The 72,089-nt window shown below is 40.8% G+C and overlaps 1 protein-coding gene across 1 annotated transcript; it reads right to left on the bottom strand.

Annotated features, from left to right (window-relative positions):
* Window positions 1-40,401: 40,401 nt before the first annotated feature.
* On the bottom strand, window positions 40,402-60,016 carry NMB (neuromedin B). Its single transcript, XM_075205246.1, has 3 exons — window positions 59,716-60,016; window positions 45,875-46,038; window positions 40,402-40,578 (listed from the first exon to the last, which is right to left on the bottom strand). Exons 1-3 carry the CDS (start codon window positions 59,876-59,878, stop codon window positions 40,528-40,530), a joined length of 378 nt encoding a protein of 125 aa, XP_075061347.1. The 5' UTR covers window positions 59,879-60,016; the 3' UTR covers window positions 40,402-40,527.
* Window positions 60,017-72,089: the final 12,073 nt, after the last annotated feature.

The raw sequence follows: 72,089 nt of genomic DNA, 5'->3' as shown, positions 1-72,089 counted from the left end.
ACTAACACAATTTACTATTTACACACACACATATGATTTGAAGTCAAACCCAGCTGGAATGTGCCTTTTGTCGATATTTTATATTTACAGAGGGAAATCTAACTGAAATTTGGATTGTTTAAAAATTACACATTTATACACCACAATAAAATTTTTAACAGACATTGTCAGGGGCACCAAACATGTCAAGTGACTGCTGGCAAACAATGTGTGTAATCAGACTAATGTAACTAGTGCTAATTTGGAATAACTGAGTTGGCCGTAAACTCAAATTTCGCAGACTGGACCAATTAACAAAAAAGGTGAAGTATTACTTATCACAACAATGAAACATTGTAAATACACCATGAAAAGGGTGTATACTGGATTATTTGCTGTTCCAAAGGTGGGTTACACATAATGTTAATCTGCCCTTGTAGCAAGACTCCACTAGCTTAGGACACTAACGCATTTCCCATCATTGTTAGTGTTGGGTTTGTGTCTGCCATGTGGGTGTTGGGCCACTTTGAAACAAAGTGCCACTAGCACAAGAGAAAGATTGTTATCCTGTTTGGGCAAGGGCCAAAAGTTGATAGTGTTTGTCGTAACAGCGCTAACATTTTAGATTTATTTATATACGTTGCAAATTTATAATTGCCTATATTGCTAAACACATACCTTGTTCCCTCTAAAAGCTGAAAGTGTAATAGAAATTTACTACTAAGCAACCCAACACACATTCAAACCTCCAAACTAACCTCATTTGCTATAACTGAACATTAACACCATAGAGTGTGCTTGTAGGCTATGGTGTGTCTGTGGCAAAGCACAGAAGAACCACACATTTAAGTAAGATATTTTGAAAGTACACCTGTTCCACAATAGTTATGAAAGCACTACACATGGATTAATGTGTTTACAAAGACGATTCACTGCACTATAGTAATAGTTAAAAATGGCATGACAACAGATTGCTAAGACATTTGCAGCATAGGATATCTTTATTACATACAAGAATCAAAACGTGCTACCAAAAACAGCAAAGAAGTTAATGGTGTGTGTGTGGCAAAGTTCCTTGGATGAAGAGATGACAATCTGGCCAGACTGAAGAGAGACATAAGCAGGCTTGGAGCTCTGGAGAAATTCTTCAACATGTAGTGAAACACAAATTGCACAACTCCAAAATCCACGCCAACGTGCCCTGTTAAATCGGAATCAAGCATTTAATATGGCAATATTAGCTCTCAAATAACTTGCATTTAGGTATCTAGTGGATGACTTGTTTATTTAAGAAGTTTAGCACTATTGAAATGTGTAAAAAAGCAGGTAATAATCTACACAATAGTGTCTAATAATGGCTTGTGTGTTTGAGCTATATCTTTGATTCTGATTGTACTATTTGACATGATTACAAACCACAAAACCATAGATAACATAGCTAGTATATGTTTGGTTTGCACACACACATTCCAGGCTTAGTAACGACATTATTGTATGGAGCACACTCACTTGACAATCACATTTTAGTGCTGATAACACTATACGACTTACATTTGTCAACACCCTTCACCATGGCAACATCCACCAACTCAAAAGGAAAGTGCAATGGCACAAAGGCCAGCACTCCAGGCCAAGTGTAATATACAGCCTGTAGATATAAGAAAAAGAAACAAAGCGTGAATAATGACCACTACAACACACTATATGTGCCGAACAATCACCTATAAACCTCACATGGTTAAATGACCAGAGTTGGGGTACATTTAAAAAGTAACAATTTAGTAAACACATTATGACACTAGGGGACATCGACATACTAGACCATTAGTGCCTTTTGTGACTTAACTAATACAACCATCAAGTGTGCAAAGTCTGGACTGGGCAAACGGTAGCAAACATTTAAACCAAACTTCATTAATGTTGCGACATTAGGCTGTAGATGAAATCTAACACACTAAGGTACATTTAGCAAAAGACATTGAGGAAAAACTTAGAGGCATGAAAATATACTTTCTACACACATTGTAAAGGTTAAATACAAGTTGCCATGCCTTTTTTCATATTATTACACATATTAGACATTTCACTATCACACCAGTCCATGTCTATTCATATTGACATTTGGACTTACCATACCTTATATAATCTAACCTTGAATAAGCTTGCAGATGATTTGACCACACAGCTTTGGAATGTGAAGTTAGAAAAAGTGCAAACAAATACATTACCTCAAAAATAACTTCCGACAACATAGCTCCTGAAGTTGGAGCCACGCACTGCTTCACGAGGGGGGTGTACTAGATCTGCCTCCTCCCCCTCCGCCTCCTCCTCCTCCGCCTCGTCCACCCCAGCAACCTCGTCCATGACCCCTGGTGCCCCACTCCTGATGGCAATATTATGGAACACCACACACAGAGCGATGATCCTACACACCTTCCTCGGCTCATTCATGAGGGTGCCACCAGACCGGTCAAGGCATCTAAATCGAGCCTTAAGAACACCAAAGGCCCTTTCTATGACCAATCTGGTGACCCTATGAGCCGAGTTATAGGCCTCCTGCTCTGTGTGTGGGTTCAATATAGGAGTGAGGAGCCAAGGGCAGGAGGGATACGCATTGTTTCCTATGTAGGAAGAGAGGAAAGACAAAATAAATCTAGATTAATACCATTTAAGAGTACAACTATACCTGAAATAAATGTAATGTTAACATTCTACTATATGAGGCCAAACTACATTCTAGCCTAAATAGTAAGGTTACAAAGTCATAATTAGCATCCTAAGAAAACTAGCAAAGTCTATTAATGCCTGTAAAACAAAGGTCAATCCACATTGGAGATTGGCAAAGTACACCTAACTAATAATTACACACCTGGCGGAGTCCACTATTCACAGGACACATACCTTTTACTAATAGGTGACTTTCAGTAATAGGCCTACATTACCATTATGTCTCTCACTATTCAAAACATTGATTCAATCACTCTATAGTAGCGGAATCTATAAATACAAGACACATGCACTATCTTACACATTGTGTAACAGTAACATCTCAAGTACAATATTATACTTTAACAATCTATGTCTGCCATACAATATTACTAACAATTTAGAGTTGGGCGAACCATTATTTGCACATAATTACCAAGAACCCACGCATCTCCGTGTGGTGTGACACCCCATTGCCTCTGTTGCAATCTAGGCCACAACCATGAGTTACAAAACGCATAGGAGTCATGGGTACTCCCAGGCTATTTCGCAACCAGGTTTCGAATCAGGAGAGACGGGTCACATATGGCCTTGACATTTATTGAGTGGAAATGCTTCTGGTTCATGTAAACCGAAGCATCTCCACTCAACGGCACCAGTGCCACATGCGTCCCATCTACAGCCCCTATGACGTGCAGAAAGCCAGCTATGGTGGCAAACTGCTGCTTGATCCGCACAAGAGACTCCTCATCGAGTGGCAGATGGATAAACTGCCGGAGCCGCGACTGAAATGCCCTCAGGACAACCTCCAGCACACGGCTGAAGGTTGCCTGGGACATTCCTGCCGTGACCCCGACTGTGAACTAGAATGACCCAGTAGCACAGAAGGGCAGTACCGCCACTAGTTTGGTCAAAGGCGGTACTGCTGTTGGGATGACGCACATTGGCTCAAGGTCACACTCCACAATGTGCAGGGTGTCCAAGATCACATGTGGAGGAAGCCGATAGCGACGGACAACCTCCGCATCTGACATCCCAAAGAGGCTGACACGTGTCCTGAAGATGCGCTTCCTCGGACGGCGACGTTGTTGTAGTTGCTGGTTAGGACGGGGCACAGGAGCAGGCCTCTCGTGATGCATAATGTACTCCAACTCCAGGAGTGCCTGTATGTGTTTCAAAAGGAAGAGTTCACAAACCAGCACTTAGGTAAAACGTTTACACAAGGGGTGTCCAACCTTTTAGCTTCCCTGGGCCACATTGGAAGACGACAAGTTGGTTTGGGCCGCACATAAGATACACTAACAATAACGATAGATGATCATCCAAAAAAACATAGAAAACATAGTTAACATATATATATGAGAATAAAAGTGATATATATATATATATATATATATATATATATATATATATAACTTTTTTTTCAAATCCCCCTATACTTACCTTTCAATCGCCCTGTTCAAAAAATCCTCTCTAGTTATTATACTATAATCACTTTTTGTATTGTTTCGATGCAATATCAAAAAAGTGCATTTAAGCCAGGCATTGTATATCAGGGTGCCCTGACCAGGCCTGCGGTACCTGACATATACATCACTGTGACTCCAAATTGTGACCTGTTTTGCTAATTATACCACTATGTTAGTTAAGGGATAACAACTTATAATGGGTCAAAGAGAATAATATAATATGCCCCATTAGTATTACAAGTAGAAGTATGTAGCAGGGAGATAAGGTCCATGATGCTCCAGGATCAGGTGACTTTTATTCACTGGTCAGCGTCCCTTGAAATAATAAAAAAAATCCCCGTTAACTTACCTTTTAATCGGCTTGTTCTCCTGTCCTCTTCTCTTCTTTTCTCCAATTCTGTGCTGCTGATTGTTCTTCTCGTGCGGGTGACTACTCTGTGCTGCGCTCCGCAATGGATGTTGGTCGTGATGACATCACACCCGACATTCACTGAGAGCACCGCACGGAGGAGGAGACAAGGGAGGGAGCCGGAGTACCAGCTGACGTGACCGCGTGAGCGCAAGGTAAGTATTTTCTTTTCTTTTTTTTGCAGATTTTTTTTTTCCATTAACAGTGCTGCCCCCTTGCCACAACCAAAACTCCTTCTGGGCCACATTTACAGGCGTGCTGGGCCGCGGGTTGGACAACCCTGGTTTACACTTTGCATTGTCTGACTTTGCCACAAATGACACAGCCAATACTTACAATGTAGTCGTTATTCATGCTTTCGCTTAATGGTGTAAAAGGACAGTCCATAAGTAGATGAAAGTAATGCGGAAGGTGAGTTTGTAAAAAAAAAAAATTAGATCCAAAATTAGGGAAACAAACCCTATTGATTGTCCAAACACCATCTAGTCATATAGAACCACCACCAAAGTGCTTGCAAATGTGATACTTACCATCGCCATAGACCCTTTCACAAATCACATTACTTATATTCAAATTTATGTGGCGTACGAATGTGAAGGGAGTGAAACACTAAATACAGAGTGTTAATGTGTCTTTAAGGTAGGGCCAAAAAACAACACTTGAAACAAAGTAATTAGAAAAAAAAAACATGGCCATTCTTACTGCAAGGTGTTTTAACAAGGGGTATGTAATTAACAATCTCTGGTTTCTACTTACCACACACACAGACAAGATTGTCTTGAAATGACACAGATCCAAATCAAAGATCACAGGACAAAATAAGCCAGACAGATCCGATATCTGTGGGGGAGGATCAACAGATAAAAAATTAAGCAATGAAAATGGATAATATTTATTAATTTCACTACATTCTAGAGGTCTCTATGCAGTCCCGCCTCTAAGTATACACAGTGGCCTAAAGATTAAAACTCTGCAGCTAACCAAACACTTTTCCACTAATCTTCAACATAAAAACCACTAGCACAGTACATTAAGCCCTTTCAACAGCAATTGAGATTTCTAGCTCACCAACACCTATCTAAATATTTAAACATACTGAGTGCTGAGCAAGGTACAGCAGTAAACAGCAGAATAAGAAACATTTGACCATCTATGGTTTACTTACCCAGAACTGTGAATCTCCCAACAACACAGAAGTGCAAGCAAGATATTTTTAACTACCACTGTAATTAGTGAATTAAATGCCGGTGAGTATGCCGGACAGACGTCATTAAGAGCACACAGGTGCGTTCGAATTAAATAAGTGTGTTTTTGCCTAAAAGTCACCTGCCATGTTAGCAAAGTAGATTCAATGTACGGTAAGTCGAGATTTAAACTATTATTACAGATGAAATTCATGCGCTTAGCTGTTAGTGCTGTGGCAATATTAAGGTAAAAATAGTTTGGACTATAATTATATTCCGTAGAAATCATTTACATGTGTTAAATTAACATGTGTCAACTTTATATGTGACACTATAGTGTAGTGGTTATGTATTCCACCCACCAATACTAAGTGCAGGAGTTTGAGCCCACAGGTCAACCCTAAGCACAAAGCGATTTAGGAGCCTCCATTAAGCGTACTCACTAAAGTATAACATTTAAAAAAAATATGCAAATGCTCGTAACAAAGCGCAAGATATGCAACGAGCTCCCCTTTTTTTTGGGGGGGGGGGGGGGGGGGGGTGAAGTCTTTCAAGCTCTTGCTGCTTTAGTCAAACAATTATTTTTAGTAATGTGTGTGTGTAGGATTATGAATTTAACCTGACAGATTTGTCACGCCTAAGACAGCGATTCAGCTGACCAAAATAGTTAATGTGCAGTTTGGTGTGCGTGTTTCAATCTGAAGTATACTTTAGTGAATAAAGAAATGACCTTGCAATGATAAGGTAATGAGTTTGACCCCTGAATGATGCGTGTATGTGGCTTACCTTTGTTTTTTAGTGTATTTATTCCACTCCGTGACTTATCTAAGAGGGCTTTAGTATATGGTTTGGTGTGTAATCTGCCTATATGTCATGTTGAACAGTGTGATCACTTACAACACAGAAAAGCAGTTGTTGCAAAAGACTTTATTGCAAAGACATAGTAAATCTGTACTGGCAAAAGTAGAAAAAGCTAAGTGCTCACAAAAAAATAAAATAAAAAATGGAAGCAATATTAATATACTTTTGGTTTGTATTAATCAACATGGATATATTTCAATATGCATACATTTTTACTCTGCATGTACCAATTATTTTAGTGTATAATATTTGTAAGTATTTTGATTTTTCACCATGTTTTAAGGAAACCAACTTATGATAGAAGTTGCTGCTCAGCTTTCATTGTTATTCTATTCTCTTGTCATCACCACTTGTACAGTGGCGTAGCAGTTAGCCAATCCACCTTGCAAGCTTGCAAATGAGTGTTCAAGTCCTCACTAATTCACTTGTCTCTTAGGGATCATTAATATCCTTACAATATTCATGTTGCTGTTAAAAATGTCCCTGTGGTAATAGTACGCTTTGTTTCAATTAGCAAAAATAATGGGTGTACATAATTTAATGCTTTTTTCAGGTGTTTATAAGTTTGTTTTAAGCTGACAAACTAGAGCTGCAGCTCTTATATCTATTTTCAAAAATTGTACAAAAAAAATAACAGCTGACATGGGTTTTCTTTTATACATTGATTATACACTTCCCCCCTTCTGTTGTTACTGATTAATATTGTAAAAATAGTGTAAATCAGTATAATCTCTGAATTAGCTCATCCTTCATTTGAATGTATAACCTGCTAAGAATCATTCTAGGATTAAACTTTTACATACCAGTGCTATATAATATTATACTTATTGAGGTACATCATATTTCTAAGCTTTAGAATTGTACCATAAATTGATTTGATAAACATAACATCAATATACACTCAGTGGCCACTTTATTATGTACACCTCTCTAATACAGTGTATGACCCATCGCCCTCACCACCACCACCACCACCACCACCACCACACAGAACAGCCTGAATTACTTGTTGAATTTATTCAACAAGGTGCTGGAAACATTCCTTAGAGAGTCTGGTCCATGATTGCATTTCATTTGCTGCACATTCATGCTGTGAGTCTCATGTTCCAAAACATGCCAAAGGTGCTAAATTGGACTGAGATCTGGTGACTGCAGAGGCCATTGGAGTACACTGAACTCATTGTCATGTTTGTGGAACCAGCTTGAGATGATGTGTGATTTGTTATATGGGGCGTTATTCTCCTGAAAATAGCCATTAGAAGATGGGTAGACTGCGGCCATAAAGGAATGCACATAGTCAGCAACAATACTCATGTAGACTGTGGCATTTGAACAATGCTCAATTGATATTGAGGGACCTAATGTATGCCAAGAAAACATTCAACACACCATTACACCACCACCAGCAGCAGCCTGTATCTATGGATTCATGTTGTTTACACCAAACTCTAACCCTTCCATCTGCATGTTGCAGCAGAAATCAAGATTCGTCAGACCAGGTAATGTTTTTCCTATCTTCAACTGTCCATTTATGGTGAGCATGTGCCCACTGTAGCCTCAGTTTCCTGTACTTGGCTGAAAAGAGAGGAACCTGGTATGATCTTCTGCTGCTGTAGCCCACCCACATCAAAGTTTTGACTATATTCAGAGATGCTCTTCTTCATACCAATGTTGTAACACATGATTATTTCAGGTACTGTTGATTACCTCTCTGTATGAACCAGCATGGCCATTCTCCTTTGACCTTTATCATTAACAAGGCATTTTTGCCCACAGAACTGCCACTCACTTGATCTTTTTTTTGTGCACCATTCTCTATAAACTCTAGAGACTTTTTTATGAAAATCCCTGGAGATGAGCAGTTTCTGAGATATTCAAACCAGCCCGTCTCGTTAATAATAATCATTCCACGGTCAAAGTCACTTAGATCACATTTCTTCCTCATTGTGGCGTTCGGTCTGAACAACAACTGAATCTCTTAAAAAATGTCAGCATGCTTTTATGCATTAAGTTTCTGTCACATAATTGAGTTTTCTGGATTGTCATTCCCCTTTAAGTAACCAGTCATGGAATGAGTAATAAGTCAGTTTTGGGAGAATACTTAGACATGAGGTCACATATGTGCCAAAATTATAGTTGGCAGACTTGCAGACAATTGAATAAAGTGGGGACAGTGAGGAAGGTCATCTAGCAGACAATTGCAATAGTCAATACATGCTTTAAATCAAGATTGTCTTGACTTCATGTGTAAGAAAAGCTTTTGTTGTGTAAATAAATCCCGATCTGGTGAGAGACTGTATTGGGGTAATGTACAAAACACAATGAGCATTGGATGTAGGATGATGGAATTGTTGACTTTGATGGTAAGTCAAAATTGGATTTCATGTGTCTCATGTAGAATCATTTTCAACACAAATTCAGAAAAAGAGGCACACATGACAAAGCGCATACACGTGCATATGTTCAGTTGGGCACATTTTAAGATTCTTTGTAAACAACCACAAATAAAATTTGGGATAGTCCCCAGGCGCCTATACAGAGACAATGAAGTCAAATGGGCGAAATAGGTGTTTATTTGAATGAATCCATAATAATAAATGTTGGTATATAAAAAATAAAAATTATATATATTTTCCTCTTTGACTGTGATATAAAAACATATACATAAACATAAAAAACTTGAAACACAGCAAAAATATCCAGCAGTTTTGCTGGTAAACAAACTTCACAAAATAGTGAGCTGTTATGCACAAATGGATGATAGAGTCCAGAGTAAATAATTGCAAAGTTGCAAAGATGGTGCAATAGCCATGTGTATAGGCCCAAACAACAGTGGGTGTTGTAGTCCTTTACAAAGCAGGGCAGTCTTTGTGTATCAAGGTATAATAAGTATGAGTGGAGTGATCCCACAGCGGCTCCAATTCACCACATAGGGGCAAAGAATCATAAAACAAAACAGACTCACCCCGCTCTGCAGAGTTTATCTCCCAAACATCCGTCCAGGAGAGCTGTTATATAAATCTCTGTCTGTGCTGAAGAGAATCCAGTTACCGAGTGAGAGTTGAAAGATCGCGCATGCGCATGCGGTAGTTGCTATCCAGTCTGTGTAAGCTTACGGCCGGCTTGTCAGTGAAAAGGATGAATGCTGTTAGATGTCGGTAAATCCAGTTTGAATGAGTAACCTACGCGTTTCACCCAGTACAGGGCTTCATCAGGGTTGTTTAGCAGAGGTCACTTGGCCTCCTTTTATAGTTGTTAAAAATGGATTGTCCAATGAAAAGTCTTGTTGGACCAAATGCAGATATTGAAGCTTCACAATGAATAGGTTCAAAATATAACAGCAGGTTCCTTTCAATATTTCAAGTGACAAAAAGAACTAGATTTGATGCAAAAATCTAGTCTCTTAGCAAATCCCTTAAGAGACCAGAATTGTTCCAATCTAGAAAGAATGATTAAAGAAAACTGTTAAGTTCAAAGTCAATATTAAGACCTCTTGGAACGAGAGTTTTAAGTTTGTAAATCCATTTACTCTCCTCACAAGACATGGACCGTATGAAATCTCCTCCTCTCCATGATCTCTTTACTATACAGATGCCCTGAAATTTAAGCAATGAAGCATCTTTATTGTGAAGGAGTGAAAAATGACTGGAGACACTATGGGCCTCAAACCCCTTAGTTATGTTCCTTTGATGTTCGCTAATCCGGGTATGTAGATCTCTTGCTGTCCTACCTACATACTGTCTTCCACAGGGACACTCAAGCATGTAAATCACCCCCTTGGTGTCACAGGTGATTTTGTCTTTTATCTTGTAAGTGGCTCCAGTAGCAGTTGCAGTAAACGTACAGATAGGTTTAGTGCCCCTCATACGGCTCGTCTTGCATGCTTGGCATCTTGTGCAGTAAAAGAAGCCTTTTTTATCCTCTCCCAGCCATGTACTGGAAGGTGTCTGTCTGGTAATGGGAATGCTGCTTGTTACAAGGGCATTTTTAAGATTATCCGCCTTTTTGTAGATAAACCTTGGTTTACAAGGTAAAACTTCCCTCAATCTTTCATCACCCAAAAGAATGTTCCAATGTTTGCAGATGATTTTCTCTATCTTTTTGGAATCATTATTATACCTGGTGATAAAAGAGGGAGCATCGTATGAATCAAGGGGTTTTGTCGTCTTCTTTATCAAGAGGTTTTCTCTGTTCTCTTCCCTGACTTCAACAAGGGCTTTTTCTACAGAGGTGTTATCATAGCCTCTCTGTAGGAACCTGTCCTTTATTATGCCAGCTTGGATGTCATATTGCTCTATAGTGGAACAGTTCCTCCTGATCCTGGTGAACTGGCCTTTGGGAATGTTCCGTAGCCAGTTGTTGTGATGGCTACTACAGGCCGGGATGTACGAGTTGCAGTCAACATCCTTAAGGTGCGTTTTAGTTGCAATCTGATTGTCCTCGATATAAATTTCAAGGTCCAGGAAAACAACCTTGTTTCTGCTATGATTGGCTGTAAATCTCATGTTTAAGTCATTGTTGTTGATATAGAGTAAAAACTCTTCCAGCTGTCCTGTAGTGCCTTTCCATATACACAGTACGTCATCTATAAATCTGTACCACTTGTGTACATTATCTGCGAACGGATTGTTGTTCCATATCCTAAGGTTTTCCCAGTGGGCTACAAACAGATTCGCGTAACTTGGCGCGAACTTAGCGCCCATCGCAGTTCCACGAATCTGTCTGTAGTACCCACTGTTCGCCCAAAAATAGTTATGTTGTAGGACGAAGCGTATACTTTGCATCAGGAATTCTATTTGTTCCGTTTGGAGGTTTGATTCCTCTCTTAGAATGGAGTTCACATGTTGGCAACCCTTGTCATGATCGATTATCGTATATAAAGAAGTTACATCACATGTGAGAAGAATAAGGCCCTCTTCCCATTGGACACCCTGTAGGACTTCCAATGCATGGCTTGTATCTCTCAGGTAACTCCTTTGTTGTGTGACAAGAGGTTGCAAGAAAAAGTCTATGTAGCTTGACAAATTGGTGGTGAGGGAATTAATCCCAGAAACAATGGGTCTCCCCGGTGGGTTTGTACGAGATTTATGCACCTTAGGGAGGTGGTAAATGACCGGTAACCGTGGGTTCTTAATCTTGAGAAATTCCAATTCAGTCTTATTGAGTATCCCCTCCTCTGATGCACTTTTCAGTAATTTTACTAAATCTCGTTGGTAGTTAGCTAAGGGGTCACCATTAAGATGCTCATATGTTTCAGAATCTTTAAGTTGTCTCTCCAATTCCATTAGGTAATCAGTGGTGTTGAGAACAGTTATTCCCCCCCCTTTGTCAGCTGGTTTAATGACAATTTCGGGGTTTCCTTTTAGTTCTTTAATGGCTTTTGTTTCTGCCTTACTAATGTTGGACTGAGTACTTTTTCTCCCCACCTTCAGGTTCTCTAGATCGTTTTCGACCAAAGTCTGAAATGTGGTAATAAACGACCCTTTCATACAGTTAGGGTAGAACGTGGACTTATTTCTTAAAGTGGCATGAACAAATTTATCAGATTGCTCCCCCTTGTCATTGTGTATCATGTTGGAAGCCATATCTCTCTGATCCTTAATGAAATATCTTTTCAAGGTGAGCTTACGAATGAATCTATGAATGTCGATATACGTTTCAAACTTGTCCATTCCTTTATCCGTTCGCAGATAATGTACACAAGTGGTACAGATTTATAGATGACGTACTGTGTATATGGAAAGGCACTACAGGACAGCTGGAAGAGTTTTTACTCTATATCAACAACAATGACTTAAACATGAGATTTACAGCCAATCATAGCAGAAACAAGGTTGTTTTCCTGGACCTTGAAATTTATATCGAGGACAATCAGATTGCAACTAAAACGCACCTTAAGGATGTTGACTGCAACTCGTACATCCCGGCCTGTAGTAGCCATCACAACAACTGGCTACGGAACATTCCCAAAGGCCAGTTCACCAGGATCAGGAGGAACTGTTCCACTATAGAGCAATATGACATCCAAGCTGGCATAATAAAGGACAGGTTCCTACAGAGAGGCTATGATAACACCTCTGTAGAAAAAGCCCTTGTTGAAGTCAGGGAAGAGAACAGAGAAAACCTCTTGATAAAGAAGACGACAAAACCCCTTGATTCATACGATGCTCCCTCTTTTATCACCAGGTATAATAATGATTCCAAAAAGATAGAGAAAATCATCTGCAAACATTGGAACATTCTTTTGGGTGATGAAAGATTGAGGGAAGTTTTACCTTGTAAACCAAGGTTTATCTACAAAAAGGCGGATAATCTTAAAAATGCCCTTGTAACAAGCAGCATTCCCATTACCAGACAGACACCTTCCAGTACATGGCTGGGAGAGGATAAAAAAGGCTTCTTTTACTGCACAAGATGCCAAGCATGCAAGACGAGCCGTATGAGGGGCACTAAACCTATCTGTACGTTTACTGCAACTGCTACTGGAGCCACTTACAAGATAAAAGACAAAATCACCTGTGACACCAAGGGGGTGATTTACATGCTTGAGTGTCCCTGTGGAAGACAGTATGTAGGTAGGACAGCAAGAGATCTACATACCCGGATTAGCGAACATCAAAGGAACATAACTAAGGGGTTTGAGGCCCATAGTGTCTCCAGTCATTTTTCACTCCTTCACAATAAAGATGCTTCATTGCTTAAATTTCAGGGCATCTGTATAGTAAAGAGATCATGGAGAGGAGGAGATTTCATACGGTCCATGTCTTGTGAGGAGAGTAAATGGATTTACAAACTTAAAACTCTCGTTCCAAGAGGTCTTAATATTGACTTTGAACTTAACAGTTTTCTTTAATCATTCTTTCTAGATTGGAACAATTCTGGTCTCTTAAGGGATTTGCTAAGAGACTAGATTTTTGCATCAAATCTAGTTCTTTTTGTCACTTGAAATATTGAAAGGAACCTGCTGTTATATTTTGAACCTATTCATTGTGAAGCTTCAATATCTGCATTTGGTCCAACAAGACTTTTCATTGGACAATCCATTTTTAACAACTATAAAAGGAGGCCAAGTGACCTCTGCTAAACAACCCTGATGAAGCCCTGTACTGGGTGAAACGCGTAGGTTACTCATTCAAACTGGATTTACCGACATCTAACAGCATTCATCCTTTTCACTGACAAGCCGGCCGTAAGCTTACACAGACTGGATAGCAACTACCGCATGCGCATGCGCGATCTTTCAACTCTCACTCGGTAACTGGATTCTCTTCAGCACAGACGGAGATTTATATAACAGCTCTCCTGGACGGATGTTTGGGAGATAAACTCTGCAGAGCGGGGTGAGTCTGTTTTGTTTTATGATTCTTTGCCCCTATGTGGTGAATTGGAGCCGCTGTGGGATCACTCCACTCATACTTATTATACCTTGATACACAAAGACTGCCCTGCTTTGTAAAGGACTACAACACCCACTGTTGTTTGGGCCTATACACATGGCTATTGCACCATCTTTGCAACTTTGCAATTATTTACTCTGGACTCTATCATCCATTTGTGCATAACAGCTCACTATTTTGTGAAGTTTGTTTACCAGCAAAACTGCTGGATATTTTTGCTGTGTTTCAAGTTTTTTATGTTTATGTATATGTTTTTATATCACAGTCAAAGAGGAAAATATATATAATTTTTATTTTTTATATACCAACATTTATTATTATGGATTCATTCAAATAAACACCTATTTCGCCCATTTGACTTCATTGTCTCTGTATAGGCGCCTGGGGACTATCCCAAATTTTATTTGTGGTTGTTTACAAGGTACTTGGGGGGGAGGGGTCTTCCCCCCCTTTCACTGTCTCCATTCTTCGGCAGCCATTATCTACCTACACTGGGTATTTGCGCAGATATAATACCCTCTCTATTGTATATCGTTATCCATTTAGACCCCGTTTATATCAGCTGCAACCTAGTTCTTTATACCATACCATTTGGAGCATGATGCACCATCAAAGGGAGCTCAGGCTTCTGAGGATAGGTGACATCTTTTCTACTAAGGAAAGAGTTATCGAACCACTTATTAATGAAGACACTTTTTGTGACACCTACTTACGCTATGAAAAATTGCTCACTCTGGAACTGAGACAATGGTGGGAAACCACCACACTCAATCAATATATTCTCCACAAAATTGTACCAAGAGGTCTTAGAATTTCAAAGCGACCCACATACAATTTAGAAAATAAACAGTTTATGAGCAAATGGAATCTTATTCTAGAAAATTGCTCAGTGGAACTGATGAAACTCTTGATAGAGGATAGGGAGAACTCATTGAGGAAAATTGAGGAGGAAATTTCACTCATACAGTTGAAACTAGACCCACTGAAACACCTAGAGGACTACCAGAATTTAGAAGCCCTTACATTGAGTAAAATCAAGGGGATAGAAGAGGATATCCTCAAGGTAAAAGAAAGTAAGTTCCTAAGGGACATAAGGGATTACGAGCAAAATTCCCAATATATCCACAATGAACCTAGATCAATTAAACTCAAGACAGACACTAACAATAAATGGAATAAGGGGGGAAAAAAACCGCCCCGTATGAAGAGCAAAGCAAGATCCGGGAGACACAGGTCAGGACCTCAATATTTAAGTGAGGGACCCATTCGGAGGTCACCCCTCATCAAAGAGCTACCTCAAAAAAAATCCCAGAATAGGATTTACAAACCCCTGGACCCCAGAAATCTGGATAGTTCCCTAGAACTCACTTCCCCCTCCAGTAACTACACCCAACTGGCAAGGGGTGGATTTGGGAAGGGCAAAGCTACAGCCCACAAAGAAATCTCACAATTACAGTTAGACATACTAAAAAAATTAGAGAAAACTCAGGTACCATTACCTCAACATACAGAACATATTGACAAACCATGGGATCAGGACCCAGAGAAGAACATGGATCTTTTTTTAGATCTCACAAAGGATCCCAGATTCCTCTCAGAAGTGATCCATCTAGACAGGAATCCAATTGGACAAACCCCCCCATCCCCAAGGAGGGGAAAAAGGCGTATCTCTTCAGAGGAAAGAGGGGAGGAAGAATGTGCAGGAGCAAGGCCCAAAATAAGGAAGTGAAACCACTCACTAATGAAGGAATCTTCAACCTTAGTAACACCCACCTTACCAAAGCTCAAAATGAGATCTTGGGTAAAGGGCTTAAATTTGCTCCAAATAAAGGAATGGACAAGTTTGAAACGTATATCGACATTCATAGATTCATTCGTAAGCTCACCTTGAAAAGATATTTCATTAAGGATCAGAGAGATATGGCTTCCAACATGATACACAATGACAAGGGGGAGCAATCTGATAAATTTGTTCATGCCACTTTAAGAAATAAGTCCACGTTCTACCCTAACTGTATGAAAGGGTCGTTTATTACCACATTTCAGACTTTGGTCGAAAACGATCTAGAGAACCTGAAGGTGGGGAGAAAAAGTACTCAGTCCAACATTAGTAAGGCAGAAACAAAAGCCATTAAAGAACTAAAAGGAAACCCCGAAATTGTCATTAAACCAGCTGACAAAGGGGGGGGAATAACTGTTCTCAACACCACTGATTACCTAATGGAATTGGAGAGACAACTTAAAGATTCTGAAACATATGAGCATCTTAATGGTGACCCCTTAGCTAACTACCAACGAGATTTAGTAAAATTACTGAAAAGTGCATCAGAGGAGGGGATACTCAATAAGACTGAATTGGAATTTCTCAAGATTAAGAACCCACGGTTACCGGTCATTTACCACCTCCCTAAGGTGCATAAATCTCGTACAAACCCACCGGGGAGACCCATTGTTTCTGGGATTAATTCCCTCACCACCAATTTGTCAAGCTACATAGACTTTTTCTTGCAACCTCTTGTCACACAACAAAGGAGTTACCTGAGAGATACAAGCCATGCATTGGAAGTCCTACAGGGTGTCCAATGGGAAGAGGGCCTTATTCTTCTCACATGTGATGTAACTTCTTTATATACGATAATCGATCATGACAAGGGTTGCCAACATGTGAACTCCATTCTAAGAGAGGAATCAAACCTCCAAACGGAACAAATAGAATTCCTGATGCAAAGTATACGCTTCGTCCTACAACATAACTATTTTTGGGCGAACAGTGGGTACTACAGACAGATTCGTGGAACTGCGATGGGCGCTAAGTTCGCGCCAAGTTACGCGAATCTGTTTGTAGCCCACTGGGAAAACCTTAGGATATGGAACAACAATCCGTTCGCAGATAATGTACACAAGTGGTACAGATTTATAGATGACGTACTGTGTATATGGAAAGGCACTACAGGACAGCTGGAAGAGTTTTTACTCTATATCAACAACAATGACTTAAACATGAGATTTACAGCCAATCATAGCAGAAACAAGGTTGTTTTCCTGGACCTTGAAATTTATATCGAGGACAATCAGATTGCAACTAAAACGCACCTTAAGGATGTTGACTGCAACTCGTACATCCCGGCCTGTAGTAGCCATCACAACAACTGGCTACGGAACATTCCCAAAGGCCAGTTCACCAGGATCAGGAGGAACTGTTCCACTATAGAGCAATATGACATCCAAGCTGGCATAATAAAGGACAGGTTCCTACAGAGAGGCTATGATAACACCTCTGTAGAAAAAGCCCTTGTTGAAGTCAGGGAAGAGAACAGAGAAAACCTCTTGATAAAGAAGACGACAAAACCCCTTGATTCATACGATGCTCCCTCTTTTATCACCAGGTATAATAATGATTCCAAAAAGATAGAGAAAATCATCTGCAAACATTGGAACATTCTTTTGGGTGATGAAAGATTGAGGGAAGTTTTACCTTGTAAACCAAGGTTTATCTACAAAAAGGCGGATAATCTTAAAAATGCCCTTGTAACAAGCAGCATTCCCATTACCAGACAGACACCTTCCAGTACATGGCTGGGAGAGGATAAAAAAGGCTTCTTTTACTGCACAAGATGCCAAGCATGCAAGACGAGCCGTATGAGGGGCACTAAACCTATCTGTACGTTTACTGCAACTGCTACTGGAGCCACTTACAAGATAAAAGACAAAATCACCTGTGACACCAAGGGGGTGATTTACATGCTTGAGTGTCCCTGTGGAAGACAGTATGTAGGTAGGACAGCAAGAGATCTACATACCCGGATTAGCGAACATCAAAGGAACATAACTAAGGGGTTTGAGGCCCATAGTGTCTCCAGTCATTTTTCACTCCTTCACAATAAAGATGCTTCATTGCTTAAATTTCAGGGCATCTGTATAGTAAAGAGATCATGGAGAGGAGGAGATTTCATACGGTCCATGTCTTGTGAGGAGAGTAAATGGATTTACAAACTTAAAACTCTCGTTCCAAGAGGTCTTAATATTGACTTTGAACTTAACAGTTTTCTTTAATCATTCTTTCTAGATTGGAACAATTCTGGTCTCTTAAGGGATTTGCTAAGAGACTAGATTTTTGCATCAAATCTAGTTCTTTTTGTCACTTGAAATATTGAAAGGAACCTGCTGTTATATTTTGAACCTATTCATTGTGAAGCTTCAATATCTGCATTTGGTCCAACAAGACTTTTCATTGGACAATCCATTTTTAACAACTATAAAAGGAGGCCAAGTGACCTCTGCTAAACAACCCTGATGAAGCCCTGTACTGGGTGAAACGCGTAGGTTACTCATTCAAACTGGATTTACCGACATCTAACAGCATTCATCCTTTTCACTGACAAGCCGGCCGTAAGCTTACACAGACTGGATAGCAACTACCGCATGCGCATGCGCGATCTTTCAACTCTCACTCGGTAACTGGATTCTCTTCAGCACAGACGGAGATTTATATAACAGCTCTCCTGGACGGATGTTTGGGAGATAAACTCTGCAGAGCGGGGTGAGTCTGTTTTGTTTTATGATTCTTTGCCCCTATGTGGTGAATTGGAGCCGCTGTGGGATCACTCCACTCATACTTATTATACCTTGATACACAAAGACTGCCCTGCTTTGTAAAGGACTACAACACCCACTGTTGTTTGGGCCTATACACATGGCTATTGCACCATCTTTGCAACTTTGCAATTATTTACTCTGGACTCTATCATCCATTTGTGCATAACAGCTCACTATTTTGTGAAGTTTGTTTACCAGCAAAACTGCTGGATATTTTTGCTGTGTTTCAAGTTTTTTATGTTTATGTATATGTTTTTATATCACAGTCAAAGAGGAAAATATATATAATTTTTATTTTTTATATACCAACATTTATTATTATGGATTCATTCAAATAAACACCTATTTCGCCCATTTGACTTCATTGTCTCTGTATAGGCGCCTGGGGACTATCCCAAATTTTATTTGTGGTTGTTTACAAGGTACTTGGGGGGGAGGGGTCTTCCCCCCCTTTCACTGTCTCCATTCTTCGGCAGCCATTATCTACCTACACTGGGTATTTGCGCAGATATAATACCCTCTCTATTGTACATTTTAAGATTCATCCAGCTGTACAACACTAGCATATGCGCCAGGTATACGTCTGGAGTAAAAAGTGTGTATACTTGTGTACCACAATTGCATAGGGATATGTCCATTACACATCAGCCAGTTTACATCACTACATACATCAGTCAGTTATACACATTGGTCAGTTATAGATGAGTCAGTTACCTACCCCTCAGTTATCTTATATACCATTAAGCTTTCCACTCACTCCTTTTCAGATTCATACCTATCTAACAATTTTGCCTTCCATGCACTACCTTTCTGCTTCATGGCTAACTACTATCTTCCACTATAACCCACAGTTAAGTGGTCTGTACGCTCCTTTCCCTTCCCTCTACTACAAACATGATCTATATGTGTCTTCTACCTACCTACCTCTTTTCTGTTTCCCTCCCAGCATTTCCTACCATCACCTCTTTTCCATCACGCCTAGTATCCAACAGTATTACATTCTTCTTAATATCACCATTTGCCCACATTGGGTACTCTTCTCCCTATTCCTCCTATACCATTCCACCTTATCCATTGTCCCATTTCCTCTTTGCTACCCCTTCCTCCATGAGACCTTCACTTTTTACCCTATCTGTTTCCACAACCTCCCCATCCCTTAACACTGTAGCACCACAATTCCTTCTTCTATGATTCCTTCCTCTCCTCACCTTAGCCTTATAATCTGTTCACTACATACAGCCAGTGCCCCCTCACTCCACAACTTACCACTATTGATTCCTCCAATTTACCCTCCACGCTACTAAGTACCACGGATACATGATACCTAATAAAAGATGTTACATTAAAGCGGGAAATTATGAAAACACTGAATACATTACTTTTTCCTTATAGAGCTCCCCCGAGGACAATGGAACACAGCCATGCTCACATGTAGCCACGTTCAGAGAGAGAGAAAGAGCTGATAAAAAAGTTTGATAGTTTCCGGTTTCAGTATAGAACATGTTTCCATTGGTTCAGGGTTCAGGACAGTCTAATGTAAATCAGGTCTTAGGTCAGTTTAAAGGATTTCTCTGGGAAGAGGGGATCACCTTCCCCCAACAGCTGAAAACATGTGCTTCTCAAGGAAACTGACCTAAACCAGTTATAAACAACTTACAACACAATGCCATTTTGATCATTCAATCTTTTATCTTCCATAACTATTGATTGCAGGAAGCGATAGCAAAGCCGAAATTATAGGATGAGAGATAGTAATGTGCAGATCAAAATGACACGAAACATGATATATTTGCTAAATCCTGAGCCTTAGATACTTTTAAAGTGCTTTTAACATTATTATATTTAACTGTAAACTCTATTACATTTGATTATAAACAACTGTGTTGGAACTATTTTAAGGTGAACTATTTACAAGTGAAAGTGTAAGTGTATGTGTGCGTTATTTATCGTGCGATTGCGTCATAACAATATCAATCAATATAGTTTATTTCATCCAATTATTCAACTTTGAGAGTGACTACATTACATAACAGATGGTTTGGTGATGTTGTAGGAGGACATGAAGCTAGGAACACAAGGATAAATCCATACACATTCTCCACTATTTTGCTCTCCAGAAAAATTAATATAAATATCTAAAGTAAAAGGTCAGTTTTGAGCAACCTCATAACTTGTAGTTTAGTGCATCATTTTTGTAAAAATAAGCAACCAGTTCTAGCTCACAAAAGATGCTTTGTTGACACACAACTGGTGCAAGTGGAGTAAGAGCCGTCACAGAGCATGCAAAAACAGTCCCATAACATCACATTGTGGGAAAACAGCTTTTGCTCTGCAATACTCTTATTGTTTGATATATAAATAAAACAATCCCATTCCTTTCTTTTGGATGTTTTTTATTTCCGGACTTCACTTTCATTTGGTGTTATAATAGGTGTTCATCACACTTGTGTTATGCAGTAAAGAGAGAGATTTAACAGGGATGCATACTCCCAAATGAAGGAGTATCTGGGATTGGGTTTGTAACTGTTTATGTTTCTCAAAAACGCCTTCCAAGCTATGATTGTTCCCTATAACTATCTGGTCTTCTTGTAGCTGATTCTAAACTCCCAGAGTTCCCATTCATTCTGTTTTTGATGGTTAGAGATAAACTCAAATTACTTGTGCTAGGTTATTAAGTAGACACTGGTAGAAATCCACCAAACACCACTTGCTTAGGAGTAGCATGACATGTTATTTAGCCTGACTAGAATGCTAGTCGCTCAACTGCGCAGCTCCCTTTCTCAAATTAGTTCCACCAGGCTTTCAATCAGTTCTGTCAGTGATCTAGACCATTTTTGGGCATACGCAGAGCAATTTACCGCAAAATACGGCACGTACTGGCATTTGCATTCCTTAATCAGGCCCTGAATGCGCACCACAAAAAGATTTGTTTTTCACGACTACACCTAAATGTATTCCCCAATGCACTCTAAGGTGCATGCCTACTCTCTTTTAGGAGACGCTTCCTCAAATTAAAAGTATGCCGTGATTTGAAGGAAATCTGAACAAGTAAACTGCAAAAGTGTCATTGTCAAAAAGTCCAAACTCCAACAATTTTAGAATGACCCCTTTCATTAAATTAAACTTTTTAAAGATTTTCTACTAAAATACTACTCAATTTAGCCTCATTTATACCCTTAATTAATCCTGAGAGTGATGGAACTTCAGGATTTTATTATGTAGGGCACTATTGTGCATTTAAAGCTTTTTTACATTGAGCAAAATGCATCTAGAAATTTGCTTCTCACCTAAAGTGAAACAGGATGATGCAATATGCATCACATTAAATGGGAGACCTGATCTCAACCTGGTCTAAAATTAAAATCGATTTGTAGAGTGGAAATGAATGTGTACTCTTCTGCACAACAGGGAATGTACCTGAAAATTTAAATCTCCACCCCTTTATTATTATTATCATAATTTATTTATAATGTGTCACAAAGGATCACAAAACAATACTGATTACATAAAACAGAATGGGGAAATTGACAAGCTGCAGGCTTTGGAACATAAGCACATACCATGTTTAAGTAGGAGGTAAAAAAGACCAGGCAAAAGGTAAGGTAAAGTTGTGCGCAGGTTGACTGGATGGCTCAGCAGGAACACAGAATAGAGAGCCCTGCCCATGAGAGCTTACGGGGTACGTTTGAGTGTTGTCAGCATAGAGGTGGTACTGGAGGTTAAAATGAACTGATAAGTTCAACAAGTGAGGATGTGTACACAGAGAAGAGAAGTGAGCCCAAGGACAAACCCTTGGTAGACCCCAATGGGTAGAGGGAGAGAAGATGAGACGTCAGAAATAGAGAAAGTAAAGGATTGGTTGGACAGCTGAGCGATAAACCAGGAGAGGACAGTGTCATAGAGGCCAATGGAATAGATAGTGTCAGGTGCCGTCCCTGTTGTTCCTCCACGAAGCGGCTACAGTCACCTGATTAACCAGGCTCAACTTCTCCAGTGCATACAGGGAGTAGTATCCAGACTAGATTTCCTTCAGGGATCTTTGAATCCAGCAAAGCCACCTCCTACAGCGGCTTCAACTGTCACAACACCAGCACCAGAAACCTGCGCATTCCTGCTCCTGAGAAGTATGACGGCAACCTCAAGGTTTTTTGAACCAGTGTTCGATCCAGTTCGAACTCTCCCTGGAAAACGTTTCTTCTGAGAGAGCTTAGGTGGCCTATATAATTTCTCTCCTTTCTGGACAGGCTTTGGCCTGGGCTTCTCCCCTATGGGAATGGGATGATGTTTCTCTCCACAACTCCTCTGTCTTTATTGAGAATTTTTGTTGGGTATTTGATGAGCCTGGACATGTTTCTTCTGCCGCCTTAAGCTTTCTGGCTCTACGACGGGTCCCTTTCAGCCAGACAGTATGCTGTCCAATTTTGGACTTTAGCATCTGAGGTAAAATGGAATAACGAGGCTTTGGTGGCTACCTTTTGGCAAGGACTTTCTGATCAAATCAAGGATGTATTAGCATCCAGGGATCTTCCTTCCAATCTGGATAATCTCATTTCACTCAGTATCAAACTGGATATTCGTCAACAGGAACGCTCCCTGGAGCGGGATCAAAGTTGTCGCCTATCCTCTCGCTTGGCTCCTCGTTTCCAGTCTCCTGTTTCTTCCATGAAGGAGCCCATGCAGATCAGACTCTCTCGTCTTTCCCGGGACGAACGAGAATGCCGCATTAAGAACCACCTTTTGTCTTTATTGTGGAGATCATTTACTATCCGCCTGTACTAAGTGACCGGGAAACGCCACCTCCTAAGCTAGAGGAGGGCGGTCATCCTAGGATCCAGTTCTTACACTCCCTGTTCCCAACTTTTTGACGCCGGTTACACTGAAGACTTCTGCCGAATCCTTTGTATGTACCGCCTTTGTGCATTCTGGATCCGCGGGAACTTCATTTCTGCTAACCTCATGTCAAGATTCCATATTCAATTTAATTCTTTACTGCTACTTTTGGTCCTGACTGCAGTGGATGGTAATAGCGTCAACAACGGTTCTGTATCACCAGTCCAGTTCAGTTGCAGGTAGGAGCTCTACATCACAAGTGGATTAATTTCCTGATTATTACGCAATCTGTGAATTCCATCATTCTGGATTTACTCTGGCTGAGGACGCATTCTCCTCAATTTGATTGGCACCACGCTCAAGTTACTTTTTGGGGGTCCTCCAGTTTCTAGAGATGCCTGTCTAATATTTCTTGTCCTGTGAGACAATTGGCCCGTTTTTTTCCTCCCTGAACCTTACTTGGACTTCCTCGATGTCTTTAGTAAATCTGTTTCTGAGAAACTTCCTCCACACCGTCCTTGGGTCCGTCCCATTGAGCGCGTTCCTGGTAAAACCATTCCTAAAGGTAGGGTATACCCCTTATCATTACCAGAGACTAATGCTCTGTCCCAGTACATTTCCGAGAACCTCCAGCAGGGATTCATTCGCAAATCTTCCTCTCCAGCAGGGGCTGGGTTTTTTTCATCAAAAAAGATGGTTCTTTGAAACCTTGTATTGACTACTGCTGCCTGAATGCCATAACCGTAAAGAATCGCTGTCTTCTTCCCCTCATTCCAGAACCGTATCCGTGGTGCTCGAGTCTTCACCAAATTGGACCTTAGAGGTGCCTACAATTTAGTACGCATTCGCAAAGGAGATGAGTGGAAGACTGCATTTAACACCCGGGATGAGCACTTTGAGTACCTTGTAATGCCATTCGGGCTCTGCAATGCCCCTGCATGTTTCAAGAGTTCGTCAACAAGATTTTCAGAGACCTTCTCTACCATTCAGTTATTGTCTACCTTGATGACATTCTGGTGTTTTCTCCCGATCTGTCTTCTCACTGCAATCATGTTAAGGTGATCCTCTCCTGCCTCCGGGCTCATTTTCTATTTTGCAAGTTGGAGAAATGCCTTTTCGAATGTTCACAAGTCCCTTTCCTCGACTACTTCGTTTCTGGAACAGGTCTTTAAATGGATCCGGTGAAGATAGAATCCATTCTCAACTGGCCACAACCCTGCGGTCTTAAAGCTACCCAGCGGTTCATTGGGTTTTCTAACTATTATCGTCAGGTCATCAAAGGATTCTCCTCCCTCATCGCTCCTATTACTGCCTTGAACCACAAAGGAGCCTGTTGTAAGATTTGGCCACAGGTAACTGTATCGGCCTTTAAATCTCTTAAGGAGGCCTTTATTTCTGCACCGGTACTTAAGCAACCTGACCAGGAGAGACCTTTCTTTCTGAAGGTAGACGCCTCTTCTGTTGGGATCTGAGCTACATTATCTCAAAACACCTCTTCCGGAACCTTTGAACACTGTGGTTTTCTCTCTAAGAAATTTTCTTCCTGTGAGCAGAACTATGGGATTGGCGATAAAGAGCTGCTGACTATGAAGAACACGTTGGAGGAGTGGAGTTATCTCTTGAAGGGGGCTCAACATCCTGTGACGGTAATGACTGGCCATAAAAACCTTACTTACCTGTAGGAGGCTCAGTGCCTTAATCCCCGCCAGGCCCATTGGTCTCTGCTCTTTTCCCGGTTCCAGTTAGTACTTACCTCCCTGGTTCCAAGAATATCAGACACGGTGCATTATCCAGAGCCTTCATCAATTTTGACTCCTTGGGTTCTCCTGATACCAAGCCTATCCTTTGTCCTCTTCAGGTAGTGGCCTTAACCAACTCTTCGGTGAAATCTCCTCCTCCTGGCCGCTTTTTTGTGAGTCCGCATGTACATTCCAAGCTGTTATGTTGGGCCCACGATTCAAAATTTGCTGGTCATTTGGGGTGCAAGAAAATAGTTTCTCTTCTATCCGGATATTACTGGTGGCACACTCTTGGCCCTGATGTCCGCAAATATGTTCAGGCCTATAGCATTTGTGCCCGTCACAAGGTTCCCAGATGTAGTCCTTCTGGTCTTCTGCTTCCTTTTCCTGTTCCAGATTCTCCCTGGACCAGCGTCATCATGGACTTTATTACTGAGCTCCCTCGAAGTCATGGCTACAATACCATCTGGTTTGTCATAGATGGATTTTCGAAAATGGTTCACTTCACACCATGTAAAGGGCTATCTTCGGCTCCTGAACTTGCTCAACATTTCCTGGAGAACATATTCCGTCTCCATGGCTGTCCTCAAGAATTTTATCTCTGATCAAAGAGTTCAATTTGTACCTAAGTTTTGGAGAGCTTTTTGTAAAAATCTGGGTGTCGGTCTCAAATTCTCTGGATATCATCCCCAGACAAACAGCCAGACTAAGCGTGTTAATTAAGACCTGGGGGTAAATGTATCAAAGTGCGAGTTTGCCAGCGTGTTTAAATCGCGGTATTTACTGTATTACAGCTTACGCAAGTAGCGTTGCGCATGCACTAGTCAGGCAGCACTAGGGTTAAGCTGGAATAGCGGGGGGACCTCACGCTTTTTTTTTTTCAACTTTTATCTGTTCCAGAGTATTAGGTCCACCCTAGCTCCAGCGTTCCTGTGCAGTTCTTGTTCCTCTGTGAATTACCCGGATTGTTCCTGACCATTCTTCCTCTGTTCTCCCTGTGTACTGGACCCGGCTTGCTGACTATTCTCTCCTGCGCTTCTGACCCTGGACCCGGCTATCACTGACTACGTTATTGGATTCTCCCTGTGGCATATCCTGATTTCTCGGTTCCGACCCAGCCTGCCTGACACCGCTTCCATCTTACTGCTTCACTGGTTGCTCCCTCTGAGGACCGCGACCTGCGTGTCTCCTGCAGCTAAGACCATACTCCCTTGCGGGGGTTCCTGATGAAGACCTGGGACACGTTAGACTCCGCGGATCTTTGGTGAGTAGTGCCAAAACCAGTAATCAGAATATTCTAAGTTGTGACAGTATACTCTGGCCATGACGTCGGATGGAACTAATGAACCCTCAGCTCGGGATCTTCTTATCCACCTGGGCCGCCGAGTGGAACAGCAGGAAGCCGACCAGGCCTGTTTACTTCAGTGTGTCCAAGGGATTATGTCCCGTCTAGACTCCTTACAGGCGGTCCAACCTCCCCCGGCGAAACCTCCCGCTGCTCCGTCTCTGGCTCCTGCTGCTCCAGTGGCTCCGTCTCCTTCCTTGGCTCATTCTACCGGGCTTAGAATTCCCTCTCCGGAGAAGTATGACGGAGATCCTAAAAAATGCAGGGGGTTCCTCAATCAGTGCGCAATTCATTTCGAGAGCAACTCCGCAGCCTTCTCATCTGAGCGCACCAAGGTAGCCTTCATGATTTCTCTGCTCAGCGGACAAGCATTGGCCTAGGCTTCACCTTTATGGGAACGCAATGATCCTTTACTAGAGAACTCCGCAGCCTTTATTGACATGTTTCGCAAGGTCTTCGATGAACCAGGTCGGATCTCCTCAGCTGCCTCTAGTCTATTGAATCTACGACAAGGTTCGATGTCAGTCGGTCAGTATGCGGTACAGTTCCGTACTCTTGCTTCCGAACTTCTATGGAACAACGAGGCTCTCATTGCTACCTTCTGGCAGGGCCTTATTGACCCATATTAAGGATGAGCTGGTCACCAGGAAACTTTCCTCTGACCTGGATACCCTCATTTCCCTGTGTATCCGGATTGACCTACGTTTCAGAGAAAGGACGTCGGAGAGATCTCTCACAAGACGCCCCACCCGCTTGGCACCTACCTTTCAAAATCCTATTTCGACTACGGAGGAACTGATGCACCTGGGCCGCTCAAAACTGACGCCTGAGGAGCGTGAAAGGCGGTTCAAACAGAGACTGTGTCTATACTGTGGAGAGTCCGGACATGTGCTAAGCCTTTGTCCCAAAAGGCCGGGAAACGCTCCCTCCTAAACGGTAAGAGGGAGGCCGCCTTAGGAGTAGCTGTTTCCACTCCCTACTCAACTTCTAACCCTGAGTTCCTTATGCCGGTACTACTGGTCAGTCCTAAAGGACCCCAGCAGATTCTAGCCTTCGTGGATTCCGGTGCGGCCGGAAATTTCATCTTGGCCTCTCTTGTCTCACAGCTTCAGTTATCCATTCTGGCTCTTCCTCAGACGCTAACACTAACAGCTGTAGACGGTAATCGGGTCAGCAACGGCACCATTTCCAGCATCAATAGTGCCGTTCAGTTGCGGATTGGAGTCTTACATCAAGAATGGATTCAATTCCTAGTGTTACCACAATCCGTCAACCCTTTAATTCTGGGTCTCCCCTGGCTCCGGGCCCACTCCCCACAATTTGACTGGGCTCGTGCCGAAGTTATCTCCTGGGGCCCACAGTGCCATAAGCGGTGTATCTGTTCTCCTCGTTCCAACGTTTGCCTTACTCAAACCAATTCTGAGACATCCGCACTACCCTCGGTCTACCTAACCTTTAAGGACGTCTTTTCCAAGCAGAGATCTGAGATTCTTCCACCTCATCGCCCTTGGGACTCTGCGATTGATTTAATCCCGGGAATGCAGATTCCTCGTGGTAGGACATATCTCCTGTTTTTGCCAGAGACCCAGGCTATGTCACAATATATCTCTGAAAATTTAGCCCAAGGGTTCATCGGAAAATCTTCCTCTCCTGCCGGAGCAGGATTCTTTTTCGTCAAGAAAAAAGACGGATCTCTACGCCCCTGTATTGATTATAGACAACTAAATAAAATTATGATAAAAAATCGTTATAATGGACCTTTTTGACAGAATCAGCGGAGCCCGAGTCTTCACCAAATTGGATCTCCGAGGGGCATATAATTTGGTACGAATCTGTCCAGGGGACGAATGGAAGACAGCGTTCAACACGCGGGACGGACATTTTGAGTATCTAGTTATGCCCTTCGGGCTTAGTAACGCCCCCGCTGTCTTTCAGTCCTTTGTTAATGAGATCTTCCAAGATCTGTTATATCACTCCGTAGTTGTCTATCTGGACGACATCTTGATTTTCTCCCGAGATATTTCCTCTCATCGTCTTCATGTCAAAGAAGTTTTATCTCGACTACGAGCTAATCAACTCTTATGCAAATTAGAGAAGTGTATCTTTGAAGTTGAGCAACTCCCGTTCCTTGGGTACATTGTTTCAGGATCAGGACTACGCATGGATCCTAAGAAGGTGTCCGCTATTAATAGTTGGCCTCTTCCCCAAGGCACCAAGGCCATTCAAAGATTTATTGGGTTCGCCAACTATTACAGACAGTTTGTTAAGGGGTTCTCCTCTATTATTGCCCCAATAACCGCTCTAACCCGTAAATCATGCAATCCCAGAGAATGGTCTTCTGATGCCTTGAAGGCATTTGATTCTCTAAAGCAAGCCTTCTCGTCTGCACCAGTTCTTTCTCAACCAAATCAATTGGAACCCTTTTTTCTGGAAGTTGATGCGTCCGCAGTAGGTATTGGAGCAGTGCTCTTCCAGAAATCTGAACTAGGTACCCATCTTCCTTGCGGATTTTTCTCTAAAAAGTTCTTGCCTCATGAGAAAAATTATGGTATAGGCGACAAAGAGTTGCTCGCAATCAAGGCTGCCTTGGAGGAGTGGCGACATCTCTTAGAGGGTCCCCGTCATCCAGTAACAGTTTTAACTGACCATAAGAACTTGCTCTATATCAGTGAAGCTCGGTGCCTCAACCCACGTCAAGCTCGATGGGCATCATTCTTTGCACGCTTTGATATTATCTTAACTTACCATCCTGGGTCCAAAAACATCCGAGCAGACGCCCTGTCTCGATCTTTTGATAATACTGACATCTGCACATCCCTGACGCCGCTGCCTATTTTAACACCTACCAGGGTTATCGCCCTTACTAATACCTTCACCAAGACACCTCTCAGGGGTTGTTCTTTCTTGGAACCTAGTCTACGAGCCAAAGCGTTACGGTGGGCACACTCCTCCAAACTTGCGAGACACGCAGGGTTGAAGAAAACCTACGAATTCCTTCGCAGAAAATATTGGTGGCCGGCCATGCATTCAGATGTACGAAAATTCGTGGCCTCATGTGCTACGTGTGCTCGTTGTAAAAACCCCAGATTGGCTCCATCAGGTCTTCTACAACCGCTTCTTACTCCAGACCTTCCTTGGCAAAGTATATCCATGGATTTCATCACTGACCTTCCCCCCAGTAATGGGTTTACCATCATTTGGGTCGTTGTTGATAGATTTTCTAAAATGGCCCACTTCGTACCTTTGCCTGCTCTACCATCTGCCTCTCAGTTGGCCCTCATCTTTATTAAGGAGATATTCAGAATCCATGATTGCCCCCGCGAAATCATTTCGGATCGTGGAGTGCAGTTTGTTTCCCAATTCTGGAGAGCCTTTTGTAAAATTCTTGGTTCTGAACTCAACTACTCGTCCGGCTATCATCCACAAACTAATGGCCAAACGGAGCGGGTTAACCAGGACCTCAAGATCTTTTTACGATGTTTCTCTTCAGACAACCAAACCGAATGGGCTAATCTCCTACCTTGGGCTGAATTTTCTCACAACTTTCATCATCACGAGTCTTCTGGTGCTACTCCATTTTTTGTCGTTTATGGAACCCAACCCACCCTCCCGGATTTCTCCGGTCAGGTTTCTTCGCCAGTTCCAGCTGTGGAGGATTTAATGTGGAACTTCTCTCAGATTTGGTCAACTACCAAAACCAAACTCCAAGAGACTTACTTGCATTATAAGCAAGCTGCTGACCGACATCGTAGAATTATTCCTCAATTACACGTTCACGATAAAGTATGGTTGTCTACACGCAATCTCAAGTTGAGGGTACTGTCACTCACCGGACTGTGAGTGCCATTTCTCCTGTGTTCAGGAACCGTGGCTGTCCGCCATCCTGAGGGTCTGCGCATGTGCAGCCCTTATGAAACCTTCGGTACCTGTTGCTTTTAATTAATTGGATGATCAGGCAACCCTCCCTATTTAAACCACCTGTGATCATTACCTAGTTGCCTGATCTTGGAGTCTCATTCCCCATGAGCCTCTGAAGGTGTTCCTGTGTTTCCTCGTGTATTCAGCTCCAACTGATTCCTGTCTACTACGATTGTGGTTTCCAGACCACTTCAACTCTCCTGTGTTCATCGTGTATGCACTTAGCTGATTCCTATCTGCTACTGCTGCCGGATTCCAGACCGCCTCTACTCTCCTGTGTTCAGCGTGTCTGCTCTCCGCTGCCTCCGTTACTACTGCCGGGTTCCAGACCGTCTCAACTCTCCTGTGTTCATCGTTTCAGCTCTCCACTGATTCCTATCTGCTACTGCTGCCGGATTCCAGACCGCCTCTACTCTCCTGTGTTCAGCGTGTCTCCCCTCCGCTGCCTCTGCTTCTACTGCCAGATACCAAACAGCCTCAACTCTCCCGTGTTCATCATGTTTCCAGTTTTACTTACTACTGCTTCCTGAGTATTGCTCCTTTGATTACTGGTTACCTTTCGTGCGCTGCACCAACCTGATTACCGCTTCCATCCTCCAGTGGTCTCTCCTCCTGCCGGCGTTCAGCCGTTCAGGTATCCCTGCACTTCTCCTTGACAGCCTGCTCTCCTGAACCGCGGTATGCATACTTTCCATTTACTTTGCTATTGTATTGCATATCCGTCTGGACTGTGTTGTGGTCATCTCCGGAGTCTTCCATCTACTGAAGCTATTGTTACTATTGACTTTGTTTCCTATTACCTGGATCTCTATAGTGACTTTGTATACTTCAAGCAGCGCTTGTCAGTTATTATTGTATTGTGGTTATCATCGTGGGATCAAGTTCCGTGTGCCGCCCGTGTATCCTCTGTATTCCATTCATCTCCTCGTGCCCCTCCTCACATATATATAGCAGTGGTACAACTTGCTGAACGCAGACCACTGACTCCTGTTTCCCATTGGCACGTTTCAAGTATCCTCTCACATAAGCAGTGGTACAACTTGCTGTACGCAGACCACTGACTTCCCCGTTACCTACTTGCACCTGGAACCCATTCCTTCACTATAGACAGTGGTACAACATGCTATACGCAGACCACTGACTTTCACTACCTCCTCTCTACCCCTGGACATTCCTCCTCACTATAGCAGTGGTACAACTTGCTGTACGCAGACCACTGACTCTCCTCACGTTTACTTGTCCATCTGGTTCCTCGTGTTCATACATCTAAGTCATTACCAGTTGCTGCTAGTCATAGACTTTCCTTGAGCATTCTCTCACCATCTGCTGATTCTCCTGTTCCGTTGTCACCCTGCTACCAGAGGAACATAGTACCAGCTATATTACTCTGGTAAGAACATCATCTGGTGATATCCTGGGCAAAGACTCCTAGTGCCCGTGACAGTAAGATCAGGCCATGACAGACCTAGGATTGGAACCTACAGCTAAAGAGATGCTGCAGTATCTGGTTACCCGTATTGAACAACAGGATGTTCGCCAACAACAATTGCTGCAATGTTGCCAGGCGTTAGCCTCCCAAGGAACTTCTGCGCAAAATATCACAGCTACTGTTGATGCTCTTGTGCCTTCATCCGTTTCCCCAGTGCCATCCCAGGTGTCTACTGCTTCCACGCTACACCTGCCTACTCCTTCAAAATATGATGGATACCCTAAAACATGCAGGGGTTTTCTAAATTAATGCTCAGTTCATTTTGAGCTTCAACCTCACAATTTCTCTACTCATCGTTCCAGAGTGGCCTATCTCATTTCTTTGTTTTCCGGACAAGCTCTCGCATGGGCTTCCCCTCTGTGGGAAAGAAATGATCCATTATTACAAGATAGTGCCAAATTTATTTCCACGTTTCGAAGTGTATTTGATGAACCTGGTCGTGTTATTTCCGCTGCATCCAGCATCCTCCGTCTACGTCAGGGTTCTCGTACTGTAGCCCAGTACGTCATTCAATTTAGGATATTAGCCTCTGAAATTCAGTGGAACACTGAAGCTTTAATTGCCGCCTTCTGGCAGAGGCTTTCTGATAAAATTAAAGATGCACTGACTACTCAAGAATTACCTACTTCTCTAGAAGATTTGATTTCTCTTTGCCATTGTGTAGACATGAGATTTCGTGAAAGAGAGTCTGAAAAAACAACTTCATATAAAGCACCTCTTCGCTCAAGTCCTCAAGTTCGTCAAGTTTCATCTCCGGTAGTACCTATGGAGATAGGTCGCTCCAAATTAACTTCAGAGGAGAGGGACCGAAGAGTAAAAAATAGACTTTGTATCTATTGTGCTGATTCTACTCATATGCTCAATTCATGCCCTAAAAAATCGGGAAATGCCAGGCCCTAACCAGTTCTGGAGAGGTGAAGTTAGGGTCCCTGGAGTCCTCTCCATGTTCTATGAAATTAAAAGTTTGTGCTTTTGATGTTACTGTTTCCTTTGCTACCAAATCTTTCATGTGCCAAGCACTTATTGACTCTGGAGCTGCAGGAAATTTTATTTCTAAATCCCTCGTGAATCAACGGTCCCTACCAGTGATTATTTTAAAAATACCAATTACTGTGACTGCTATCGATGGATCACGCAATATTAATGGTCTCATCACCCAGAGTACGTCTCCAGTAACCCTTCAAATTGGTGTATTACACCAGGAGGAAATTTCATTTTTAATTCTTCCTGTTACTACCAGTCCGATTGTATTAGGCCTTCCATGGCTTCAATGTCATTCTCCCCAGATTGACTGGCACACTCCTCAAGTTACGTCTTGGGGGTCTGAGTGTCATCATCATTGCCTCTCTCAAGTCGTTCCTCTCAAGATACAGCAATCCTCCATTTCACCTTGTTCACCGGGACTTCCTCCTCAGTATGCTGCTTTTGCCGATGCATTTGATTAACTTCAGTCTGAACGTCTTCCTCCTCATCGTTCGTGGGACTGTCCGATTGATCTTCAACCTGGCAAGACTCCTCCCAGGGGTCGTGTGTATCCACTTTCGTTACCTGAAACTCAAGCCACATCTGAGTACATCAAAGAGAATCTCCAGCGAGGATTTATTCGACCTTCTACCTCTCCCGCTGGAGCAGGTTTTTTTCTTCGTAAAAAAGAAGGATGGGTCATTACGTCCTTGCATAGATTTCCGTGGACTTAACGCCATAACTATCAAAAATCGATATCCCATTCCATTAATTACTGAGTTATTTGATCGTATCAAGGGAGCCCGGATCTTTACCAAGTTGGATCTTCGTGGTGCCTATAATTTAATTCGAATCAGGTCCGGTGACGAATGGAAGACAGCTTTCAACACCAGAGACGGGCATTATGAATATTTAGTAATGCCCTTCGGGTTATGTAACGCCCCTGCTCTTTTCCAGGGTTTCATTAATGAGATCTTCCGGGACTTGTTATATGTTTGTGTCATCGTCTATCTGGACGACATATTAATCTTTTCTCAGGACCTGCCTTCTCATTATCAACATGTGGCAGAGGTCCTTTCCAGACTCCGAAAAAATTCATTATTCTGCAAGTTAGAAAAATGTTCATTCGAGTTGCCCCAGATTCCATTTCTAAGATATATTGTCTCCGGAGTTGGTCTTCAGATGGATCCAGAAAAGGTGAATGCTGTATTACATTGGCCTCAGCCAACTACTCTTCGTGCAATTCAGTGTTTTTTAGGTTTTGCCAATTACTATAGACGCTTCATTCAAGATTTTTCCTCGATTGCATCTCCTATTGTGGCCCTAACTCGTAAAGGGGCCAATACGGTACAATGGTCCTCTGAGGCCCTTCAAGCTTTCCAGTTTCTCAAAGAGTCCTTCTCCTCCGCTCCTGTTCTTCGACAGCCTGATGTGACGCTTCCCTTCTTCCTAGAGGTAGATGCCTCTAATGTTGGCTTAGGAGCCATTCTCTCCCAAAGATCGGAGCAACAAAAATTCCATCCTTGTGCCTTTTACTCTCGGGGTCTTCTGCCTGCAGAGAAGAATTATACCATCGGGGACAAGGAGTTGCTGGCTATAAAAGTAGCATTAGAGGAATGGAGATATTTGTTGGAAGGAGCTTCTCATCCGGTGACAATTTTTACTGATCATAAAAACTTGTCATATTTACAGTCTGCTCAATGTTTGAATCCTCGTCAAGCAAGATGGTCTCTTTTCTTTTCTCGTTTTGAACTAATCATAACCTTCAAACCAGCTGCAAAAAATAAAAAAGCAGACGCCCTATCTAGAGCTTTTGTGACGTCCTCAGACGTTGAAGATGGTCCTAACCACTCTATATTAGACCCCAAATGTCTTTCTCTGGCTCCTTCTTCCACTAAGGTGCTACCATTTGGGAGAACCCTCGTGCCTCCTGCTCTTAGGAAGAAAATCCTTTCGTGGTTTCACTCTTCTCGTTTTTCTGGACATTCTGGTGAACGCAAGACCTTTGAAATTCTTTCTCGAAGTTACTGGTGGCCTTGTATGAGGAATGATGTAAAAGATTTTGTGGCTGCTTGTGAATTGTGTTCCCAGTTGAAGACTCCCCGCAGAACTCCAGCGGGTTTGCTTCAACCACTACCCATTCCTTCCAAGTCGTGGACCCATATTAGTATGGACTTTGTTGCTGATCTTCCTCCTAGTAAAAAGTGCAATACTATTTGGGTAGTGGTGGATAGATTTTCGAAGATGGCACATTTCGTTCCTTTGACCGGTTTACCTTCTTCATCTACTGATTATTTCATCAAAGAAATCTTCCGTATTCATGGATGTCCTTGCGAGATTGTTTCAGATAGAGGAGTGAAATTCGTTTCCAGATTCTGGCGGGCCCTTTGTAAGACCTTGGGTATCCGATTATCACTCTCATCCTCCTACCATCCTCAATCAAATGGACAAACCGAAAGGGTCAATCAAGATCTTGAGACTTTTATAAGGATGTTCTCTTCAGCCAACCAAGACAACTGGGTAGATTTGCTTCCATGGGCTGAATTCGCTCATAACAACATGTATCATGAATCATCTTCTAAAACTCCATTCTTTGTGGTTTACGGTCACCATCCGTCTTTTCCGGAATTTCCTGCCCTCCGTCCCACCCAAGTTCCTGCTTTAGAGACTGTTTGTCAGACCTTCAAAAATATTTGGTCTCAGGTCAAAACCTGTTTAAAGAAGACATCTGCCAGATATAAGTCTTTTGCAGATAAAAAGAGACGGGCTATTCCACCACTTAAAATCGGAGATCGTGTATGGTTATCAACCAAAAATATTCGTTTGAAGGTCTCATCTATGAAGTTTGCTCCTCGTTTTATTGGTCCATATAGGATCATTCAAGTGATAAATCCAGTTTGTTTCAAACTTCTACTACCTAAGAACCTTCGTATTTCCAATGCCTTCCATTTGTCTTTGCTCAAACCTCTTATCATCAACCGTTTCTCGGTCCCTCCTTCAGCACCTCGGCCAGTTCAAGCTCATTAAGAGGAGGACTTTGAGATTACTCACATATTAGATGCAAAAATTTCACGAGGAGTTCTTCGTTTCCTCGTTCATTGGAAGGGCTTTGGTCCTGAAGAGCGTTCATGGATTAAAGCAGAAGATCTCAACGCTCCAGCTCTTCTTAAGAAGTTTTATTCCAAGTTTCCGGACAAACCCGGTTCCATGTGTTCTGTGCCCACCTTTAAAAGGGGGGGTACTGTCACTCACCGGACTGTGAGTGCCATTTCTCCTGTGTTCAGGAACTGTGGCCGTCCGCCATCCTGAGGGTCTGCGCATGTGCAGCCCTTATGAAACCTTCGGTACCTGTTGCTTTTAATTAATTGGATGATCAGGCAACCCTCCCTATTTAAACCACCTGTGATCATTACCTAGTTGCCTGATCTTGGAGTCTCATTCCCCATGAGCCTCTGAAGGTGTTCCGGTGTTTCCTCGTGTATTCAGCTCCAACTGATTCCTGTCTACTACGATTGTGGTTTCCAGACCACTTCAACTCTCCTGTGTTCATCGTGTATGCACTTAGCTGATTCCTATCTGCTACTGCTGTCGGATCTCAGACCGTCTCAACTCTCCTGTGTTCATCGTGTCTGCATTCAGCTGATTCCTATCTGCTACTGCTGCCGGATTCCAGACCGCCTCAACTCTCCTGTGTTCAGCGTGTCTCCTCTCCGCTGCCTCCGTTACTACTGCCGGGATCCAGACCGTCTCAACTCTCCTGTGTTCATCGTGTCAGCTCTCCACTGATTCCTATCTGCTACTGCTGCCGGATTCCAGACCGCCTCTACTCTCCTGTGTTCAGCGTGTCTCCCCTCCGCTGCCTCCGCTACTACTGCCGGATACCAGACAGCCTCAACTCTCCCGTGTTCATCATGTTTCCAGTTTTACTTACTACTGCTTCCTGAGTATTGCTCCTTTGATTACCGGTTACCTTTCGTGCGCTGCACCAACCTGATTACCGCTTCCATCCTCCAGTGGTCTCTCCTCCTGCCGGCGTTCAGCCGTTCAGGTATCCCTGCACTTCTCCTTGACAGCCTGCTCTCCTGAACCGCGGTATGCATACTTTCCATTGACTTTGCTATTGTATTGCATATCCGTCTGGACTGTGTTGTGGTCATCTCCGGAGTCTTCCATCTACTGAAGCTATTGTTACTATTGACTTTGTTTCCTATTACCTGGATCTCTATAGTGACTTTGTATACTTCAAGCAGCGCTTGTCAGTTATTATTGTATTGTGGTTATCATCGTGGGATCAAGTTCCGTGTGCCGCCCGTGTATCCTCTGTATTCCATTCATCTCCTCGTGCCCCTCCTCACATATATATAGCAGTGGTACAACTTGCTGAGCGCAGACCACTGACTCCTGTTTCCCATTGGCACCAGTTTCAAGTATCCTCTCACATAAGCAGTGGTACAACTTGCTGTACGTAGACCACTGACTTCCCCGTTACCTACTTGCACCTGGAACCCATTCCTTCACTATAGACAGTGGTACAACTTGCTATACGCAGACCACTGACTTTCACTACCTCCTCTCTACCCCTGGACATTCCTCCTCACTATAGCAGTGGTACAACTTGCTGTACGCAGACCACTGACTCTCCTCACGTTTACTTGTCCATCTGGTTCCTCGTGTTCATACATCTAAGTCATTACCAGTTGCTGCTAGTCATAGACTTTCCTTGAGCATTTTCTCACCATCTGCTGATTCTCCTGTTCCGTTGTCACCCTGCTACCAGAGGACCATAGTACCAGCTATATTACTCTGGTAAGAACATCATCTGGTGATATCCTGGGCAAAGACTCCTAGTGCCCGTGACAAGTACCTTCTCAGAAATTGGCTCCTCATTATATCGGGCCCTTCTCTCTAACACATATTATCAACCCGGTGATCTATAGACTCCAGCTACCTCCATCCCTGAAAATCCATAATGTTTTTCATGTCTCTCTTCTAAAACCACTTGTACTCAACGAGTTTCATCAATTGCCTCTTCGTCCAGCTCCTGTACGGACTACTAATGGTGAAGAGTTCGAAGTAAGTCGCATCCTGGACTCCCGTGTTCTTTATGGACGACACCAATTCTTAGTCCATTGGAAGAGCTTCGGCCCAGAAGAGAGATCATGGGTGCTAAATGAGGATCTTCACGCCCCACGATTATTGAAGCAATTCCTCGACCAAATAACTATCCAACAAAGTAGGGGAGAAGGTACTGTAAGGCGTCCCAATGCTGTGTCCGTTGCACCGGGACGGACGCCTACTACTGCTGCTGCTTGCTAGGCAATCGAGCACACTTCCGGGTCAGCAGTCACGCGTTCCGTTGCTAGGCAACGGAATGCTTCCCAGTAGTTCCGGCGGTGGTGTTCAGCGTCACCACCGCCGCTGATTAGTGTAGGTATTTAAAGTTCACTCTGGCACTAGGAGAGTGCCAGAGTATTAGGTCCACCCTAGCTCCAGCGTTCCTGTGCATTTCTTGTTCCTCTGTGAATTACCCGGATTGTTCCTGACCATTCTTCCCCTGTTCTCCCTGTGTACTGGACCCGGCTTGCTGACTATTCTCTCCTGCGCTTCTGACCCTGGACCCGGCTATCCCTGACTACGTTATTGGATTCTCCCTGTGGCATATCCTGATTTCTCGGTTCCGACCCAGCCTGCCTGACACCGCTTCCATCCTACCGCTTCACTGGTTGCTCCCTCTGAGGACCGCGACCTGCGTGTCTCCTGTAGCTAAGACCATACTCCCTTGCGGGGGTTCCTGGTGAAGACCTGGGACACGTTAGACTCCGCCCCTCTTTGGTGAGTAGTGCCAAAACCAGTAAGCAGAATATTCTAAGTTGTGACAGACCCCCTGGTATTCACAAGTGACCCCCTCCCCCCACAAGGAGGTTTGGACTTCGCTGCAGGAAGTCTGCAGGTCGTGGCCCTCAGATCTACCTGTGGCATGCTGGTCACTCAGGAAAGCATAGCACCAAATTGGCAAAAAAATTAGTCAAGGTCTACTGTGAGCTCATGCAAGATATCAAATGAGGAGGCAAAAGGAGAGTCTCTAAGAAGCCAGGGAATATTGAAAAGCACAGAGCTAGAAAAAGGAAGGCGCTGGGTACGGTACATGACTGAGAGAAAGTCCACTATGAGAGACTAAATTAGGAAGAGAGGGAGAAAAGTTTGGTGGTGGCAGCATCGGTGGGATTGTAAATCGGGATATTGAAGTTATCCAAGATAAGGGATGGAAGGTTCGAGGACAGGAAGTGGGGTGGCATTGTGAGACAGTAAATGACGAGGACACAAATGTGAACTGGTAGAAGAGTCAAAAGGAGTGGGCCTAAAAGGATAGAGGGGGCTCAGGAAGAATGACCCGAAAGTTGCAGCAGGAAAAGATAAGAATTCCATTGTGTCTTTTTGTGGCCACCAGGTCTAGAAGGAAAGAGGGTGAGAGAAGGTAGAGAAATCTACAGATTGGTAGGCAGGTTGAGGTGTACAGAAAGGAGCCAAAGGTTGAAGGGACAGAGCAGAGGCAAAGAGGGAGGTTGAAAAGGTGGTGGACGCTTACAAAGCTATCTTCAATAATCCTGCCCTACAAAATGAAATCTTATTTTTTTGTGCCTGCTCCCCAGTCCTGTACTGTACCTTGGTGGCAATCTACATGCACCTCTGCTTCATAGAAATTTGCACTATGCATTGGCCATTTTGCATTTCCTGTTTCTTTTAGTATGTTCTGAAAGTGGACCAGTCATCTCAAAACTACGCTTATGTATTTTAAACATCAAGTAAGAATTAGTGTACATTATTGGGAAGTAAAAGAAAGGAAATGTTGACATTTATGTGCTTCTATATCCTCTTCTAGTACAAAAGCAGTTGTATTTTAGCTTTCATATAGCAAGAATGTAGTTAAATCTGTCTTCTTCCTTCGGGTGATATCGGTCAAGCATTTCAGAAAGCATTCTACAGTTTAAATACTTACACACTTTTCTCCTCACATAAATAATCACTATCTTTTAAAATACTGCATGCATTGATTACAGTGTCACTACTTGGGATGTAGAACCTACATTTCTCTAGTTACAAAAGTGCAGCATTCTGAAAAGCTCATGTCAAAAGGAGAAAGAGGAAAGAAAACTAAACAAGCATTTCCTTTACAATTGGGGCGCATTATTTTGAGTAGTTTTTATAAACATTTATTTTTTGTAAAGAAGTTTTAATTAGGAAATGCCATTTTTTTTATTAACAAATTGATTTATTAACATTCTTGATTTCTAATGATTTTTGAATGTATCATCATAGATGTAAGATCATCATAGATTGCATTAATACAGAGAGTAATGTTATACTTTTTGTGCAAAGAACGTCTTTTATTCATATGTTTGCTTAGAACACTGTGTAAAATGGCAGGAAAATACTCCATACATGTTCAACATGAGAATTACTAAGTTAACATTAGGAAATGAACTTTACTTTAAAATGTTGAATGAAAACACTCCCATTTTCATTAGTATTTTCTCTTTATTTGTAAACAATAGCCTTTGGAATGTCTGAAACAAGGTTGATATCTCAGGCACAAATATATATATACATATATATTGTTATGTACAGGAAAATAAATATCTTCTCACTTCTGGGACATTTTAAAATACTGCTCCAGAATTTTCCTTAATATCCGCTGTAAAATTAGAAGAAAAGAATAATGATTACTATAAGATAAGTACACACTGACCAAATGCTGAAAAAAATCATTTAAAATCTGTTTTGTTTGACCTGACTTTGTATGCGGAGTAAAACAAGACTACTCCCATGTCCATGACAATGACACGTTCTGTTATTTTTCACAACAATTTGGTTCCTGACTGGTGCTGTTCATTTGCTGGTTGAGGATTTTACCTTTTTACAGTAAGTGATAGGTTTATTTAGTTATTCTAGTCCCTGGTAATATAAGAATCTAAAATAATAACAAATAAGTAAGTTCATTTATAGGTAGTAGGCCAATAACAGAATATCCTGGCAATTTATGAATCGTACTTTGCAAAATTTGACCTTAGGGTAAAAAGTTTATGAAAGGCATCTAGACCTTATATACCTCCCCCAGTGCCAGAATAATGATCAATGTAGCCCCTTGAAACATAGTCCATATTCAAAAAAGATACCGACAATGTTGCCTCCTTTATCCCCTATTTTCTTCCCTAGTGATTAAACCACTAGTGATCTTCATCAGGTATTCTAAAGGTTTGTAGAGTGGCAGTTGAGGACTATAATATATCCTTATTCACTGATCAAATTCTCCTCACCCTAACAGAGCCATAAATTAGTCTCCTTAATCTATATAAAATTATACAGTTGTGACCAAAAATATTGGCACCCTGGCATTTTTCTAATAATGCACAATTTCTTCCAAAAAATTGTAGAAATTAAAAAGGTTTTTGTTAATATCTTTTGGTTGAAACCATCAAATGGGCTGGACAAAATTATTGGCACCCTTTATAAGTAGTTAGAAATAATTAGATTACAAGCAGGTGATCCTCCTTTTTGGATCTGAACTCACCTGTGGTGAGTAGAAAGTGCCTGCAATATAAAAAACATTCATTAAACAAGCTTGAATAGAGAAAGTTACTCATTGTTCTGTTTTGTGTCACTGTGTACTGCAATGAACGTGGAGAAAAGAAAGAAAGCCAGAGAATTGTTTGAGGAGGTCAGACAAAAAACTGTAGCCAAGCATGGACAATCTCCGGAGACCTTGATGTACCCCTTTCCAACGTACTTAATGTTATTATAAACTTTAAGGTCCATGGCACTGTAGCCAACCTCTCTATGGGGCAACAAGAGGAACTTGATAGAAGATTACAGCACAGGATTGTTTGAGTGGTGGAGAAAACTCCTCGATCAACCGCCAAATAGATTCAAGCTGACCTTCAGACACAAGGTACGGCATTTTTAACTTGCGCCATCCATCGCCAACTCAATGAAAGGGTGTTATATGGTAGCAGGCCCAGGCGAGAGAGAGACTTAAGAAAGCCCAACTGAAGTTTTCCAAAACACATCTGAACAAGTCAAATTCCTTCTGGGAGAATATCCTGTGGACAGATGAGACAAAACTAGAGCTTTTTGGTGAAGCACTTCATCACTTTGTTTACTGAAAGCAAAACGAAGATTTCAAAGTAAACACCTTTTGTACAGTCAAACACGGAGGAGGTTCACTTATGTTTTGGAGTTGCTGTGCTGCATCTGGCACTGTGTGCCTTGAACGTGTGCTTGGCATCATGAAATTTGGAGATTACTAGGCAATATTGAACCAAGTGTCAGAAAGCTGGTTCTCTGTTGAAGGTCATGGGTCTTCCACCAGGATAATGATCCCAAACACACTTAAAAGCACCCGGGAATGGTACAAGACAAGATGCTGGAGATATCTGAAAAGAGCTGTTGGGAGAAGGCACCTTCAAATCTGAGAGAACTGGAGCAGTTTGCAGAAGAAGAGTGGACCAAACTGCCACTAAAGAGGTGCAGGAAGCTCATCCATGGCGATAGGAAGTGGTTGATTGCAGTTATTTTGTCGAAAGGCTGTGCTACCAAATATTAAGTCTAGGGTGTCAATAATTTTGTCAATGCCATTTCTTTTCATTCTCTGATTTAAAAGAATATACTGTATAGTGTTAAATTCAGAATCTTAAACAAAGGTTCTATAATAACAGAGAAAGAATTGTGAAGACCAAATACTGTTGTTAATTTCAACTTAGGTTAAGAGGTTATTGTAATTTATGTGAAAAAATTGCAATGGTGTCTATTTTTGACCACAACTGTAGATGAGCATGGTAGAGTCTGGGGTTACAAATTCAACTTTTACATCAAAGGCTAGTATGCTTCATATCGCAGAGGAAGACTATAATGACACAATGAAAAATAAAAAAGTCCAATTCCAAGATTTTCATAATATGAAACTAAGTGACATTGATCACAACAAGAAACACCAGGCCCTTTGTAAAGTTGGTTTCAATTTACGCTTAAAACGATAGCGTTCTACAAGCACCAGCTTATCCCTAGTTGTCAGGGCATGATCAGCACAGATCTCACAACATGGGGGAATTAGTTGGAACAGATACACTCCTAAAGGTGTATCTAGGGTTGCTTCCTACTCAACAAGCCCTTACTGTACTTACCATTTAGTAGAGATACATTGTTTTTGCTTTATTCCCTTATAATTCCTTTATCTCTCTCCAGAAATCTTATTTCATTGAATATGAGTTGATAGTCCTCTATAATTCAATTGTTTTTGAGGGCATCACATAACGGTAAGGAATATGTTTTACGTAATTAGTGTATGAGGGTCATAACCATCTTCAGAAAGGATTAAAAATAAGAAACGCCTAAAGCCTACTTTCAGTTATTACTGTGTACAGGTGTATTCTGTACAGGTGGGCCTATAATGATCATAGCTGTCTTTATTCACGGAAATGCAAAAAGCATGTTGAGAGTACTTGAGGAGGAGGCCTAGAATCTCCAAAACAGCTAAATGCATGTAACACGTGGAAGTCATATTCACTTGAAGATGTGTAAAAGTTTGAGAGCTATGGATTTTGTGCAAGTGATATGTTACTGTCTATCTTAAACATGCCCTTCTGCAGTAGTTCATGGCTGACGAATGGCTTCATCAAGAGTTGTAAAGCTAACCATTTTCATTTTTTATTTTATTTTTTATTATGTTTTTAGTACTTCAATTTCTAATTTTGTGGTTCGCTAGAGCCCACTTGAGTCTCTCCTTATGTGAAATTTAAAAAATATTGTGGGGCTCTAATAATACTTTGGTAAAAGAAGATTGCCCACACAACACTCAATATAATCATTTGGCCAAGACTGAATCTGTGGACAGTTTGCACATATATGTGCAGGGCCAAATTGCTCAGGTTTAGTCTTTAATGTTGAGTCAAATATCTGTATTGCACGGTAAAGGCTCCCCATATCATTTGTAACTCATCTATTATCTTCTCAAATGTACCATATCTATAAATATATATATATATATATATATATATATATATACACACACACTATATGGACAAAAGTAGTTGGCCACATCTGTTAATTATTGAATTGAGGTGTTTTAATGAGACCTGTTGCCAGAGGTGTATAAAAAAAAATAGCACCTAGCTATGCAGTCTCCATCTACAAACATTTGTGATACAAAATGGGTCGTTCTGAAGAGCTCAGTGACTTCAAGCGTGGCACTGTGATAGGATCCACCTTTGCAATAAGACTGTTCGTGAAATTCCATTCCTGCTGGATATTCCACTGTCAACTGTAAGTGATATTATTAGAAAGTGTAAGCGTTTAGGAACAACAGCAACTCAGCCACGAAGCGGAAGACCACATAAAATCACAGAGCGGTGTCAACGACTGCTAAGGCGCATGGTGTGTAAAAGTCGTCAACACTCTGCTGATTCCATAGCTCAAGATTTCCGAACTTCCACTGGTATTAATGTAAACACAAAAACTGTGTAGTGGAAGCTTAATGGAATGGGTTTCCATGACCAAGCAGCTGCATGAAAGCCTCACATCACCAAGACAAAGGGCAATTTTAATGCTTCAGCATATCAAGTCATTTTGGACAAGGCTATGCTTCCAACTTTGTGGCAACAGTTTGGGGAAGTCCCTTTTCTATTCCAATATGGCTGTGCCTCAGTGCAAAAGGCAAGGACTACAAAGACATGGTTTGATGAGTTTGGTGTGGAAGAGCTTGACTGGCCCACACAGTACTCTGACTGGGAACACCTTTGGGATGAACTGGAACGAAAATTGTTAGCCTGGCCTTCTCGTCCAACATCAGTACCTGACCTCATAAATGTTCTACAGGATGAATGGGCATAAATTCCCACAGAAACACTCCAACATCTTGTGGAATGCCTTCCAAGAAGGGTGGAAGCTTTTATCGCTGCAAAAACAGGGACCAACTCCTTATTAAAGTATATGTATTTGAATACAATGTCATTACAGTCCCCTTTGGTGTAATGGTCAAGTGTCCGAATACTTTTGTCCATATAGTGTATATAGATATACAGACGTAATATAACTAAAATACCGACATTTGTCTCTAAACCCCTTAACAATATCAGAATTTCTGCAAAGCTTACATATATGGTATCTCCATACACAAGAGAACTAGCTTATTTATATGAAGCATAATCCTGTTGCACGAAAGTGACTTGGGGGGGGGGATGGGGGAATCATAGCAACTAGAGGTTTTTTTGCCTAATTTTACCCACTTTCCATTATGCCCAGCTCTTGAACTAAAAAGATATTTAGTCCACTATGCTACCAAAAGAAGCTCTATTTAAAAAAACAAACATATGAATATAAAGTTGAATTGAGTTGTATACAGGATGACATGTGTCATGTTAGAAGCCACTGTATGTACATGAAGTGACAAAGATTGGAAGTTGTGCTCACACACATTTGCAGGAATCAATCACATTGTCAAAATATAGTTATTCTAATATGGAGTGCTGATTTAGTAGTACATAAAACCAATGACTACATAACGTGTATTCTATAGAGCTTTCTTTTTTTAGCATCAGAGGCATCGTTTGTGACAAAACTGCGTTGTAGAATTAGGAGAACAAAGAAGGACAAAATATAACAAAATATAAATATAACAAAATTCAGTTTCCATTCCTCTTTTATACAAGATCTCTCATTGTCTAATGAACCTTGTAGAATGTTATTAGTGAAAACAGAAGGTTGTTTCTTGTTGTGATTCTGTTACTCAGTCCAGTGTCATAAGAACTACAGGATTTTTTTCATGTAGCCATTATTAATACATTCATTTTAGGGACTTGGATAACTAGTAACATTGATAGTTTGCATTATGTAATGTATATGGGGACTTAAACATCTTCAGTGGTCTTCTAAAGACTCGCACTTGAACATGTCTATTTCATCATCATATCAGTGCACTTATAGCTTGTCCTACATACCTGTGCCCCCTGCAGTTGGTTGGGTGACAATGCTCTGCGTTGCTCCTGCTGGAGAGTGGCTCTCATGCTTTCCATATTGTGTGGAGGGAAGATAGCTGACTCCTCCAGATCTTGTTCACTCAATCTGTATGCGTCCTGAAGGCTCTTCTTACCCATGAAGTGTCCTGACAAGATAAAAGGTGTGGCACTCCATGAGGACATTTATGAAAGGGGAGTTATCTTTGAATTGTATAGTCATGAATATGGGGTTTCAACATATTCAATATTTTATACCCGTATTCCTTTCTAAACATCTCCCAAGAGTAATACATTGATCTACTCTCAAGCTATCATACCTAAGGGATTACCATGGAGAGGGCAGGTTTGGGCTGCAGATTTGTTATCTTTAGGACTGGTGGCTCCAGTCTGCATGTGTGGCCAGTGGGGACTGTGTTGCTAGTCACATATCATGAAAGATATTTATATTATTTAGTCATTTCTACCAACTAATTTGTAATTTCTACCTTCCAAATTAGTCATATGCCAGTGGGAATGTGACAGGTGGGAGTCAAAAAAGCGGTGGCATATTCAGAAGTGTTGTAACACACGTCCTGTTCCCTATCGTGCCCATTTTAGCAGATGACAATTATTTCACACTTATTAAATTCACTATCAGCTCTGACAATGTTCCTTATTAATACAGAGTACCTGGTTTGGAATAGGTGTAAATCATCATCCAAAACATCAAAGAAAACCCAGCAGCATCCTCCGATTTACTCACACTGTAACCATTTGCTATGTTTTGCAAGGTCACAGCCTTTTGTCCTCAGTGTTAAACCTCTGTCACAGTGATTCAGTCACACATTTAAGCCACACACACACACACACACATTTTTTTCCTGTGCTTTCAGGAGAAGAATTACATTTCTGTAACACAACTGAGACCGGCATATTCCAATTTGATAGTTTGTAATAATATCTTTTGTAATCGGATTATAAATCTAAAAAAAAACAACAACCTAGTGATTGCTACAAACACACTGCAAGTTTGATCTCAGAGTAGGAAAACATGTTGGGTCCAATTCATCAAGGCAGGTATCTGCTGGTTCCATCATACATGGTTGAATATCTTCCACCTTATCTAACTTGTTTACTGAAGGATTTGATCTTGAATCATTAGATCTTTTATTTCCTTACACATGCCAGTTTTGACAACTGGATAATGATTAGATTGAATGATTGGGTTGTAACGTATGTAGTCAGCTTTACAGAAACAAATCAAGTTATTAACCTGCACGGTGATAACTAGAAAGTTGAAGTTGTTTAGAAGTGGAATCACTATCCTGCCAAGCATTTGTTGTGTACACAAGAATCTAGAACAATATTTTAATAATTAGTAATAGACTTAGCATCATAGGATTGTACTTGTTTTAGCCTTTGATAAATACACAGGAGTTATTATGTCATTTTAACCCATTGTGTAATATTCATTGTTTTCCTAAAATATACGATAAGGAAAAAAGAAAATAATTTATTGTATTTAATGGTAACTGCCTGTGTCCAGGTAAAAACAACAACTTGCATCTTAATGCTATATGCAGTTAAGGTAACTATTGCTACAAATTTGATATCTAGAAGTCATTTAACCTATGTAAAAGATCATTAAAATAGTACAAACCAGTGGGCTTATGTACTGGGCAATATCTTCTATATTTGGAAATATGGAGCAACATTAGCACATTTAATAGAAACACTGCTTAATGAAAGAATGAACGTGGCTTTGTACTTGTGAAGTGACACCCCCTCCTCACTGGATGTTATGCTAATGATTGTCTCTGAGGAGTAGTGTACATTACAGTTTAGTGGCCACATGGGCACAGATGTTTAGGAGAAACTCCTTTTGAAATTAATTTGCATTATTGATGCCGTGGAACTAATGAACGTCATGTACTGATTGTTAATAAATCAAAAGTGTTTTGTTTTTACCTTGCCATTAGCACTCATTTCTAATGGGGAAAAAAGATCCAGCATTGCATTTAACAAACACTTAGCAGGTGACTGGGAATTGCTTTGTGAACCTCAAATTGTTAAATGCATAACCAAGTGGTATAAGCTGATTTCTTAAATAGAAGAGTCAAAATCTGTATATGTTATGCAATAAATGTGATACAAAGGAAATATCCCAGCAGAAACTTCATAAGCAAAACATAGCAGCAATTTCTTAAGAAAGTCTTTGCTTCTTAAAAAAAAAATGTTTCATTGGAAACACCATTTATTTCAGTCGATATGGTGCAAATATTTCACCTGTGAGTTTACATACTCTTACCTTGATACATAACACATCTGCTGACTTCTCATTTGGGCATCCATAACAATGCAAATCTATAAATGCATGCAAAAGCCATAGTTTGTTACTCTTACTTCTCTTTATTAAATTGCAGTATTTCCTAAATTAATCCTTTAAGCAGGATACAGTTGAGTGTACATTGTTCTTACATGATAGTGAATGAATTAACGAAATGCAGAGAGAGACCATCTTCCCTTATGTTCCAGAGCTTATGGAGTTTGTAGATAATGTAGCCTAGCCCAATACACTGGGGTCATGAGTTCAATTCCCGACCATGGAGGAGTTTGTATGTTCTCCCTGTGTTTGCGTGGGTTTCCTCCGGGTGCTCCGGTTTCCTCCCACACTCCAAAAACATACTGGCCGCTAACAAATTGACTCTAGTCTGTGTGTTTGTCTGTGTCTCTGTCTGTCTGTGTGTTAGGGAATTTAGACTAAGCCCCAATGGGGCAGGGACTGATGTGAGTGAGTTCTCTATACAGCTCTACGGAATTAGTGGTGCTATATAAATAAATGGTGGTAATAATAATAATAATAATAATAATAATAATAATAATAATAATAATACATGCCTATTATTTTTAAATCAGATAACATCACTTTGATGAGACAGAGTGCTGAAAAGGAAATGGAAATCTTCAATCAAGCATATCAAATTTTATTAACAATAATAAAACACAAAACTTGCATTAACAGAGCCATAAAGTATACTAAACATATCATAGGTTAGCTCCTCTTGCCTCCTGCTATGCATTTGGATAGCAATCCTTCTTCAGGCAATATGAGAACACATGAGGAATATTCCCAGATGTCCCAATTAATGGAATGTCACAGGAACACATCTGCAGTTAATTGGGAGCCTGTTATCAATGCAAAAAGATGTAATAAAAGGTTCCTATGAAATCCTAATAAAACACTGCATTATACTTTTATTATTCTTCCAAAAAACATTACATTAAAAACTGCCATTAAACCATTTCGTACCAGGGTATTGAGAGTATATACTCAGTATGTTTCCCTATTCCTTAAGGCATCAAAGCTATACCCTCCTATATTACTTAAAGGGATATTCATAATTCCAAGATAGCTGAGGTGTCCAGGATCAGTATTATGTACCTCATAAAAATGGCAATAAATGAAATGGGCACAGTTTTCATCTTAATTTGAAGGATTCTTAACCGACATGCATAGCAGGGAACATGGGGGTGGCGTAAACCAATGATACGCTTGATATATTTGATGACATGTCTAACGCAGACTAGGCCTGTTGGGGACTGTAAGGGAGGTTTTTATTTTCTTTCTTCATTTACATTTTTATTTTCAATTTTGACAGACAAAATAGCTCAAATGGTAAGCGGTTTGAGTTATCTCAGCTGTCAGAACCAGTTTTTTTTAAAAAAAATGTCAACTATTAAGCTGTTGTTTGGCAAACATTGCCTGATTTTGTATGATTTCCAGGTGGAAAATCAGGACTTGAGGATTGGACCTTGCAGTTTTCTTTTATGCACTTCAAAGCACATGAAAACCTGTGGTTTGTTTGAATCACATTTACCTAAATCTCCCTCATAATGTCTAATATGCTTAGGTAAAATGTCCCCGTCAATTATAGTTTTGTCCCAAATATCTCCAATTCTGTTAAGCGCCTTAGATATTTGTGAAATTTGTGTGTTTTTTTGTAAAGTACTGAACCCTAATCTTCTACATTGTAAATAAGGATTTTGAGTGAATGATACAAGATATTTATTCTTGTTGTAGTCATTGCAGTTTTTTAAAGTGTAAATGTATAATGGGAAATTAAACCGAATTGTGATCACAAGTGTACAGAATTGTGTGCAGTAATTGTACATGTATGAATGACTTTTCTATTGCAATGATTTAATGTTTTGAATACTTTATGTTATTGTTTCACAACATTTATCATGATGTAGATAATTCATTGCATTTAACTAAAAACATTTATTATTCTTTATTTGTCAATGGTAAAAGACAGGATGAACATGTTTACAAAGTTCTAGGTGAAATTCAATTTGCACCAAGATGTATGATGCTGTGAGTGCTAATAACAAATCACCAGCACAAGATTATTATTTCTCCTTCATCCTGTTTTATAATCTAATGTCTAATGTTCCTTCTGGATTGGCTGCTGATGAGGTTCTATAGTTTGCAAAGTGAATGTAAGTTCTCATTCTGCACATGAGTAGGTGTAATAGGCACACAACTCATACTCCTATCCTGTACTGAAACCTCTGTTCTCTGTTGGATAGACACTAATATCAGTGGCTATTTTATTCAGAACTTTAGAATGAAAGATGAAATAACCATCAAAACTGTACAATAAATTAAAACAAATCTATTTTTTGTTTATTGTTACTGTTTCTCTCTATACTCATAGTAACCTCACTAGTAATTAAATATATAGTGTCCTGTATATGGGGGGAAACTTGTTAATGTAATCGTGGTCTAACAAACATACAGTAATCAAAGTTACATCTTGCATAGAATATATAGTGACTGTACAGTGGATTGACGTATCTTCAGTTCTCCTTACTATTAAATGTGAAACTTGTTATAAAATATAAGAAATGGATTCATACTTTTGAGTATCTACTGTGGAGCAAGAGTGCAATAACTGTAGCAGGCTGTGCATGAAATGTGTGGCTACAAGCCTTGGAGATCAACATTTATTAGACTTACTGAGCAGAGATGAATAAGAGGGAGAAGGAACTGACTCTATAGATAGTACTGCAAAATATAGGGTAGTCTGCTTACCCCCAATAAGGGTGTCAAGAAACAAGTTCTGCAGTGCTAAGGTAGATGTCATTTATTGTATTACTAGGTCAAAAAATAACCCATAGTGGCATTGTTCATTTATAAATAACTAAGTGATGCAATGCTAGAATCTCTTAAAAGACTTCAATGGATGATTTTACTTTACTAAACATAATATTTATGGAGTAGATTATATAAATTAATGTATTAATCTATATGTAAGAGCTTAAGTATAGGTATTCAAGTCACTCAGAACACTGCACACATATATTCAAATGCTCAAATCCACTATAATAATCAGTTCTTCTAAAATTTTGCTTAGTTTAGCCAAATTTATGGCTTGAATTAATCGTGAGCATAAAGGAACATTAGGACTAAACAGGATTTCGTGCTGTTCTCCATTTGATAAATACACTCATGGGAATTATGGGTACATGCAAAATACTCTTTACTTGTTCCCATTGGGCAACTATGCATCCAGGAACATCGCTCTATTCTTGCTCTTAATGACCATCCACAAGATTGATACAACTTAGATTTATGATTTGAACCCTATAGCTGCATCCATGCTACTAAACCAGTGATTCTGGCTGCATGGATGGACAAGAGAGACAGGTGAAGTAAATGTACATGTCAGCACACCCAATTGGTAGGGAGGACTTCATTTTTTGGTTCTGTGAGATTTTGTTGGTGGTTATAGACAAGCTGTGAACATTTGAATCCATATTTGATATGTAACTCTCTCTCTTTATATATATATATATATATATATATATATATATATATATAATATAAAAGCCTAGTGGCGTGTGTTAGTCTGTGTGTGTGTGGGGGGAAAAAAACTAAGCTGCAGCGCCACCTGCTGGGCGGAGTTATACGCTGACCTACTAAATTCTTAGTGTGTGTGGGGAAAAAAACTTAGAAAGGGCTGAAATTTGGTATACTAAGATGTTTTTTATTTGTTAATTTAATTTGTTAATTGTTAAAAGTGTTTATAAAGATTTTTAAAAAATATATATATATTTCATGAAGTAGAAGTGACAGTTGGGAGTGGTTGGTGGTTGCCGGGGGTGACAGAGCGAGAGGAGTGTGATACTCAGGACCGCTGAGAGAGATTCCTGTGTCTGGATAGACATCTGGATATATGTGGCGATAAAGATGAAGGATGAGGTGATGGAGAAAAATGATGAGGTGGTGACATGTGGACAAAACCACGTTAAAAAAGGGCGCTTATGTCGGGAAGTAACGCTCTTCCCCTGAGGAGGCCTGGGCTAGGGCCCAAATGCATGACAAGAACCTTTTTAACACCTTAAGTAGCTTGATTTGACTAGAATGCATGAGTATCATGCACGGGTTAACTTGTATATATATATATATATATATATATATATATATATATATATATAATCACTCCCAACAAATTTTAAGCAAACAGGCGCTTGAAAGTGCAAATGTGTAATAGTGAGAGAAATTAAGATTAATACTCAATATACAGGATGGCAGCTCCCGAAACATTCGACACTTGTCTGCAAGTATCAACCTAGTGGATACAATACAAAAGAGAAGGGGCGCCAAACATAGTGCATTAAATGTGTGACATAACAAGTATATACCACGTATGAATAATTCCCGTACCAGAGGTTCACCTAATAACAGCTTGAAATGAATGCTGGCGAGTCCTCTCTAGGTACTGTCTGTGATGGATCACTGAACCACGTATATCACAACTCCGGAGTGTACTAGAACTCAAACATAACCACATATATATATACCCCTTGAGAAGGTCTACGATTAAGAGGACGAAACGCGTTGGGGAATTGGTTTGCTGCTGTCTTGGATCCGTGCATCAGTGTGGGCTCACTGGCCAGAACTTGCCCTGCTTGATTTACCATCTTTGCATGTGGACAGGACAGATAAGCTGTTTTAACTTTCTTTCATGTACGAGCATATTGTACTTAAGCTGCAGTGTGAGGCATCTGTGCCTCCTTTTATTAAAAGTTTTTTAATCACATTTGCCTGCTAAAATGTGTATGACGGCATTACACTATTGTGGTTATGTTTGAGTTCTAGTACACTCCGGAGTTGTGATATACGTGGTTCAGTGATCCATCACAGACGGTACCTAGAGAGGACTCACCAGCATTCATTTCAAGCTGTTATTACATGAACCTCTGGTACGGGAATTATACATACGTGGTATATACTTGTTATGTCACACATTTGATGCACTATGTTTGGCGCCCCTTCTCTTTTGTAATTATATTATATATATTAGTGGAGGACTCATGGGCTCCTGCTCCCCTAGCACAATAATAGTTGGGTTAATATGTTGTTTTATGAATAGTTTGCAGCAGATTCTTCAAATGTCATATTACAGTCTGCTTCAGTACTCTCCACTCTCCTTTGTTTCTGTGAGCTTAAAAGAAGTCATTTGCTTGCCTGGTAGCATTTTCTTCTAAGCTATAAATATGTCATTACCCTTTCGGTGATACTTTACAGTGTTTATCTAGGCTGGGAGAAGGAGTTCTTAATTTCCCTTGCATAGTATTCATCCAAGATGGAGGAAATAGTCCGCTTGACTTACAGAGTGTTCCTCTAAAATGGATGGATTACTTCTTTCCTTTGTATGGTTCCTGTAAGCTGGAAAAAGGAGTACTGCTCTTTCCTATCAGCATTCTTCAAAGCTGGAAGGATTACTTCCATTCATCATCTTTGCTTTCATCATTCATCACCATTCATCAGCTTTGTACTTTAAATTAGTCTGACAATTGTAGTATCATCATCATCAGCTATTTATATATCGCCACTAATTCTGCAGCGTTGTACAGAGAACTCACTCTCTTCAGTCCCTGCACCATTGGAGCTTACAGTCTAAATTCCCTAACATACACACCCAGACAGAGATGGAGACTAGGGTCAATTTGATAGCAGTCAATTAACCTACTAGTATGTTTTTTGGAGTGTGAGAGGAAACCGGAGCACCTGGAGGAAACCCACTTAAACAGGGTGAGAACATACAAACTCCACACAGATAAGGCCATGTTCGGGAATCGAACTTATGACCACAGTGCTGTGAGGCAGAAGTGCTAACCACTAAGCCCCCTTGTATATTTATCTAAGCTGGAAGAAGTACTGCTGACATCTTGTAGATCTTCCCTCTCCTTTTACATTGTTTATCTAAACACAAAGAAGAATTTCTTCACTACCCTTGCAGTGTTCCACTAAGATGGATACATTAATCCACTTAACTTGAACAAATCCTCTAAGAAGGAAATAGTCCTCCACTACTTGTCCCATGTTCTTTGAAGAAGTATTTGTACTTGCAGAGTGTTCTGGGCTGGGAGGAATAGTCCATGTGACTTGCAGAATATGCCTCCTAAACTGAATGGGAGTAAGAGAACCTCCACCTCTTTTTAGTGCTGTACTAAGCTATGGGAAGAAATATGTTTTTTTTTTCTTCTTACAGTGTTAGTTTAAGCTGGAAGACTTCACTTCTTGGGTGATCCTCTGAACTGGAAGCACATTTGTCTTGTAGAGTGTTATTCTAAACCAGTAGAAAAATTGCTTCACTTCTCTAAGAGGGTGTTCCTCTGAGATGGAAAAAGTACTTCACACCCCTTGCATTGCTCTTCTAAATTGGTAGGAGTATTTCACAGTTTTCCTCTAAAAAAGGGTGATGTTCTGAGCTGGTAGTAATACTTCACTCTTCTTGCTGTGTCTCTCTAAGAGAGTAAGAGTGTTTTACTAACTTTGCAGCGTTGTACTAAGCTAGAAAGAGGACCTAATCCTCATTGCAGGCTGTGTCTCTAAGTTGGATGCAATGCGTCAGACCATTTACATATCTTGTCCTGCAGCACAAAATCTTCGTTCTCCATGTGTGTACAATACAAGGTACATCCCAGTGCCCAGCATTAAGCTAGGGGACACTCCAATCTGTACAGCTCCAACCTTTCTGAAGATGCAACTTTTACAACTCTGCAGATATCACCATCTTGACTCACAGCTATCTGTGCTTGCAGTAGAAACATGCATTTACACAATGTTTCATAATGCCACCAAACAGCAGTTGGGCTGAGGTTATGGGCATAACTACTGGGATAGCAAGGGTAGCAGCTGCTATGGGGACCGGTAGTTGCCCCTTGTGCCATTTCAAAGGAGAATAGCACATTGTCCGCCAACAGCAGCTTAATGCGTTTCCTGCCATGTGACCAGAGCCGGATTTAGACCTCATAGGGCCCTAGGCAGGATACTGTTTTTGGGGCCCCTCCCTGAAACAATCCATAGCACTATATTTTTGCAGCCTACCATATACCCCTATAGTTACGTAGAAGTGAAAGCATGTGCCGCCGCATGCCTACCATATACCCTTATAGTTAAGTAGATATGAAAGCATGTGCCGCCGCACAGCGGCGGCACGCCGCCAAAGGAGGTGAGGGCGTGGCTTGCATCTTTGGGGACGTACCTAACATGTGAAAAGAGCAAGGCCATCCTGCTGCAGAAAAAGGCACCCCTAAATAATTACCAAGCAGTCCCGTTTTTTTAAGTAGTTGGGTCAAAACAACATAATAAATATTGAAGTCAGGGCAGAAATACTTACTTAAGTTGTTTGCAAAAATAATACGCATAAATCCAAGTATGTGCTCTTGTCACTTTTGTCCCTCTATCATCACACTGTGCCCCTTCATTGTCACTTTTGCCCCTTCACAATATTACATGTGCCCTTTCACCATCACCTCTGTGCCCATCACCATCACCACCTCTGTGCCAATCACCATCACCACCACTGTGCCAATCACCATCACCACCTCTGCGCCCATTACCACCTCTGTGCCCTTCACCATCACCACTTCTGTGCCAATCACCATCACCACCTCTGTGCCTCTTCACCATCACCACCTCTGTGCCCATCACCACCTCTGTGCCTCTTCACCATCACCACCTCTGTGCCCTTCACCATCACCACCTCTGTGCCCTTCACCATCACCACCTCTGTGCCCTTCACCATCACCACCTCTGTGCCCATTACCACTTCTGTGCCAATCACCATCACCACCTCTGTGCCTCTTCACCATCACCACCTCTGTGCCCATCACCACCTCTGTGCCTCTTCACCATCACCACCTCTGTGCCCTTCACCATCACCACCTCTGTGCCCTTCACCATCACCACCTCTGTGCCTCTTCACCATCACCACCTCTGTGCCCATCACCACCTCTGTGCCTCTTCACCATCACCACCTCTGTGCCCTTCACCATCACCACCTCTGTGCCCTTCACCATCACCACCTCTGTGCCAATCACCATCACCACCTCTGTGCCCTTCACCATCACCACCTCTGTGCCAATCACCATCACCAATTCTGTGCCCCTTCACCATCACCACATCTGTGCCCTTCACCATCACCACCTCTGTGCCCATCACCACTTCTGTGCCATTCACCATCACCACCTTTGTGCCCTTCACCATCACCACCTCTGTGCCCTTCACCATCACCACTTCTGTGCCAATCACCATCTCTGTGCCCTTCACCACCTCTGTGCCCTTCACCACCTCTGTGCCCATCACCACCTCTGTGCCCATCACCACTTCTGTGCCCCTTCACCATCACCACTTCTGTGCCCCTTCACCATCACCACTTCTGTCCCTTGTTTTACTTACCTTTCTATTGCGCGCTGCTCCTCCTCCGTCAGTCCAGATGTAAAAAAAAAAGAAAGAGTCACGTGATCGCTCGTCGGGTCCCGGCAGCCTCTCCTCCTCTCTCTATCACTGAGACACTGAGAGGAGAAGAGGCTGCCGGGACCCGATTCGCGGCACCCGACCCCCCTCCCCCGATTCACGGCACCCGACCCCCCCCCTCCCCCGACTCGCGGCACCCCCCCCCCCCCCGCACGAGTCGCGGGGGGGGGCGCTGCGAGTCGGGGGAGGGGCCGAATTTTTTTTTTATTTTTTTTTTTAAATTGATCCTGTCCCCCCCAGCTGTGCCCCCCGAGAGCCGCTAGGCCCTAGGCAGGTGCCTAGGTTGCCTAGCGGTAAATCCGGCCCTGCATGTGACCACCAACCGATCAAGGCATTTAAATACTTTGAGGAAAAGGGAACTCTGATGTTGCCTTCTACTCTGAGCAGGAGGTGCAGAGGAGCGCACACCAGAGCAGAGGCCAGCGAGGTGAGTGAGGGCGGTAACAGGGACAGAGGGGAAGAGAAGGTTTCTCTTGTCTATAAAACTTTGTGGGTTTCTGAATATTTGCACTTTGTAAATATTCCTTATTATCTTTAATATTCATCAAATTGCATAATTTTCCTCTTCTGTATGTTGGATGCAATACTCAATTGTGGACATTTATGAAAACTCTTGTACAGGTAAATGTGTGGATTAGGAGGTTTGCAAAAGTCCTGCCTATTACCACTTCATATAAATTAACTATAGTAAAGATTGATGGCCTGAGTCATTAAGGAGAGCAAAGCATAAAAAAAGGAGTAACATTTGCACCTGGGCAAAACCATGTTGCATTCAAGGGGGAGGTAAATTTCAAATGTGAGGACAGATTTATAGTTGGGATAGGGCATGTCCTAGATCAACTTTAAATTTCAGTGTAATAATAAAGCTATTAAGTACTTGTGTGTTAGATGAAAAAACAGCCAGTATTTAACTTATGTGCAAAATAATAAAGTAATTTGCACCCCTTGCATTGTAACATGGTTTGTCCCAGAGAACATTTACTCCTTTTTTGCCTTAATGACTCAGGCCCTGAGTCTTTTGGCACTTCCTGACCAACCATGAAAAACAGTCGTTTTGCAGGACAGGGGGAGACGACGGGGGGTGGAGAGGTTCTGGTAACAAGGGTACAGCTTTTCATCATCATCATCAACATTAATTTATATAGCGCCAGCAAATTCCGTAACGCTTTACAATTGGGAACAAACATTAATAAAACAATACTGGGTAATATAGACAGAGAGGTAAGAGTACCCTGCTCGCAAGCTTACAATCTAACCTTTTGAACATTCTTACCCATTGCATCTCATTAAATGTCTTGTCACGCTAAATGGAAATATCTTTTGCACTTGGGTGCAATTTGTGGCCCATTCACCCATTTAGGTAGAAAAGTCCCCACTCGCCCTGTCGTTAGATGATGCAAACACTTGTACCCTTTGCGGATGCTGGCATTCTCATGTGCAGATCCATGTACTTACTTTAAAAAGGGCGCATTTGCCTAAAAATACATACCCCGTGTCACAGAAAGGCAAATGTCGACACATTTTTGCACATTCTTAAATTACCCTTAGTGAATGATGTGCTTATCAGCACCTGCCCTGTAGTGCTGCAGTTCCCTGGGACAACAATACTCTACAACTGATCTGTTAGTACTATATATGTGTAACAAATCTTCCGATCCACCTCAAAAACCACACAACACAATCCGTTTTAATTATCTTTTCACTATCTTTATGTTGTTATTTGTTAAATTAAGTGATGTTCGGCTACTACATCCTACAAAGTAATTAATGGGAATGTGTGATGATGGATTTGTTTGGTTTCTGCCCAGGGGGAGAGGTTGCACAGAGGGCGCTACCTAGGTATGAAATGTGATAACTTGGCAGGGTTACCAACACTTGAGCTTGTTTCCTTGCTGTTCGATAAAAAAACATACAAAACATAAAAACACTAATAGCATATTTTAGTGACCTTTTTTTTATGAAATACTGGAATCTATCGAAAAAAGCAAGTAGCAATAAGCAGGAAAGGTTGCCTCAGGAACAGACTATAAGAGGCTTACAACAGTACCCAAAATACTGGTGTGGAGCCTGCTATGTGCAGTAGAGTTTAGTTTACAGATCATGATTACCATGGTCGGGTAACATTACCATGTTACCCGATCATGTCAGCGAAAAAAAAAAACATTTAGTTAAAATTGTCCAGCAAACACTGTGTTGGTATTACTGAGCTGTGGTGCTGATCTGTCCATTGAGAAGATGCATTATATAACAGTGGAGTAGAACTGGAGCAGGTAAAAGCAGGACAAGGGCACCTAAGATATTTGTTTAATTTCATTATAATGCTATCAAGATAAATTGGAACTTTTTACATTAAGAACTAACTAAGATATCACTTCAACGTGTACTTTCACTGTGTCTGTATATCTTCTCATATAGGTACTTCTGTTAACACATACATTATCATGTTCATACAGAAGAATACATATGAATGTTATAATAAAATATAATCAACAAACTTTGAAAAGAGAGTGTCAGTTCTTTATGCAAATTGTATCATGTAATGTATTGATGTAACTTCAATGTAACATTTATTTTACTTAACAACTATATTCAATTATCCATCATAAATCATATTGCTAATTAATGTTAACCATACATACAGTATATCTAGCAATACATGATTTCTATGACTGCTGCACTTCAGTTCTGTCAGTTTTCACATAACACTTACCTTTTACCCTACCAACTACAGGAACTGCTAGAAGACACTGCCCTATAAAACATCAGTGCCCATCATGCCCAGTTAACACCAGATTCTTAACAAGCCATTAAGTGATTGTGCCCAGGTTACTTTACACGTCTAGTGGTGTGACCTTTTAACTTAACTGCCCAATCAGTGCTTGTATGTTACTCTGCTCCTACTTGACACGGACTTTTTATAAAGTCATTATATTGACAGACCTATTGTCAGGTAACTGACCCTTTAGTCTAATGAACATGTCATCAGAGCTGTGAGTAACTTGGCTGTACTCACCAATTGCCCACTGATTCCCTCCTCTTTGAAGCACGTTGATTTTGCCCAGTTTGCCAGTTTCCTCAGTGAACTCCACACAGACCGAGAGTGAAAATAAGGAGAAGAGCAGCAGGTGAGCGAGGAACCCGATGGGCAGGATTCTGGAGAGTGGGACTGCAGACATAGCTGTGCTGTGCGCTCTAGAAGTGAGAGTCTGAGGGATGCGTGTGCTGATAGCTCCTCTCTGCCCTCAGTCACTTTATATAGTAGGTGCTCAGGGAGGGAGCAGCAGGCTTGTGATGAATAAAACACGTGTATGCGCTGTGTGCAGGGCTTAACCCCGCATTGTCCAAGGTGGCAGTGTGTTTATAGTGTGCAGGTGTATGCAAAATATTTAATATGCATGAAGGAACCGTCATATCAGGCTACAGATGGAGCTGATGAAAACAGAGCAGTCATTGAAGGTATATAACCCATGCACTAGCAGCCGACCAGTAACACATAGAATCATAGTCAGACTGGTAATATAACACAAACTACTGAGCAGGTAAATATGAACTACAGAAAACGCATGTCAGAATTAACTTCTAAAATAATAGATTGCACATTTGAGAAATATTTACCAGCCAGCTAAAATTGTGGAGAATGTCCCTGGTTCTGTGTACAAATGACAAAATAACATTTTGTTTTGTGAACAAATTAAGGAACTATGAATGAGTGGATAGTGCCTTTTTTTAACTTAGGAAGTTTTTTTAATTGAGTTTATAAAGTAAAGCAAAAAAGACATAAAAATGTTACAGTCCATAATATCGGAAATTTGCACAATTGACATTGTTGACATACAACAAGACATTGTACAGAAACAAAAATATAATCTAGAAATAAAGGGGAGGGGGGGAGTGGGGAAAGGGAGGAGACTAATTTAGAGATAAGCAGCATTTTGAAAGGGCAGATTTGGGAACATGAGATCAGTTAGGTTACCAGAGACTAAGTTAGATACTAAAGGATCTTGTATAGGTCGATGCTCCGAATAATATTCATACGACCAGAACCACTTAATGAATGGAGAGGATACGGAAGTGGAATCATCATTTATTTATATAGCGCCAACATATTCCGGGAATATATGAATCCAATTGTTTCCATCTCACAGCTGCGTTGTATTTTGTGATAATTTTTGAAAGTGATAAAGGTATTTGAGACTTTCAATGCTGGGCTATAGCTGTCCTAGTAGCAATGAGTATATGCCCAGTAAGTAGAGGTTATGGCGTTGGAGATGAGGCTGGTATAAGTGTAATAAGTGTAGTAATGCTACAGCAGGGCACTGGATTTAGTAACCTGGGATGTCAGATGGAAAACCTCGGCTCACAGTGACTTGATTTTGGATCATGCCCAGAAGAGGTGTACAAGGGTGCCATAAGGGTGCCAATATCACCGCATTCTCTCCAACAGTGTTTAGATACTGAGGGCCAGATGATAGTGACCTTTTTAAGGGTGTTGCCCTTTTACTGAGTGTCAAAGATTCTTTTAGTTGAGCAGACCACAAAATGGCCAGAATGTTATACCACCTTATGGTACAGACACCTTTTGCCCTAGCTAGGGGTATTTCACAACTGCAGTGCATTAATATGTGTACATAATCCAGTTTAAATAAAAGATCCACTTGCAAAATTGTGACACTTGAAACAAATGTGTCCCATATATGCCCTTACAATTATGACTTTATTTAAGATCTGAAGGTAAAAAGTAAAATTTTAAATGAATTAGGGGGTGGGCCACCTGTCATAGTAGGCAGTGCCATGAGGTGATGTCTTCACTTGACGTGTGCATTTCTGTCAGAGAGCACAAACTAGACCATGTCACGCAAAGTGTCTGATAGAGGATCAGCTAAAAGCGTTCTCTAGTGTATGTGTCTGGTAGACAAATAGGTGCATTAGCACATAAAAATCCCCTGCATTGTTTCTAGATTGTTAATGATTCCATTGCAGCATCAGTCTAATAAATATTAGATGTAGCAGATGAAAAGGTCTGGTAGGTATCAGTTGTCAACATTACTTGTCAGTGGATGCCTACATACTACTTAGAACCAGATATATATGCAATATATTATGCATATATATATATGGAGTGCTGTGATTGGGATCAGTACATTTAAATTTCCTTCTACAAAGGCTTCTTTTATGACAAGCTATAATGGGTTAAAATTTGCTGATTGAACTGCCCTGTCAACCTTATTTAGTGCAAAGAGAAAATGTTTTAAGTATCAGCTATTGCTATATTACAATACAATAATATCAACTACAATTACAATTCTAAGCCAACCCGTGGGACATGTTGAAGGGGGCATTACATTTTAGGTCTACTACTCCCCTAAAATAAGCCCTTTTCTAAAACACTCATCAATTCCTTTTAAAATGTAGAAATGTAAGCTTCCTCTTAAGAGATGCTGCACGTAGCTGACAGCTATAAGTGTTAGGAGGTGGCTTCTTCTAAGAGTAGTTTATTTTCACACAATAAGCAAAGGTGACCATCTAAGAACATCTGTTCTATAGTATATGCCCTATATGTTCTTGAGTTGTGGAATGTGTTAGCACTACATAGAACACAAACCTAGTCTAATAATAATACTCAAAATTCTATGTTGATTATGGCTCAGTCTTCCAACATTCAGTCAGAGGTGCGGTACAAGCAGAGCTGGGAGGGATCAGGGATTTTATGTCTCAAATTTTGTGCTGTTTTTATGCATTACAATTCTTTGGACTGGGTATATAGATGGTACCTATTTTTTTACACAAACAGGGCCACACATGCATGTACTGGACAGCATAGCATTCAGTATCAAAGGCTAGAATATAATATAGATATTATACAACCATTTTCATCATATTACACGATCAGTGCATGAAAAAACAGTCAGTATTTAACTTATATGCAAAACAGAATACTAATTCGCAACCCTTGCATTGTAACATGGTTTTGTCCAGGAGACTGAAATAAGAAGTTTCTTAAGTTAAGATCCTTAATGAATCAGACCCCATGTATACAAAGTCCCGTCACACAAAGTGCCATCAGAACACATGGAAGATTTTTTTAAATACATTAACATCTGTTAATACTATACTAATTATTAATAAAATACATCAACTTTTTTTTTATTTTATTTTTTACATGAAATACATATCAGCCTGTTCTTAATGCCTACTGTACATAAAATGCATTTTTACTTACCTGCAAACACACGTTCTAGCATGCGTCTGTCATCACTATCCATCTGCACTTACACCTGACCTGTTCCTGGTGCAAGTGATCACTTACCTCAGAGATGCCCAGAGCTTATATTGGACGAATGTGCATGCGCTAGACCACAACACGCCCATATTGTACATTGCCTACGTGCAATCGCCCCTTCCCAATTTCCGCCCTTAAAATCGTGATGATTCACCTGGTCAACATGTTTTAAGGAAGTTAACTTCAGTAGTCGGCAGGACCGGACTGGGACAAAAAATCAGCCCTGGCATTTAAAGTACACAGGCCCGCTTCAGGTCCAGCAGGAAAGAAATCGTGTGTGCCGCCGCGCAGAGGCGGCTCCGAAAAGGGCGTGGCACATTGTGTTGTGGGTGTGGCCAACATGGGGCATTGATACATACATTATAATAGAACATTACATTTATCACACCCTCCCAGTCACATCACGCCATCCCCTCAAGAACATTATGACACCCCCAGCACATTGTACTTATCTATGCTTCTGGTGTTGCTGACATCCATCAGGGAGGGAACTTTGTGTAGAGTGAGCAGGGAAGCTCTTAGTCTCACGAGATTACCAAATCTTGTGAGACCTAGAGCTCCTCGGCTTGTTCTGCAGGCTGTGTCCTATCCAGGGACTGGGAGCAACTATCAGATTCCTCCTGCTAACCAGAGCTGGGTTAACGCTCGGGGGGCACGGAGTATTTAAGACAGGGGGCCCCTATTATGTAACATGGTTATCATATTAGACAAAATATTAGACAAATACACAGGCAATACTGTGTGCAATACTGTTAGGTGCACGCAGCTCTGCCTTCACAAGCAGTACAGTATGAAGTGGGACTTACCTCCCAACTGTCCTTGTAGTCTGACCAAATCTCACTAAACGAGACAGTCACCAAAGTTCGGGACTTTCCCACCAGTGTTCTTGTCACTTTCACCACCTGTGGCTGCTGGTGTCTTTAGTAGCTGCTTGTCTGGATCCTCAAATGCTGGAGGCCCTATTTGGAAAAAAAAAATGGGTACATGTAATTTAGAACACTCCAACCAGCCCTGGTGTTTAATCAATGCAACCCATGTTTTATAATTAGGCCTCCCTCCAGCCTAAACATTAAAATACTAGTATTCACTAAAAAAAAATTAAATCGCATTTACGTTTAAGAAATATACCTATTTCCCCCAACCATCACTACCATTAAATAATTCCTATTCACATTTAATAAATAGATGTTATTTTTCCCCAAATAGCCCCACTTTCAATTTATAGCCACCAGATCATATTATGCCACAATAGTGCCCCAGTTCATACAATAGTGCCCCCAAATCATATTATACCACAATACTGCCCCCAGTTGATATTATGCCACAATAGTGCCCCAAATCATATTATGCCGTACAGTAGTGCCCCAAATCACATTATGCTATACAGTAGTACCCAAAAATCATAATATGCCACAATAGTGCCCCAAATCATATTGTGCCACAGAGACTTTTTCTGTGTGCCATCCTTTCCCCCCTTTTCCTGTTTTCTGTGTGGCATCCCTCACCCTCCCATTTTACTGTACTTACCTTTTCATCTTCTTTTCTCCTCTTGTTTCTGTCTTCTTTCTTCTTCTGTTCTCCGCTCCTCAGACGTGGCTGACATGTGATCTTGTAGCTGGTTCCTGGGGAGGAGCCAGCCACCAGGTAGTCAGTGCACGCTGTGTCAGTGCACAGTGTACGCTGTCAGTACACTGTGCAGTGACTGCCCGGGACCGGACCGGCCCATCTGCCCATCAGCCCTTCTGGTAGTAGCCTCTGTTTCCCACATGTATGGACTCTTTTATAACAGGGTCAGTACCACATGACTGAGATAAAGTAAATGTAGTGCCAATATATACAAAAGGAAAATAATTGGAACCAGGGATTTATAAATCAGTAAACCTGACATCAGTAGTAGGTAAATACTTGAATTAATTTGAAAGGCTGTTATTCAGAAATGTATTATAGGACAAAAACATTGTTGTTTCATGAACAACTGGCCACGCCAAGTCAATCTGATCTAATCATTTCTGTGGGGAAATAAGTGGCAAACTGGCTTTTGGTAGTACAGTGAATGTGATTATATTTGGATTGTCTAGGGTAAAAAGTATGTACATGTGTAGATAACTGGCTTACAGAGAGAACATATGGTAATTAAAAATGGTATACAATCAGACTGGATTATAATTGTTAGCGGGGTAAAACATGGATTATTATTTGAGTCCTTGTAGATGGCTTAGAATGTAAGGTGCCCATATTGCAACACAGAAAATAATAATGGGCCTGATTCATCAAGGTGCGCTTTCTGAGCGCAACCTGCATTTGTATAACAATGCAGGTAAATCGTCTTTGTGTACTGTAACAATGCAGGTAAATCGTCTTTGTGTACTGCCGAATTCAACAGGGAATGGATCTGAAGATATGTGCACTTTTGAGATTGGGTGTAGGTCTGGTCTGCTCTAATACACAAGTGCTGCAGTGTTTTTGTTTTTTATTTCCCCTCCCCCATGAAATACATATATTAGGATGTTCTTAATGTCTACTGAACATGAAATACATTTTTACAGTAGCTCGTGATTGCAAACACATGTCATAGCATGCATACGAGACTGTCATCACTACTGCTCAGGACTTAGACTAGCCCTGTAGCGGGAGCAAGAGATACAGTAGAAAAACAAGTAACTTTGAGATGCCCAGAGCTTGATTAGGACATGGCTACGTGTGCTTGAGTTTGGCACGCCCTTACTGTACATTGACTACAGCCCAATGGCCCATCCCTGCCCCGTTCACTCTCCGAATGAACGGCTGTAGTAAGTGTCCTTTGTGATTGAAGATGGAGCGTTTATGGCTGCGTTTACTGGCATATGGCCCGGTTATGGCAGACAATGCGCTCAAAAGGCAGATACGTATCTTGATGAATGAAGCCCAATATCTCACTACAAAATATAAATTGGAAAGTCGGTAAGGATAAAGGCAGATGACTTTTAATGTAGATAAATTTAACGTTAGTCACCTAGGCTGTCGTAACAATTTTGCTGCTTACACAGTAAATGGAATAACAACTGGGTTATTATGACATAGAAAAGGATTCTTTTTAGCTGTTGTGTAAAACCAAATCTTGAATAAGGTTACAGTTGATTTTAGAACCAAAACCTCTCTGTTCCATACGTTGTGCTAGAATACATCATTCTACTCGCTAGGAAACTGTTGTTTCTTCTGACCCGATGGAGGTCACACTGCTCTAACTGTTACTCTCCTTCAAAGAATGGACTGAATGGAAAAATTCACATAGATGGGGGCATAATGCATTACTGGAACATTGGAACTCTCATAGTACTTGGGAGATCGGTTAAGCTGTACTCCAGAGTTGAACTATGTATAATTTATTGAACTCTACCCAAAATTGTAATTTTAATTTTCAATGTAGTTCTTATATATTTTTATCAGTCCACTTTTTTTAATAACATCATTTATACATGTATACCTCATTTAAAAGTAACTCTATCTAAAAGGTGGAAATTTGACTAATCATGTTGCGATTCAAAAAGCGCAAGTGACATTTTTTCTTGCATACAAGGAAAATACTGCTCGCTTTTACATGTAGCATGCAATGCTGGACAGCTTTATTTTTACAATGCAATTGAGAGTTAAGCCTGGGCACGACACCCTCCCTAATAAATCTGTCCACACATTTTAAATTTGCCCCCTTGTGAATGAAACATTTTTTTCCAAACATTATGCATTATGTTAATATTATATAGCAGGCTTGGCTAACCTGTGGCACTCCAGGTGTTGTGAAGCTACAAGTCCCAGCATTCCCTTCCAGCAATAAGCTGCTTTATATTGGCAAAGCATGCTGGGGCTTGTAGTTTCACAACATCTGGAGTACCACAGGTTAGCCAAGCCTGTTATATAGTATCATTAACAGTGCTGACTTTCCAATTGTGTCATACTTGGTTATTAGTCATAACACAGATATTTATTATAATGTTTTCAGGTGATCAACAAATAGTGACAATAGCAAGTTTTCATTGAAATAGCCCTGTGCAGTAAGTACTGTAACTATGCAGTATAGGTGTGCATACAGCCACAATAAGCACAAATGCCCAAGCGTAATGGTAATAAGTATGACTGCAGATGGTACAAACCAGACAAGAGTTGGGTGATAGATAGTGTATCAACCGTGTTTGAAGTCAGTAAATACCTTGCTCAGTACGTATGTTAGGTGTGCACATATATATCAGAAGGAAAACAACAACTTGAAGATAAGAAGAAAACAAATAATCAAAAAAGAATACATCATCAGTGCTCTGAATAAAACAAAATGAAAAAATAGGAATAAAATAAAACACTTCTAACAAGTAAATATCAGTCCAAACTGAGCTTGTATAAACAAGTCCAAACGTCTGCTTTAGAGTTGGACAGAAGTCCACTTGCATCCCAGGTCTTCCGTCTTCTGTCCTACTTTGCACTGGGTCTCAGACAATTACTGTGGTTGTGGCTGGGTTTGCTTCAACTTTGTCCTTTGCTCAAAATATTGTTTGATTTAGCTTTGACCTGTTTTATAACATCAGCTATAACCTGTAATATGTCAAAATTGTTATTTATTTGCTGACATTTGTTCACTTACAGAAGCTTGATATTGTCTGTCATGCTGAAAACCCTGACTTAACTAAGCAATGAATGAAGCTTCTATGTTATATACTTACATTAAGAAGTTATAGCTGAAATGCACATTTGACACATGTACCAGCATTTAAAACGTTAGATTGTTATATCAACTCTGCTATGGAAAGATATGAGAAAAATCTCTGGCACTGCTAATGACAAATATCTCCAAAGCTGCTGGAAAAAGGGAAATGGACAAATTCCTTATTGGTAGAAACACCAACAAATAAAACTTCTATACAATGTTAAGGTAAATAATCACATCTATATTAAAAATAATTTTATATATATATACATGAAATCGTGCCTGCTAACAAAACAAAATTATATTAAGTATCCCCTAGAAATGAAAGAATAACAGATACAAATCAATAAATGCTTCTCATTTTTTTTAATTATAAAACGCTCCTATGAGAGATCTTTTTCTTTTTATATCAGCTGTTTAATAATGAGTTAATCTATCCAGAGAAATTCTAGTAATGAAGGTAAATGTACACAGATATATGTACAGTAAGTAGATAGTATAATTATAATTTTGCATATAGAATATGTATTAAGAGAAATTGACAGCTGTGGTTGGCTGTATACTTATACCTTTACCCTATGAGACAGTAGAAAGTAGCTAGTGTCAGAGAGCCATACAGATAATGGAGCTGATGGTCTGATTGTATAATGTTAAATAAACAAAGCTGGTGACACTTATACAGCTGTATCCTTGCGATATACTAGAAAAAGGTACATTGTAACAAAGAGATCTCAATGTAATATCCCCACAGTACTCTGACATCCCATAGTCAGAGTGCATCAAACACAACATGGGAATTCAGGCTTCTGGTGTTTCTGTTAAGCATAAATTTGTGCTGCGTAACCACACAATGTTTTTTTCTGTGAAGTTTCTCTGCAGGAAACGTAGATCTGGATATCAGTATAAAGCTGTAAGCACCGCTCCTGTCCAGAATTATGATTTTATCCAAATATAAATGGAAATCATGAGTATTGGTCTAATGTAAAACATTTAACATGTTTCCCTATTCATTTGATGATTTCTTATTGGGTCAGCTTTAGGGGTTACTTAGTAAGATTTTTTTTTTCTTAGCTAGATTAATTATATATAATTTTACTCATACTTGACAACTTTTACTTCCTCCCCTCCAGGAGATCCCACATGGGAGGTCAGCTTACAAGTATGGTATGGGGCTTATGGGGCTTAGCCCCGGCGCCGGTGATGATTTGCGTCACTGCACAACATGGGCGTGGCTTAATGACATGACTACATCATTAGGTTCACCTCCGCCTGGGATCTGGGAGAGTGTCGGCTCTTCCTGGACTCCCTGTAATTCGGGAGGTCCCAGCAGGTAAGTATGGTATTACTATATATATCATTATCTACCATAGCACTGTATATATAATTTGTTTGTTAGTATCACCTCTGCTAACCTGATATATTACTTGTACTTTAATCTATTAGGAGCAACTGTAGGTGGGCAGCATACCATGCTCTACGGTACTGTGCGTGTTTGCGTCCTTTAGAGGAATAGTTACATTGTGTCACTTGCTTCATGACCTTCTTAGATAAGTTAATGCACTTTCATTTGTATCTATTTGTATATAACATAGTATTATTGCAGGCTTTGCACTAATTTTTATCAGTGTGCAATATATTTGCAGTACCATTAATATGTGTCCTGGACTGTGGAACTTTGACTTTACAATGTATAATATTTCCCTCTATCTTTTAAATATATACAGTCCTTGCTACATTTTTGTAAGCTGTATCTTCTTTTATGGAAATGGTCCCAAGTATGCTCCTTCCACTGTGTGTGAGTCAGATTTGAGCTGCCATAGATAGGAAAGTGTATACAGTGGGCCTGTTTTACCGTTACAGCTCTGCTCACCAGTTAAACATTTGTCGCTTAGTTCCGCCCTGATGACATCACAGGCCTGTGCCCTATTGTGCATAGTCCTAAGAGGTCCCGCAGGGAATTCATCTTTCCTGTACAACCAGTGAGGCTCGTTTATGATGTGCAAAAGCTCAAAACTGCAGCACAAATACTTCTTTGTGATATCAGGCAACTACTTTTTCACAAAAGCAGAAAGATAACAGTGTCTTTTGGGGTGCGAATGTTTATACCTTCTGAGGGAGGTAGATAGATTATGGGCATGTCACTTATTCATTTAGGAGAAATATATTTGTATTTATACACATTGCATACATTGTAAATAAAGCAATAAAGCACAAAGCAAATATATGAAGCCTTTAGCTGGAAATTTGTCAGATCTTGTAAAGTATATATCTCCCATGCTGACTGCCAGTACTCACAACAGTCATATTTGGTTGCTGTGGTGTTGAGCTGACTCTTGAAATAATATATTGTCACCCTCTATCCCTTAAATTGATATAATTATTATGATCAAGAGTTAAAAATGTCAAATTGTATTTTAATGAAACAGACATGCCTATAGTATTCAGTCTAGTGTTTTATTGTAGATGAAAAAGAAGTCAGATAAAAAAGTGGAACTAAGCAACGTATGATATATGCTGGGAGGACATTAAAATTGATCTTAAAACACCATAGGGCCCAAAAAAGTGCCGGAATCATGTTCCTTACGTCCTGATTCATTCACTCTCTGGTTGAAGTATGTTTTGCTTTATGTGTCGTTGCGTGATATCTGATTACTTCTAAAGTACATTTTAAAACGGAATGTTTAATTATTAAAATCCATCTTAGAACTCATATCCACTGAAATTAAATTAAATTTGAATTTGCAGTTAAAAATACAAAGCACAAATGCATGTGAAAATGTATGCAAACACATGCAGCTGTTAGTACCGTTTATACTTACATTTTTACTAGAATTCATTGCTTACCCAAGTTCCTGGGCCTGATTTGCCTGTGGCCATGTTTGACATTTTACACTTGCAGCCCCTACATATCCACAGATAATTCGTAAGTGGGCTAGCACTAGTAGAGTACAGTAGGGGCACTCAGACGTAGGTGAAGCATGCCTCCTGGAGCAGCGACCGAACTAGACTTGGCTGCATCTTCCCAAACCCAGTCCCAGGGACCCCTAACAGTGCATGATTTCCATATCTCCTTGCTGGAGCACAGGTGTATTTATTACTGACTGATACATTGTAACAGATCCACAGGTGGAACTAATATTTACACATGTGACCTGGAAACCTGCACTCTTAGGGGTCCTGAGGAATGGGCTTGGGAAACACTGAGTTACGCCAGTGAGCATGAGGTCCAATCACTTTGGCCGCTCACACTATGTATTGTTGCTGACTGAGCTGCGTCTAGTTTCACATTATGACAGATGACTCTACACTAATACAATGTGAGCCTGACAAAGCCGTGTGCTGGTGGCAGCTTTTACAGTGGAACCCCACATTTTTTAGTCCCCTATTTTAGACATAACCACTCAGGTTATAACACTGGTGTTGGTTACTGATTTTAATGGGGGGGCAATGTTTTTATTTGCTTATTTAATTCATCTGTTTTTTTTTACCATTAAAGATACAGCAGTTCTTATTATTATCTTCCAGTTGATGATGATGACAACTTCTATATCTTTACTCAGTATATTTACACTGTATTTTGAGTTTTAAGATAGATTCCACTGAAAATAGACTGCAATTTTGAGGCTGTAGGTTTATGCTTACGTGATGCCCTCTTAGTCATAAAAATACTATCAGTATTTCTTTGAAAGCTCTTACTGGAAATATTTTATCAAGATTGTTTTGAATGTTTTGCAAGCAGAATATTTAAATGATATCTGTAATGTATGTGCTAATATAATTTACCCTTTAAAGAATTTAGCTTTGATACATAATCCCAGATTCGATTGGTTCTCAGATTTATTATTTTCAGTTGTAAATGCTACTCTGTCCTGCTGCAAAACCCCAAACCATCAGCATTGTGAGCCCTATTTTGATTGTATAAAACTCCCGTCACTCCTTATAAATATGGACTTCAGCTTATATCCTTAGGGAATAACACTTCGGGATTGCTCTTGATGCCCTCGTAATGAGAAATTCCAACACTGGATGTCTGCTGGATTTCTATCCTCTTTTCATGAGAAATTACAAAACGTTTTAACACTATGTGCATGCTGGAGGTTATCAAACAAGAACACAACATTCGGCCACTGAGCTTGCAGGCACAGGTCCTTCAGCACATCTGTAGATGAGCTACTACTGCAGCACACATCCGTCCTTCCTATACGACCATGTGTCTGTCGCCTTCAGAGACTGGTTAACATTAATCACACAGCCTTGTGGATGGATTGATTTGCAGATTTGAAGTGGGTAGCACTTATTACACTCGGTGCCCTGGGAATTTGCACCCTTGTGGTGTCAGCTCCACAGCTGAAATAAAAAAAAATATGATCTGGTTGAGTCCAAAGTAATATAATTTTTAATCAAATTGAACAACTAAGTTCTTTGCTGTAAAACA

The sequence above is a fragment of the Mixophyes fleayi genome, chromosome 4, assembly GCF_038048845.1.
Source record: "Mixophyes fleayi isolate aMixFle1 chromosome 4, aMixFle1.hap1, whole genome shotgun sequence".
NCBI lineage: Eukaryota > Metazoa > Chordata > Amphibia > Anura > Limnodynastidae > Mixophyes > Mixophyes fleayi.
This window is presented reverse-complemented; position numbering and strand designations above follow the sequence as displayed.

Excerpts from the sequence above, each read along its gene's own strand:
- NMB (XM_075205246.1), bottom strand. The coding sequence starts at position 59,878 with ATGTCTGCAGTCCCACTCTCCAGAATCCTGCCCATCGGGTTCCTCGCT. Across the intron at positions 46,039-59,715 it reads AGGGAATCAGTGGGCAATTG|GACACTTCATGGGTAAGAAG; the intron begins GTGAGTACAGCC and ends TTATCTTGTCAG. Across the intron at positions 40,579-45,874 it reads ACCAACTGCAGGGGGCACAG|CGGATATTAAGGAAAATTCT; the intron begins GTATGTAGGACA and ends CTAATTTTACAG.